This window comes from Scleropages formosus, chromosome 19 (assembly GCF_900964775.1).
Source record: "Scleropages formosus chromosome 19, fSclFor1.1, whole genome shotgun sequence".
Lineage (NCBI taxonomy): Eukaryota > Metazoa > Chordata > Actinopteri > Osteoglossiformes > Osteoglossidae > Scleropages > Scleropages formosus.
Genome location: NC_041824.1, coordinates 20,828,549 through 20,890,704, shown reverse-complemented (window position 1 = coordinate 20,890,704; position 62,156 = coordinate 20,828,549). Strand labels below are relative to the sequence as shown.

The following is a 62,156-nucleotide window of genomic DNA, read 5'->3' as shown; positions in this document are numbered from 1 at the left end:
CCTGGTTGATGGTGACAACTAGAATCTGAAGAGATGCACTTGACTTAGGAAAGTGTGAGGAGGACACTTTAGTCCAACCGATGTGGAATACAGTTTGGTTTTAAGTTATGATAGGGTGAATCTCTAACCTTAGATCTTTATGTATTTGTTGCTTTCACTGAAGAAAATCTCACCGTTGCTCAGTGTGTTGTGACACGTTATGTTCATATACACCATGTCTGAAAGCTAAGGTTACCACACAGGACCAACGTACCTGGTGAGCAGTGTAAATGTACTGTTCTTATGTTAATGTTAAAATTGACTTTTTGGACTAAAAGTAGATTTTTCCAAAGTAAAAGTGATGAATGTTGATTATCGAGACTTCTACTTTTCAGAATTCCTTCTCATAAAACTTGTAATACACGGGCACACGGCCTTATTTAATAGTATCGTATAACATTTTTCAATTTTATTTTAACCCATTGCACAGACCTGGAATACTCAGTTTCTTCAAATGTTGAGTTGCACAAAATTTAGACTTCAGTGCAGCTAATATGGAGCCATCGACATGAATGTTTTCTCTGGGCACAGAGACAAGAAGGTCAATTAAGGAAAGGAAAGACTGTGTTCTGAGTGTCTGGTTTCTGAAACTGATGGAGTATAAGAAATTGTGCAAAATTTTCTTCTATGTCATGGTGTGACAGTTTTCTTCTTTTTTGTCTTAAAGTATAAAATATTCTTTTTTCAAAAAAAAAAAAAAAAAACTAGCTAGTGAGCTTCAGTTTCCTTGATGCCATGCCCTTTTTTCATTAGTATCAATTCCACTCACCCCAATGTTAATCTCCTGCCTCCAGGTTGACAAGGGAAACCTTTACACTGGCTCTGGTGTTTGGAGCTCCATCGTGGAGCAGCTGACCAGCCAACATAGCTCTCCTCTGGCCCGTAGGTTTAGTGAGACCTGTTGGTTTGGTCACCTACATGTATGACTGTTCAACAGAGCTCACTGTGTTTATTTCCAAAGGTGTAGTTTTGATCATGTTCCCGCAACCCAGTCAGATCGACGGTGACTGATTTATCGCGTTAATGTTCACACACTTCATCTTTCTCAACGCATGACCACATACCCCTGTAGGCGAAACTCCTTTTCTGGGATGCTTGCACTTTAATGCCATCATGGTCCATGGTACTGGCACTCAAAATCCCTACTGTAAGGTTTTGGGTTCATGTTAGATCTGTTGAAGTGCTTCTGCAAAGCTGAGATTTAAAGGCCACACAATGTTTCACAACATGGACACGTTCATTGTCCGCAGCCAGAGTATTGACAGATGTCGAGCCTGATAGAGTGGATGTCTTGATGCTCCTCTAAGGTGAGGGTTAGGGTTAGGACATGTACGCGGACTTATTGCGAAGGCAGGGTGTTGTTGTACGTCCATCTTTTCTCCATTCCCTCCTTGTCCTGCTCTGTCCCGTCAACGTTTCCGGCTCTAAGCCCCAAACCTTAAAACTCGGGAAATGGGCACTGGCAATCTTTTCACTACTGTCACTTGAGTTTATGAACAGCTTTAAAATACCTTTAAAAATGTTCTATTTCCTTAAAGTTACAGTTTTGAGACTAATCTGGCGTCGTGATACAACTTACACTTGCAGTACGAAGTTATATATTGATTTAATGTGCAATGTAAAGGAATTAATTTATATGTACACGACCTACATGTTTATTCCTTTAACTGTGTTCTCATTTTCCTTCCATCGTTTCTCCTGCAGTTCTTGGTTAATTTCTCATGTTCGTTATGAACGTCCCGTTTGTTCGTCACAAGGGGAAGTTCAGAATCTCCTCTTCAATGTGTTCTTTGTGGTGGTGACACCCCACCCCCTCGTTGGCCTGGGGTTCCACACGCCACGTGTGTCCCGACGGCTCATGGTGATGAGCTAAGGCTCACATGACTGTGACATTTGTCTGTGATGAGCTTGAGTTCTGCTGTGACGCTTCTTTTTTTCAGTGTCACACTGTATTATTGTTTTTAAAAAAGCACACCATGGCCTCGGGGACGGACAGAAGTTCTGTAAATGAACTGTACCAGGAAGCCGTTAGATGAATCAGAATACACAACAATTGACTGGGCTGAACGTGTGTGTGTGTGTGTGTGTGTGTGTGTGTGTGTGTGTGTGTGTGTGTGTGTGTGAGACCAGCTCTTGATGTCTCCGGGGGCTTTCTGAGGTCCCAACAGGCTGACGGGAGCCTGATGCACCACATTTACATTTATTTGTCTGGCAGATGCTTTTCTTCAAAGTATCTTTCAATTCAGGAGAAACACGTGGATTTTGCAACGAAGAGCTTTAGACGCAGACCTGCGATTATTCAAGCGGCTTGTTGGTCTGGTACCGCTGTTGGTGAGAATAAAGAATAATAAAGATATTCATGGGAGAATATAGACGTTTGAGATTTGTGTCATTTCCTTTTGCTGCTGTGCATGTTATGATGACAGCGTTTTAGACTTTTAATAAAATATGCTGAATAAATTTACCCATCTGTATACAGTGATGCCTCTATGGATGGTAAACATGATGGCTGAATGAACGAATGCTATCGAAGGTTGGCCTGCTATACATTCTGTGGATGTACAGGTTAAACTTTCAATTGATCTACGGTAACAGTGTTCCCATGTATCTCCTCTACTCGTTTCTCTGCACTGGCTTCCTATAGCCGCCCGGATCAAATTTAACACCCTGGTTAAGGCCTACAAATGCATCAACGGAACTGCTCCCAGGTATCTACAAGACTTGGTCATCTGCTACACCCCAGCCGGACCGCTTCGCTCGGCTACTTCTGCTCGTTCGGTGGTCCCGCGCACAAAAGGTAAAGCACGGAGGTTCTCGGTTCTGGCTCCGTTGTGGTGGAATGACCTCCCCCTCTCACTCAGAACTGCTGAATCTGTCTATATTCAAGAAGGGTCTGAAAACTCACCTCTTCTGGACTCACTTTGCCCATCATCTCTCAAGCTCATGTAAGGTGTAAATGTTCATGCACCATAACTTTATGATCATCCCCAGATAAGCCTTTACGCAGCTATTCCTGTATTGTACATAAATGTTTGCGTATCTTGACCTTCCTACTTTTTTTTTTTTTTTTTTAAATCAGGAATCATCTATCCTGCATTTTACGCACCTAGTTGTGTGATGGACATCGGTGCATAAAGTGGAAACACACTAGATTTACTTACGAATCGCATGTCTGCAACTCTCTCTCTTTCTCTTAACGTAATGTACAAATTGTATTTTCACCGAGATGTACGTCACTTCGGAGAAAAGCATCTGCCGAATGAATAAATGTAATAGAAAACAGATTGATTATTGCATATTTATGAAGACAGGTGCAGCACCACGTTGCGAGTGCCTATCAGAATCAGATTTATTTGGCTAAGTATGCACGCGCATACAAGGAATTTTGCTTCGGTTCCCAATGGCTCATATTGCAGGGTAGACAAAAAAAAAAAAAAAAATGTGGGCATTATGTACAGGGCCCACAAGGAAAACTGAACGTTTCACGTCAGTATGGTCAACACAACTTCTGAGCATCAGTTATGGCGTAGAAGTAGTTTTTTTTTTTTTTTTTTTGGTGCTGGAAATGATCAGATGGCATATAGATGACGCCAGATGGAATATTTGGCCAGTATGCGGTAATACTCCATGGTAAATGCCACTGCAGGAGGCAGTGAGTCAGTGCGAAGGGAGTTCGTACATGTGTGGAAGTGCTGCACTCGTACCGTGGTGTTCAGCGTTCCACTAGGTGGCAATGGATGGGTTTGGTGGAAGCTGTGTTTATCCGCTCCAAATGTCACTTTTCGTTACAACAGAAGTCTGAGGAGATAGAGAGAATCGATTTACCGTAGTTTATGTGCTTTTGTCCTGCTAGGTAGATCTGAATCTGCCACACTTTGTTTTAAAAAAAAAAAAAAAAAAAAAAACATTTATGTGTAACAGAACCACTCTCACTCATTCAAGGTCGGTCCAGTCAAGACCTAAGAAATATAGTGAAGTGGCTGATTTTGAAGCAGTTGATGTAACGATGTATTAATACACTTGATGTTTATTACATTAGTGAGGGCAAATGTTTGTTTGCACAACTTGTTTTCTGTATGTCAGACTGCACGTGTTACTGTAAGCCCTAAATAACAGTCACAATTGAACACAATTCAACAACTTCAACACTAAACTGATTTTTACTGTTCTTCTTTGGAACTCAGATAAGAAATTATTTGAGAGCAGCACTATGCCCTTGTATAAGTGAAATAGTATGTTTGGGCAGCACAGTGGCACAGCGAATAGCACTACTGTCTCACAGCGCCTGGGTGGTGCAAGAGGACGTGGGTTCGATCGCTTCTCGGTCTGTGTGGAGTTTGCATGTTCTGCCTGGGTTTCCTCTGGGTGCTCTGGTTTCCTCCCACAGTCCAAGAACATGCTGTTCAGGTTCCCTCATAGTGTGTGAGTGACAGAGAGAGTGTGTGTGTGTGTGTGTGTGTGTGTGTGTGTGTGTGTGTGTGTGTGTGTGTTCCACTGATGCATGGATGAGTGACCCAGTGTAAGTAGTGTAAGTCACCACGGTGAATAAGGTGTGTGGGCTCATAACACTACATAATATCCATTGTAAGTCGCTTTGGAGAAAACATTTGCTAAATAAATGTAAATTAGAGGAGTATCATTTTAAATGGGCTTCTAAAAACGTTATCAACGTGTGAAACAAAGGTTTGAACCACAAACTGGAATACAAATTCTCCAGTGAAATCAGAAATTCGACTTCCTAGCAGGGCAAACCGAGATTGTCAATTTCTCTAATAAAAAAAAAAAAAAAAAAAAAAAATTGTGACTCTTTTTTAATAGTCTAGGTACTCAGAGTTGAGGATGCCGATCTCCATCCGTGCGTCCAAGTTCAGCGGCTGCTTTGTCCTAAGAAGAGTCACGGTGATCCAGAGCCTATCCCAGAAGCACTGGGAAGGGGGACACCCTGGACGGGAACCTATATGTGGCACAAATTTAAAATACGTCTTCACTGCCCAGGAATAATAGCAGTAACAGTACGGGTACGAGAAAGGTACGGAAATACACCACTCGTTAGCGGGGCAGTTTCGAAGGTATGGCTCAAACGTACGAGAGGAAGGCAGGCGTACAAAGTGCCCCCCGGCACCGCTCTTTAACGTTGCCCAGTTGTACGGGAGCCAGAGAGCTATTAGTTTAATACGCTATGGAGGCCTTTCTGTTCTCTGTGTAAATCAGAATATTACTGCTTTCAGGGCGAGCAGCAGCGGACGACGGAGGACTGGATGTTCAATACACTTCTGGCACAGTGCCGTGCCGAGGGAGGGGCCACGGCCAGGGGTTCATTAGTCTAATTGCTTTAATGCTCTGAATTGGCTCAACGGATTTATTTTTGTTGGTAAATGGCACAAGCGCTTAACCGCTTCCTGTGCGGCGCCTCCGTCCGCGTTTCGCTAGCGTCCGTCTCGTCCGAGCCCGTGACGTCGCCGGTGTTTTGCAAAACAAAATTCCGTGAGAGCCTGTGCTTGTGGTACGTGGCCGAAGCCACGGGAGCGTTTTGCAGGCGGCAGGACGGAAATGGGCTGCTGCTCATTTGTAATACGCTGGGAAAAATGAAAGGGCGCCGTGGAAACGGAACGGTGACGGATGTCCGAGCGGAATATTCCACACGTTTCCTGTAGTTGACGGGTGCTCCCTTCAGTGCGCTCGCGAGACGGATCGGGCCCTTCCGTGCGTTCCTGTCCCCTTTTTTGTTTGTCAGGGCCCTTGTCCGCCTCTTTTCGCTCGTGCTCGTAAATGACGATGAGGTGTAAAGCGGAATCCGTTCTCTTCGAGACCTGGTTGTCGGGAAAAGGCAGACTGACGGTTTATGGAGATCGGGGTTGTGCGTCCAGTCCATGGAGAAGCCATGGAAACCTGTCCGCCGCACAGGGATGGCAGCTGACAGGTGTCCCACCAGCCGAAAACTTGCCGGCGGAGTCGGAGGGCGTGTCGGTGCCCCTTTTTCGAGAAAACGGCCGAGTGCGACAGATCCATCGCAGGTTCAGCGGCCCAAGTGCTCCATTGCTCGAATTGGAGAGCTGGGGACAGTGTCCTTTCTCTTGTCATTTTCACACGCTCAAGTTAAATGTGAACACATTTACGACGTTTAAGATCCAGGTGCGTCTCGAGAAAGACTTGAGCGCGCCTGTCGGCGCTCATGTTTACCGCGCGGAAACGCAACAGGTCGCCCCCGGCGGTCGAAGCGGAAGATCGCGAATGCGAGCCGTCGCCCCAGAGGCCGCGTAAAGGTCACCGGACGTCTCCGGCCGAGCAACCGATTCCACCCCCCCCCGCTGCTGCCGCGCAAATGCTCCCCTTCGCTGTGCCTTCCGCTTCCGTGTTATTTTCATCTTTTTGCATGAATCAGCTTTCCGTCTCTCCGCTGCTGCACAAGGGCACTTTGGTGCCTCCTTCTCAGCCCAGTCCACCATCCTCTAGGTGTTAGCCTGAGTCTGCAACCAGGGTTGGATACCAAATTCGACATCAATTCACGTCATGTGCGTAGTCTTCGTATATTTGTACCGTCTCCCGGCACACGTAAGAGCGCTCCTGTAACGAGCGCCATCAATTACACCAAAATAGAAGTGAGTGACCTCTCTCCGCCCCCTTTCAGCTCTTCCCCCATATTGTCCGTCACTGCAATTGTGCGCCGTCCCCGGAATATCTACCATCTGCGCCGCCCCACGCTCGGCGCGTCAATGGAGCGCATTGTGTGACGGAGAGTGTGCTCCTGGGGTCGAGTTCAAAGGTCTTGCTGAGTCTGTCGCGCTGTAACTACCGGTGACGCAACGGAGCAGCTGGTAACGTAGTGGTTAGAGCTGCCACCTTTGGACTTCCAGCTGTATTACCCTTGAGCGAGGTACTTACCCTGAACTGCTCCGGTAAAATCATCCAGCTGTACGAATGGGTAAATAATTGTAAATAACATTGTAAGTCACTTTGGAGAAAAGTGTCAGGTAAATGTCAGTGGTTTGATCGGGAAGAGAGTCAGCAGGGGGTGTAGTGGTTAAAACTGCTGCCTTTGGATGTGAAGGGCACTGGCCTGAATCCCACCCCTCGCTGTAGCACCCTTGGGAAAGGTACTTACTCTGCACTGCTCCAGTAAAATTTACTCAGCTGTGAAAAGGGGTAAATCAGCGTAAGTAGCTGAACGCTGTCGGTTGGAGAAAAGCATCAGCTGATGAATACGTGTAAAAAAAAAAAAAAAAAAAAAAGCTCATCTCATCTCTCCTATATGGGGTCCTTTTGCTTTTTTTTTCTGCTCACTGCCCTCCCCTCTCTGCTTGTGTCCTTCCATCGGTCCCCTCGCCATGACCCTCGAGTCAGCCTCCGGGTCTGAGGGGATGCTGGCTCCACCGTTACCCTCCGTCTCAGTTTCTCCGCTCGCCGGCTCTCGTTTTATCTCCCGGCCCGTCTCCGTGCGGCACTCGCTCATCGTCCTGCTCCTTCATCGCTCCCGCAGTCCGTGTCTCCACCCGCTCCTCCTCATCTGCTCCTCCCATTGCTTTGAAGTCATCCATCTAGCCTCCTGCGTTCCCCACCCCGCTGCTCCTACCCTTTGTCCCAGTTTATTATTCAAATCAGTCCACAAAATATTTTCCCATCAGTGCTTGCTGAGTCACTGTGAAGCTCAATTTCTTGACAGCGAGAGGAAGGAGACGGATGAGACGAAAGGGGTGGTAGCAGTGCAGGACAGGTGGGTCTATGCAGTTAAAGAGGGGACGGAGGGAGCCTTGTGCAGGGCGTGTTGAAGACGGGGAGACGAACAGGCTGTGACCTCAAGGAGGAGGGCAGAGAGCAGGAGATGGAGACGCCAGCGATGGGAGCAGAGGGACATTGAGGAGGTATATTAATGGGAAGGAGATATTGAGTGCTGCTGAGGAACTGACCTGATACCATCGCTATTGATCGGTCTGTGCCAAATTCCTCCGTCTTGTAAACCAAATTACCTCCTATTATGCGGCACTAAGGAGAGCGGGATGGACAGGAAGAGGAAGGGAGCGAAGCGCAAGGCGTGATGTTGAATTGCTCAGAAGACGGTGGACGGCAGGAAGGCAGGCGAGGCTTCAGGAAAACGCTTTGTACAGAAAGAACTCGGAACTGCGGGGGGTGTTATTGCGGAAAAGGGTCTTTTCGTAGATGGGGTAATGTGACAGAAGTCCAGTTCGCCGTCGCATGTTTTTCAGAGCACTTGTGCATAACAGATGGCTGTAAAATTACCAGAATATTGTGCAAGCTGAGACAACCTGGCTCCCTCTCTCTGTCTCTCTCACACACACACTGCTGAGGTCTGTCCACCTGTCCAGTCAGGCTACCTGCAGTCTGTTCCATATGACGACTTACCTAAAACGTACAATGTGGTAAACGGGGCCTCCCACGGTACGCAAGGCAGCTTCCTGTGCACGCCTCCATTGCTGCGTCCGTTTCCAAACCACCTGCGCGTCCGCAGGCTCAGCTGTCAAAGTAAGCGTGTGTTGTGTTGGCACAATTGCGGCTCCCTAACCTTCGCGCGGAGCCCAGCGCCAGTCCGTCGACGGCGTGCCGTCCGGCACAAGGCGCTCCGTCCGCCCCCGGGGAAGCTGAAGCCGGAACCCGTCACCTGGCCCAGAGCACCGTGCCCTGAATCTTTTCCCAGTTCCGGAGGAAGAGCTGAGACAGCACCCCTCGGGCCCCCACCCCACAGCCACGTAAAGGCGAGAGATGCAGCACGAAGCCCTTACCACAGTACTGCCTGACCTTTACCGCAGTGGGGCAGCACGTCTCTGGGGTAACGCAGTGGAAGGGACCCACGGTCGGCAGGATTCCTTCATCGTACGTTCTAGGAAGCAGGTGCGCGCACCTTCGTGTGTCACAGTTGCCCTCGAGTCCACGAATTAACTCTGGTTTGCTTTGCGACTGATGAGGGGATTTCGCTTTCCCGCAGGCTCCTCAATTATGATGCTGCCCTTGTGCGGTACACGGTGACAAGGTAAATACAGGCACGGGATGGACAGCAGCGGACAGCGCTGCGGCGGATGGCCGGGAAGGGGCCGGCGGACGGCGTCGGGGGCGCGGCCTCGCGGCCTCGCCAACGCCGCCGGAGCCAAGCCTCCTCCGGTCGGGGATGGGGGGGAAGCTGGAGGGTGGAGAGGTTCGAGGATGAGAGACTTTCCACTGAGGGACTGGGAGAGAGGGATGATGTCACCTCTAGTCGTCAGCGAATCAGTGCGAGGGAGGGAGAGGGCTGGGGGGGCGGAGGAGAGACCGAGAAGGAGTGTTTTCCTCCTATCACTGCCGCATCAATAGAGTGGTGGTGGTGGCGGCGGCGAAGGAGGCGCAAAACCGTCCGCGGAGGAAGAGCAGAGAAGAGAAGAGCAGAGCAGAGAAAAGCGGAGCGGAGCCTCGCACTGCGTTCTTTACCTCACCTGCTGCTACGGTAAGAGGAGTCACTCATAGAGGCGTCGGCTCGGCTCGGCTCGGCTCGGTTCGGTTCTTCAGCAGACACTGTGTATCCGAGTTATGGTGATGATGATGATGATGATGATGATGAGCGCAGTGCGAGTATCGCGGTCTGTAGCCCTGCTTTCCCTGCAGCGGGCGGCCTTTACACCGTCTGTACCGTGAGGATACGCCGTTTCGCGTGGGAAATGAATTTCTCTCCGAACTCACTGCCAAGGCAGGCTCATCACGTCACGTGTTCCTGCTTTTGACGGGTCGCGCGCTGAAGGAACTGCTTCCATTATTAAAATCCTTGAGCGCAGGAGCCGCGCGGATCGAAGGACAGAAAGAAAAGAGTGATGCCGGTAATAATGGAAGCGCTTCATTCATGTTAAAGTTGCAGCGGGTTTCTTTCCCTACGCGCCGGGATTCGTGAACAGGGCAGGCGGAGGGAGTATGATCATGTAAAACACACACACACACACACACACACACACACACACACAGACTGCGATCTACCTCGATGACAATTCAACTACTAAGTCAGCCTCTGAAATGAATTTTCTGGCACGAATCAAAGAAGAGAAGAAGATTGTGTTTGATTTGAAAAGGAACTCCGCGGCTTCGTGCGCGCAGTCAGTGTGTGACAGTGACACTAAACATGCAACAGGTTTCGGTCCCGGTTCGGTCCGGTTCGCCACGTCGCTATTTCACACTCGGTCTCCGTCACTTCCCCCTTTTTGTCCCCGAGTTTGTATTTTGAAGGAGCCGTGTGACAAGAAGAAACGAACGTGCTTCATTCATATGAGCGCAGTTTTGTGGTTTTCTGTTACTCTGGTGAAATTAAGGCGGATCATCGGATCCCGTTAAAAATTTACTACATGTAAGAGTCGCGTTCGCTTGTGTGTGAGAGAGAGAGAGAGAGACTGACTGATCCAGTGTACGATCGATCCAACATTCCCTTTTCCCTCGGTACCCGGGCAGTTTGAGCAGCATCATTGTGCCGGCGGACCCGCTCACGGGTGAGGCGGTGAAACGAGGCGGAGGACGGAGCGATGTGAAAACGGGGTAAAGTCAAGAGTGGGCTGTGCTCGCTCTCACACGTGTGTCCCAATAATGGCGGGAATGCAGCTGTGCCCACGCGCTGCCGCACGTGCCCATCGTACCTGCAATGCCCGGTGGCAAATGATGCCCCGGCTTTGGCGCGCGCGCTACGGCGCTGCGCCTCACGATTTTGCCCCAAGCGCTGTCGCCGGCGCCCCTTCCGGTGTCCCCGTGGTGAGCAGCGTAGCACCGCAGGAGGAGGCTGTCCGTCTCAGTCCACACCACGGTGCCGTCCAGCGGAGCCCGGTGTGCCCCGCCTGCATGCCAACACCCCACCGCCCCCCCTCCCCCACCCCCACCCCCACCCACGCCGCTGCGCAGTGCAGTGACCTGCAGCAGTGTGGCGGTGGGCCGAGGGTCCGGCCTCCCTTTGTGTCTCCCTGGACGCCTTCCGATCGTCGACCCACGGTTCGTACCCGAAATCTGGACCCCGAGCTCCACCCTCCTATACAGCAAATGTGCGGAATTCGAGCATCTTCGTCTAACATCCTTCTCAGGACGTGGTCACTCGGTGCCCGATACCACATCTGGGAAAGGCTTCTTCTGCACTGGGCACAGATACACTGCTTTGTTTCGGGTGTGTGTGTGTGTGTGTCCCTGCTATTCTCCGTTTTACCCGTCTTGTGTCCCCCGCCCAAAATATGCCGCACGCACGGGACAGTGTCTTGTGATTTTAGCCTTTCTGTGTGGCTCTCAATGGGGTTCACATGTGCTGATGGACCATTAAACGGCAGGACAAACTTTGTCATTCGAGGACGGAGCCCAGATGTTGCCGGGTCCATTTACTCATGGCCGTCGTTCAACGGAAATGATTCACCCTGAGAAAAAGCCATCGAGGAGGCGCGCCGACGTACCGGTGCGGCCGGTTGGTTTTCTTCAGTTCCGAGTTTTTCAAAAGGGAAACATCTTAATGGATCGTGAACGCATTAAAAAATTGATCGGCGACTGCGGAGTTGTGCTGGAAATGAGTGGAAAAGCTGCCGAGACGCAGCGATCAAAGTAAAAGGTTCGCAAACATAAACAGTTCAGGTTACCGCCACAGCCACCAGCAGCGGCAGCAGCTCTACCCTCTACGGCTCAGGGGGCTCTTCAGGAAACCGAAGTTAAAGCGGATTTGTTGCGTCTCGGACGCTTCTGCTCACCTGGGCTCGGGTTCGGGGAGCGTCGAGGACTCGGGGAAGAGTTGACTTGGAGCAAAGCTTGCGTGACGCTCTTCTGGCCTTTTTGTCTCACGCTCCTCGCCGCTCTCCCTCCCTCAACGATCTCTTTGTCCTCTAGAACCTTCCGTTAAAGGTTCGACACACGGGCCGCTTGACCTTTCCTGTCTCAAGACACCAAGCGAAGTCCACTGATAGATGTGATTGCTGATTTATTGTGCGGTGAGCTCTGGTGACAAGATGATGGAATGGCACCGGTGACATTTTGTGTAAAGCCACATGTCTCCGTCATGGCTTCACGATTCTGCATCTGACAGCTCCACCGTCGCAGTAAACGTACCGTGCGCCCTCGTTCTGGGCCGTTCAATGGTGCCACGTAAACTTTCCCTGCGCGCTGTTGCAAGGAGCACTGCGATTCATTGCGCCGTGCTGTTTTGGCACGGATTTTACCGTGCGTTTGGACCTCGTGCAAGCAGGCCCGCGAACCTGGGACCCGTGCGGTGTCGGACAAGGTGGAGAAGCAGTACGGCGGTGTGGGACTCCGCGTGGGTGGTGCAGCACGGGGCGTGTTGGGTCGCTCCGGGAGCCCGCTGCACCGCTGTGTCGGATGTGATGCGCTCATTAGCCCTGGATTAACGGCGTGGGAAGGGATCAGTGCTGTACTCTGTCTCTAATCTGTATACACTCGGCTAATTTAATCTCACCCGTGCTGCTATCCTATTACACACTTGCCTTCTGAGAAGAGGATGTGTGGGGTGGGATGATGGGGGTGGGGGGAGCAGGGCTCATGGCGGCAGATTCGGGTCCGTGTGTGAACTGGGGGTGGGGGGTGAGCGGCTGAATGTCACCAAAGAGCTTTTCGCAGCTTTCCCCTCCGAGGGCTGGCGAGCCATGCCGCCGCCGTCGCCGCCGCCGCCTGGATCCTGTCACAAGATCGAGGAGGGGAGGGGTCGAGGGTGGCGGAGTGCGACGTGTCGCCTGTCAACCCCCCCCAACATCCACACCCCCGATGGGAGACCTTTCAGTCCCAGCGCTCGTCAGTTCATGCTTGCGGGGGAGCAGAGCCGGCACGCATAGGGCAGTGACACCCTGAGCATCTGACACTCGCACACACACAGCAGAATGAACAACTCATTTAACTTAATTCATCGCCATTCTGTTATTTTTACTTTGATGCTGAAACACGTTTTGTTGGAAAGCTCTAGGCTGACACACAGCATGATGCGTGAAATGATGCAGACGTGCGAGTTCAACACAAGGTTGTGGAAAGAGTGGATGAAGAGAGTCAGTAAAACTCGTTGTTTTAGAGAGACCCTTGAATGCGTTTGCATTAATGAACCCCTTCCGTTGGTGCTACCGATGCTTTAACCGCTCCATGTGCTGGCAACCCGCCTTTCCCCACCCGGCGCTCTTGTCCGTCCCTCTGTTTTTTCTCGCCATTGTAAAATTGCTCAGAGAGGTTTTAATGATACCCGTACATTTACCGCATCTCCAGTGCAGGAGTGCCCCCCCCCCCCAGCCACAAGTTCGGCGCTCGCACCTCGCTCAATCGCCCATCCCCCAACCCGCGTGATGCCAAGGGCTGAAAGGTGGAGGCATCTTTTATTCGACACCCTCTTCACCCCCGATGTGCCAGGCTGTCGCGCTGCCGTTCCCGTGCCCCCGATCTGTGTGTTTTTGGGACCGGTAAATGACGGTCTTTGTCTGCAGGCATAAGGGTGTGTTCATGTGTTTGGGAGGGTTCTGTGGGTGTGTGCGCGTTCATGTGGTGCGCTCGTGTTGATGGAGGCCTGGGTGATCAGTGGGTTGTGCTTGCGTGTGCTTGCGTGTGCGTGCGTGTGCGTCCCGGCCCCTTGGGAGACGAGCCGCAGGGGGCCTCTCAAGTGAACCGGCAGGTGTGACACAGCAGCGAGGCGAGGGCTCAGGAACTGGACAGGGGAGGACATCTTCTGTAGCCACGTTCTCCACCATCAGCCCCCCCCCCCACTCCGAGCCTGCGGGAAACACACAGCTCCTAATCGCCTTAATCATGCTCCTGCACACGAACGCACTAGCAGGCAGAAGCTCTTCTAACAGGAACCCTGCTGGCGGTCAGCAACATCCAGTTCGTTTCGCGAAGATCTCTGGCTCTGAACCATGGCTGTCGCTGAACCTGTGACAAATGTGGGGGGAACCGACAGATGGGGGTTCGAGAGGTCGGTTTCGCAGAGGTGAACATGGAGAGAGACGGAGAAGCGACGACCGACCGCTTCTCGCCACTGTCCTCGGCCGCCTCTTTAGAAAGGAGGTGAGCGACATCATGGTGGGAGGGAAACGGTGGGACGAAGATGGAGAGGAAGGGAGTTAAAGACCAACGTGGTTTGAGGGACCGAGGGAGGGAGAGAAGGCGTTTACCGTGGTGGTCTGAAAAAATACCAAGCATGATGTAGTCATAACTGAACGCTAATTGAATGGCGCGAGGCTCGATGGCCGGTGCCGGGAGTGGCGGAGCGGAGGGACGGAGGAATATTTGCGTGTCACCGCAAGCTGTTGTCACTCTTTCGAAGGAACTGGACCGGTTTCGCTTCGGAGACGCTCGGAAGGAGGGAGCAGATGGAGAGCGTAGAGGAGACGAGGGGGGTGGACGGAGAGGTGGATGGAGACACGGAGACTGAGGAGCTGGCGCCCGGAGCTCTGAAAAAGCCACGATGACGCTGATGAGCGCTGACAAAGTGGAGGGCGGATCAGACAGACACACACACTTCTGCTCAAACGCTCCCGAAACACCCTAAGAGAGATGTCACGCTGCACGGACCGGCTTGCGAAGTGACTTCGAATGGCCCCGGTTAAGTGTCAGAGGGACTGTAGGGTCAGCTGACCTGTCTTTCTCTCACACACACACACACACACACACACACACACACACACACACACACACACACACACACACACACACACAGCGGCCTCAGTGTTGCGTTTCCATGTTTGCCCACTCACTCGGAGGGTAACATTATTCCACTACAACAAACCCCGAGTTTGTGTTCATCTCTGCTCTTGTTTCCGATTGCCTAATTACTAGTAACCCTGTTTCTGGGCTTCCAGCCAGTTTCGCTACGGTACCAGAGCTTCTCGCTGAGTTCATCGCTCTCGGTCGCTCGTGGGTTGACTTTCCCCGCAGTCCTCGTTTCGCACTTTGTCTCCAGGCTGTCCAGATGCCTCCTCGTGTTTACGGTGCAGCCGACGGTACGAAAGAAGACGACAAACAACGACCCCAAAGTCCTGTTGGCGGGACCCCCCCCCCCCCCCCCCGGTTGTTCATAATGGCGCTTAATGACTACCTTTCATGGAGAACGGCGGTCGTCCCGCATCTCTCATTCTGCGTCTGTCTATCAAATAATTATTCACATGGTAATTGGCCCAGATGTTAATTATCTGCTCAGTGTGCAGCTGGATAAATAAAACATTGCTCACCAACTATGCTCTATCTGTATCCGTGGGTGTCTTTGCCCATGTATCGTTCTCCTGTGTTGTGTGGGTGAGCCTCAAGTCCTTAGGTGCCAAACTGGGCGAATTAAGGTGTGCGTGCGTCTGCGTGTCTCTCGGAACGAGCTGCTTCCGCCTCCCCGTGTAGTTGGGGGACACCTGGAGATGCCCCCAGACGGGCTGACCCGCGATAACATGTGGAAGCTGCCCTGTCTTGTCACGCCAACCAGCAGGTTGCGGGTTCGGGCGTTTTGGGCTAATCGAAGCATGATTTCCGATTTTGGAAGCCACACTCCGCAGCCTCTGTCCCTCAGCCATCTGTCCCAATATTCCACCGCCTTGCTGCGCACGTGTATGTATGTGTGTGTGTGTGTGTGTGTGTGTGTGTGTGTGTGTGTCCTGTGCGTGCAGCATCAGAGCCAGGCCTCTGAGCGCTGGACGGACAGCTGGTAGAAGTCAGGACGCGCTCCTCCGTGTCTCCTCCGTGTCCTCTCCGTGTCAGAGGTGGGGACGGGGGGGCCTGTCCCTCCTGTCAGACCCTATAACCCAAAGCGCAGCGCCGGGACCGGGAGGGAAGAGCGGAGAGCCGGTGCCGGCGCCGTGCCTTCGGCGAGGGAAACCCAGACGGCGCGGGCGAGGGGAGAGACGCGTGCGAAGTGCGAGAGGCTGATACGAGGAAACGATGAAACGGGTTTTTTCGTCGCCGCGAAAGCGGAAAATGTCACGAGGAATTACCGAGAATTTCAAAGACAAGCAGCCTGTATCTGCGGGGAATGAAAGGGAGCCGCAGCAACGCGAGACAGACAGGGGCGCCGCGTGCCGCCGAAACGAGGGCCGACGCCAGCGCCGACGGCGGAGCTGGAAGGCGTTCTCCCTCCCAGATGGACGGCTCCGCAGATAAGCGGGGAGACGGAGGAGAGCGAATTTCATCCGCTAAACTAGTTCGAATGAGCGTTTAAAGGTTTGACGCGCGTCGTTCCACGAACGGTGCCCTTGCTTTAGTCAAGAGCGGCGCCGCTTGCGTGGTGACGTAACGGGTCCCGGGCGCGGCCGCCGGCGCCGGAGATCGAGATTTATCTCGTCGCCGCATCTTCATCTCAATGAGCTGGCGAGACGCTCCGGGAAGTCCACATGGCCGCTTTTATGGCCTTCCGATTGGCTGCCGCCGGAGCGAAGCCCTGCGGCAGGCAGATTGCGGCGCCCTCCGACTCAGGGTGACGTGCCATAAATCTGCCACGAAACGCCGAAGCGCGTAGCTGAACGGTGGCGCCGCGGAAACCCGGCGAAGCCGAACCGAACCGCCCCGGATGAGCTCCGCGATCGTGGCTCGGTAACGTCGTTAACTCCCGAGGGCCTTAAGGTTCACATCTCCAAACAGGTGTGCGATTTCGCCGCACGTGCTCACACCCGTAGCCTTTTTGAGAGACCCACCGTCTTTTCACCACGACAGCACTTTGCTACAAACGCTACCGGAGGCGAAAGACACCGTTCGTAAGACAGCAACCGAACCCCAGGCAGAATGAGTTGTCGAGTCCTTGGTCCTGCCTCTAAATCAACGTCTGGAGGACGCGGCGCAGAAACCGCCGCGCGCGTAGCTCTAAAGGGCGGTGTCTGCTGAGGTGTTGAGTAAACGGAGGAAGGCACAACTCTTCAGAGCCGCGGCTGTCGGAATATGGACTTCGGGCGGGTGTGCGCGCAAGCGAGCGGAGCGGAGGGAAGATGGAGGCGGAGAAGGGAGGCAGCGATGGAGCTGTGAGAGCGGAGGGAGGCCGGGGTGCAGTCGTCCTAATGAGGACCTCGAGAGGAAGGAGGGAGCAGGAGGAGGGAGACGGAGACGGAGATGGAGACGGGGGCCGACGGCCCTTTTTCAATACGAAACATTTTTGCCACTGATAACATTTGGAGGGAAGGATGAGAGGGAGAGAAAGGAAAGGGGGATGAAGGCAGGAGCGACAGATGTGTAGAGAGAAAGAGGGAGGCTGAGAGGTGGTGAGGGCTTTGGGGGATGGTGAGGGGGGAGGGGAGAAATATTGCTGCGTGCTGCTGGAGTCGGGGGGTTGCCATGGTGATGGGGGAACGAAAGGAGGCGGCGAGGGCGGTCCGCACACCTTACATGCGCTCACCAGCGCGTGCATATACATACGCCGATACCCAGGGCGCGCGCTGACACGCGCCAACATACACAGCACACGCTCCGAAACACGCCATGCGATGTGCGCGCGCCAGCGTGCTGATGAAGGCACATAGATATTTGGCAGCAGACTGACTCTGGCGCCTTTAGCGCTCTCAGTGCGCACTCGCTCATTCAAAGCGCTTTTGGCGTTCCTCAGCCATCCCCAGTGTGCTCAACGCGCCGCTCCTCTCTCCTCTGAAGCCTGTTTGAATGGCAGTCAGATCCCTCTAAACACACTCCGCCTGTCACTCAGTTACTTACACGCTGCCATTTACCTAGAGTCTACAAGGGATTATGGAAGAAAGGAACGTCTCTCTGTGTGTGTGTGTGTGTGTGTGTGTGTGTGTGTGTGTGTGTGTGTGTGTGTGTGTGTGTGTGTGTGTTGGGCTGTCTGAGGCTGGGATGGCGTGTAACTGCGCCCTCTTCACCTGAGCGGAAACGCAGAGGCCCGTCCGAGCGCTCCGCCCGCGCCTTTGGTTATTCAAACGCGGTCGCCGATGAACGTTTCTCAGGGAACCGAGTGCCTTCCGTCGTTCGGCCGTACCGCGTTTACTGCAGCGCGTGCGTAGCGGTGACCCTGCGCGGCGCGTGCCCGGGATCCAAACGAAGGACAGCGTGTCGGAATCGCCGAACACCTGATTATCTCAAACACTTGATGCGCTCCGAAGCCGGAGTGTGTATGACACTCGAGATCAAGAAGCTTATGGGCGAATTACCGAAGCTAAACAGATGCACATAATTTCCATCTCATTGGATGCTGGGAGCTTTTGACTCCGGAGAGGAAGACGGAGAGGAGGAAAATGCGCCTGAGCGGCTTGTTGCGGGTTGAGACAGACCGCGACATCTGAGGGACCCTCGGCGGCGCCGCCTCGCGAACGCGTTTTGTCATCAGTCGCCGGCGCCCGAGATAAACGGGGTGTCCGACGCTGCCCGCGGGCCTCGTTTGCGCAAGTGTGCGTTGCGTTGTGACGAGACGTGTCGGCTTCCGAGGCGTCCGTGTCTCGCTGTGATCCGCGAGCCGTGGACGCCGTGGCCCTCATTAACCCGAGCGCCGGGCGCCGCCGTATCTCGCTCGCCTCGGAGGAGGGGTTCATTCCCCTTCCTCCCGCTGCGCTCCGTCACGTTACGCGCCGTTCTTCTGGTCTTTCCGCACAAATTAGGACTTGAAAACAAACCAGCGGAGAAGGAGCGAGGAGGACATTTGGGGCAGTTTTGGGGACAGCAGTGAGAAAGCCTCTCTTCCGCTCTCCAAGCAGCTTGGGGTGGGTTCACAGCTCATGTACTTTATTCCTTTCACCGTATTTACTCATCTATCTGACACTTTTCGCCAAAGAAATTTAGTTATTCACCCGTTTATATAGCTGGGTGATTTTAGAGTGAGTACCTTGCTCAAGGCTACTACGGATAGGGACTCGGACCTCTGGCCTTTGGGATCGAAGGTAGCAGCTCTAACCGCTACAGTACCAGTTGCCCCAGGTCACGTTGGTGTAACCAGGGTTGTACGGAGGACAGAGGCACCAGTCGCTGGCCTGGAATATGTAGCGTGAACCCAAGGTATCGCTGTTGGGAAAGGAGACCACGGTCACAGCCAGACGCTCCACAGACACACTGCTCGTCGACTGGCGAGACCGACGCAAGACGATGGGGGCGTAACGTTTTTTCGCAACAAGCCCTCAACCAGGGACTAAAATGTCACTAATTTCTCCAAAATTGATTACAGAAGAAGAAGAAAATGACCTTTCGCAAGCGGCTCAACGCTGCTCTTTTTGTCCGTGGCCAAACTCGTGTGTCGCACTCCAACACGAGGCACGAAACCCATGCCCCTACATGCGGAACCCCAGGAGGTGCACCAGGTGAATGACCCCGTGAAGGCGCATTAGTGCCATCTGACTGCTAGACGAAATGGCCTTGACGGGTCTGGCAGCGGCAAAGGGTACCTAAACAATGCAGCCTTTCAGCTGAACCTAAATGTCGTTCGTTCGAGTGGGGAGGGGGACATTCTGGGACCCCCCCCCCCCCCCCGAGTCTCGTGGCTGAGCCTGAAATGACCGTGGTGACCACACGCTGGTCTCTAGCCATTAACTTAGCGTGTGTCCACAGAATGGTCTCTATCTTCATATCGGGTCTTCGGCCCTCTGCATATTTGCTGCAGGCGACCCAGATCGGAGTACCCTCGTGTCGCCGCGAATAAAGAACGCGGGAGAGGGTATCGAGAGGGCCGACGAGGACTGTCACACATCCCCGTTTTCTCGCACGATGTCCCGGCAAAGGCACCGAGTTGGCGAGTCCTCGATCCTGTCCCTAAAGCACGGTTGGTGGGACGTCACGTCCGAACAGCAGGGGACTCGGCTCTCAAGGAAGGTTTCCGCCAAGATGATGAATAAACAAACGACGGCACCAGCTCTACGGGGCCGTGAATAGCGCGGCTGAATCACATCGGCGACCGCGTAATTAGAGCGATAATGGCGATAAGTCTTGTATTTAGATGTGCGTGTGACGGCAGCGGGCTCTCCGGAGACCGCCGTCACAGTGACGGACGCCCAGAGCCCTCGGGCGGGGTGAGAGGTTGAGAAGGTCGAGGCTTCGGCAATAACATCGCTGCAGAGCTGCCTCCGGAGACGCGCTTCTCTGGGGCCCCCCGAGGGGCTCCTCCTTCCCCCAACACCTGTGAGTCACACTCCTCGAACCCTGTTGAGCGATCAGCGAGATGCATGTCGCATCATCTCTCGTGGGCGCCGCGCAGGTCTGTCTCCTAAGAGCAGCACCAGGTGGGTGGGGTCCAGGGGCACCATGGGAAGGGTGGAGTCATGCCTGCTTCTGGTATCCCTATCCTTCCTGAGAGAGCCCCCCCCAGGGACCCGGTCTTCACACGTAAGCATCCATGTGACAGCGCGCATAGAACACACATGGAGCGGTGGGCGGGGCCTGTGCCGGATTGAACACGCACCGTGGGGGGGTTCTCGGGAGAAAGGAGGATGAAGGTCAACGCAGAGCAATACAGACAAACAGTGCGGAGGGAGCGGGGCAGGCTGGGGCGGAGAGAGAAGGTCATTCGTAATCGCTTTTACGCTTAATTTCACGATGTTATGATTGTGCTTATTTGCTCCGCCTGATATCCCAGGTTCGAGTCGTCATAACGTCTCGAGACACGTTTACCGCGCCTTCCTCTCTTTCTCTCCCTGCTTTATTGCACATACGCAGTGCCGTGGCTCACAGGCGTGCATTTTTTCGAGGGATGTCCTGCATGTGAAGGTGCACGGCTTTCCCAGGTGAACCAAGGGTGCGTTTTATGGCTGTTTAGCGACGTGTCTTTTCCATGATACATTCACAATTTTTTCTTTTTTTTTAACATGTTGTAAATGCTGTGTTTATTGTCTGCTTTTCATTTCTGGTCTCTTTATTCTATGTTTTTCATTCATTTTTATTGCTGAGAATAAATATTGGAAAATAACGCAATGTAACACATTTTATTGTTTTTTTTTTTTTTTTTTTTTTTTTTTGCCATTTCCATTCACTTTTGTTAGATGAAACGCACTTTTGGCATTAGCTTGTACTGTATGTCCATTTCTAGAAAAATATTCCACATCCTTGAAATGAGCAAATTTTTGGCAGTTTTGGCACTGGGTTCCAAGCATCGAGCATTCCGTATCTTTTCGGATCCGATGCTTTTTGGTACCTTCTAGAACATTCTGGTGCCTTCAAGAATCTTCCAATGGCTGCAAAGTACCACCAAGTGACACTCTACACAGTCTATTAGAACTAGTGGTTTTTTTTTGCCATCAGTCAACTTCCACTAATCATGATCAACGCAAAAATCGACATGGGAACTTTGAAACATTTTGTGACACTGTACAATTTTTGTTTTAAAAGAGCTTCTCCGTTGGGGTGTGGTGGCGCAGCAGGTTTGGCTTGGTCCTGCTCACTGGTGGGTTGGGGGTTTGAGTCCCGCTTGGGGTGCCTTGCGATGGACTGGCGTCCTGTCCTGGGTGCGTCCCCTCCCCCTCCAGCCTGATGCCCTGTGATGCTGGTTCACTGCAACCCCACTTGGGACAAGTGGTTGGTGTGTGTTCTCCTCTGCCCTCAGAATTACAGCCCGAGCTTCCAGTCTTTTGTTCGGAACCCGAAAATAAGAAACGTGAGAAGTAGGATCCCTTGCTGATTTTGATGAACTCAAGCTTCACCTGCTGTTCTGTTTGAGGGGCTTCCAGGCTTCACGTGACAGTGAACATGGTAACTAGCTCCTGGTTCCGCTCATCAGCGCTGCGGGCTAACCGCTCGACGCAGCAGCGTGGTAAACGCGGTCATCGTGCACCGGTGCTCTGACAGTGAGCTTCGGTGCGTGTCCTACCCACCCACATGGAGCCAGGGATCCCTGCTGACCTCACCCTTGTTTTGCTTCTCACCTCCTTCTCCCAGAGATGGACGTCAATGCCCTGCCAAACCTCTACGATCTCTGACCTGCGCTCTTCCTCCTCCTCATCCACACACCCTGTTGCCAAGCGCTCTTTCCGGTCCCCTCCCCCCGTTAACAAGGTGCCACCTCCGCTTGAATTATTCAGCACTTCTTTCTCAGTGTGTCTTTATTATGTCCACAGGGCGAAAACATCAATAAATAAATACACCTGACTGTTGCTGCCTCTGCATCGGCCCACGGCGGCTCGTAGGGGGGATAGAGAGAGGATGGAAATCAGCAAAAGACCACAGGATCGAGTGTCCTCTTTAAAAAGGAAAGAAAGTCTAAAGAAAAACACATAGCCTCGACTCGGCTTCAGAGGAATTCTTGAAAATTTAAACCTTTTTGAAAATTCAGAATGAAAACTAAAAGTTCACAGGTACAGGGAGGTGTGTTTGTTTCTATGCACTGCTGTTTCTGTGCGCGTGTGTGTGTGTGTGTGTGTGCGTGCGTGTGCATACTGGGTAATTAAGAGTAGGTGCATGTGTGAGTGCGAGGTTGTGTGTGTGTGTGTGTGTGTGTGTGTGTGTGTGTGTGTGTGTGTGTGTGTGTGTGTGTGTGTGTGTGTGTGCGTGTGTGTGCGCGCGCGCGCGCGCATCTGAATTCATGTGCACTGTGTGGGGGGATGCGGAGAAAACCCTGTTGTCATGGAAACACCGAGGAGGAGAGTGGAGTGGGCGGTTGCCCCCAGTGACCACCTTTGTTTTTTCAGCTTTTTTTGTCGCTGTGATATTAACACACGACACCAAATAAGAGACGCCCAGAGAAAGGCTTTCGGAGAGCCGGAGGGGGACGAGCCTAGACGGGGCGTGTGTTTCCTGGGCATCCCCAGCGCACGTGGTGCGGAAGGGTGTGTGTTGGTCTGAGCAGCGAGGGCTACAGGTGAGCTGCTAAAGGCTGCTGCGGGAGGAGTCCTCACCTGCTGTAGGCAGCACTAGCGGGACTTATTCAGACGTGCGGTGCGGTTCGTCCCGCCCGCGGCTGCAGGGGGTGGTGAGCGGGACAAGCGTAATGGGACATGCAGGGACTTGCGCTGCCAGGGAGAGGAAAATAGAATGGGGGCGTGGGGAACGGGTGTCCTGCGGTTTCACGCGGCTGGAGGAGCGCTGAGGAGCAGTCGGGGGGGGAATGAGGAGCGCGATGAGGAGGAAGGGCAGCTTGGGCGTACGGCTCCGGGAAGGACGGAAAAGAGCAGGCTGGAGACGTGAGCTGATCAATATGGAGTGGGCGGAAAGGATGGGGGACGACCGATTTGCTGCAAACTGCTGCGGAGAGAAGATGCGGCGATGCATTGTGGGTAGAGGAATACGGGGAAGGCGCCGGGGAGCAGAATTTGAAAGGGCCGGGTCAAGGTTTAGGGCGTTGGTCCGGCAACGAAAGCCGTAGCGTTTGCGTGTCCTTTGTTAAAAGTGGGCCGCAGCGAAAACCTTCCACGCAAACGGGAACAATTAAGGTTTCCAACGAAGCGAATCCAACAGCGAGGCCTCGGCGAGTACCGGATGGGCAACGGCGTACATTGAGACGAGCCACTTAAATGGACTATTATGGATGAACGTAGCCTCGACGCTCCCACCGCGACCCCCTTCTTCATCCCCTCCTGTCGAGGTTTGCGTCAGCGATACGGAAATATGTGCGATGACGTTTGTCGCCAATCAGAAAGCCTTTTGTCTCCTGTCCTGATGCCACCGGATGTGCTGCATACATAATTCTTCTGATCTTCTGATCCAGTAGATCCCTTAGCAACAGGCCCATTAACTACAATGCAATTTTTGCATTAATTATCATTAGTTAGTTAATTACAAAACTATCACTGGAGTGATAGTGTACAGCCATTGGAAGATTCCAGAAGCACCGGAACACTCCAGAAAGCAACAGATCCTGAAAGGCACTGGAATATTCAGTGCTTGAACCCCGGAGCCAAAATTCGCCCGAATTTGCTCATTTCAAGAATATTTCTCTAAAAACTGAGACACGGTACAAACTAACACCAAAGTATGAACCATCGGGACCAAGATGATGGGCGTAACCTCACTATATTTACACTGTCCATTGCCAATGGAGGAACAATGCGGTATATTTGAGCAATACCGCAAATAATCGTAATTTTAAATGATAATACAAAACGACAGCCACCTATCAGTATTACCATGGTAAACGCCAATGCTCGATCGCCATTTAGTGACTCGTGCAGTTTGAAATATTCCGCAAGTTGGCGGTGATCCAGCATTTTCTGCACCGCTCTTACAGGCTTTAGCTCGAGCGGTTATGTCACGACGTGAGGCTCGTAAGCGGGGAAGTGGGGCGGTCAGGGGGAAACGAGGAGGCAGAGCGCGATAGGGACGCGTGGGGGGTGTGGGGCGAGACAGGTTGTGGTTAAACCCCAGATATGTGGTGAGTGGTTGTGAATATGAATAATGGATCTGGGTGAATTTAGGGCAAACTGTACAGAGCGGGAGGGGATGGCTATAAATAATTAAGTCTGCAGGGGGTCTGTGATTTAGAGGCCCCTCCGCACCACCCCCTGTCGCTCGTCCCCTCTCCTCTCGCTTCCCACCATCCGTGTGGAATCACGTTCCTCTGTCGAGACCCGCCCGGTTTTGTCCGTCCTCCTCGTCCCCCCCCCGAAGCCGCGTGTTCCCTCCTGCCGTCTCCCGCTCGCTCTGTCCCTGACACGCACGCACTCGGGAAAGTTGGGGGGCGACGGAGGGGCCCCCAGCCATTTATTCTTCCACCGTGTACCCCTTTGTTACCCCCCTCCCCAGTCTCTGGCACATCCTCTCAGCTGGAGACATAAATTATTCAGGGAACTGGGATGACAGGACAAACACACACACACACACACACAACCAGAAAACCGTATGACATTAAACAAATTACACTTTAGTCTGTACAACATGACCACGTTAAGTTCAGACTCGGGTTTTTCGTTGTTTTTTTTTTTTTTTTTCTGCCCACCGACTACAAACGCCATTCCAGAACCCGACCATATTGTGTTTCCGCAACACTGCCATTGTGTTCTGCCAGGGTGTGTCTGGCACCAGAGCTTGTTAAATGTGGGTGTCAGTTATACTCTGTCTCCCTGTGAGCGAGGGCTCTTGTTTCCTATCGCCCTTTCTCTCCTACACTCTTGATTCCTCTCAACATGTATCTGCTCATTGCTCGCTTGGCCTCCCGGCTGGGACGCGCTGGACGGAGAGAAGAGGGTACGATCTTGTTTGGCAGGGCGGCACGGAGACTGCGGGTGGGGAGGGCGGGGCGCGGCGGGGTGTGATGCCGACGGCGGTCCCACAGCTTCGACTAGTAACACTTGTGCTAATCTAGGGGCTCTACTTGTCCTCATGCTCGCTGTAATCCCCTCCCCGGGTGTCACACACACACACACACGGTGCAGGGAACGCCACGTCTGGCTGCGGCACTGCTCCCCCGAAGCTCCGCCCACCGCCTTTCGGGCTCCTCTCTTCATCTCGGCCCGTTCGCAATTGAAAACGGCCGACCAGGTACGTCCGAGGCAGCAATTAGCCGGCGACCCCCTCCCGAGAGATCCGCTTATCGGCCGGTGCTAATATCCTGCAGCGCGCGTGACCGAGGAGGGGGCCGGGAGAGGATGGGACAGAATTAATCTATCGATCGGGAGAGCGAGAGTGTCGTTAAACAGAGGAGGGTATCAGTGACGCGGCTGTCACGTTCCATCATCCGCCGGCCGCTCCCCGGGCCGTGCGCCACCCTCCCCCCCCAAAACCGTCCTCACCCCAACAGGTCTGCGGCGCTGTTTGCCGCCGCTGATGCAACACTTATTTGGAGCTCTAATTATGTTTCCCCCCACTGTTCCGCTCTTTGATTTTTCAGCACATCTCCTCGTTTATGAGCCGTCCGAGATCTCACGCACTCTGTGATCTCCTGCGTTGCCGTGTACGCGACGGTGTGTCGGTGACGCCAGCAGTGAAGGGAGTGAAAGCGGTGTAAAGCAAGAGGGCGCTTTGGGAGGAAGCGGTGTGTGTGTGTGTGTGTGTGTGTGTGTGTGTGTGTGTGTGTGTGTGTGTGTGTTTCACACTCCGCCCGTTCCACCTTCCCCTTGCTGTTCAAGGTCGTGCGGCCGGCCTCGCCAGTTTACCGCGGTTCGCTGGCAGAGCTCCCGCTGAATCGAGGTGCGAATCGAGCGCTTTGAATCCGGAGCGCATCTCTCTTTCATGTGTCCGCCGCCTTCTCGCTTCCCCAGTGGACGGTTGTAAATAATTGATAATACTCTGTTTTTACATTGTAGTCCCACACTGATAGAAAGCACCGTGGTAACTCTGCAGCAGCGGTAGTTCCGGGGAAAAATTGCGGAACGTGTCTTTGCGCTTCTTCTCATGACCCGTTTAACCGGCTTTGCCAAATACGCTGTGCAGCAGAAGACCTTCCGTTAGCGCAGCGTCCAGACCATGTAAATATAACAAGCGATGTACAGTAAATACTGCAGTTACTCTGTTATCGTACCTCCGTGGCTCTGCACCAGCTGCCTCCTTCAACAGCGTCCGCTCCTTTTCCTCCCTGACATCCGCCTTCTCTTCCGTTTGGGCATCGAATTCGGTGGCCCTGTCTGACGCAGCTCATCCTTACTTTGCTTACCACGCTCCTGACTTCGTTCTTACTCGTTGTGTCTGCGGTCTTTATGGTGCGCCGTTCCCCTCTCACTACTCATTGTTGCGCTTCTCTGTTGGGCTTCGAGCGGCCCGGGCCACCCTGAGCCCCACGTTGGCCCAGCGGACCGCTTCCTCCGCCCTGTGTGCCGTGCCGTGCCGTGCCCCGCCCCCTACCCTACCCTACCCTACCCTCCTCTACCCTCCTCTCTTCTCCCACCCGCACCGCCCTTCGGTGGCCCCTCCCCCCTCTCCCTCATTTCCCCTTTCTTTTCTCTTCCAGCGTGAGTGGAGACAGCAGGAGGGCGTGCACCCGAGCAGCGCCAGCGAGCGAGAGGCCAGGGAGGGACCCTGCATGCTGGACACACTTTGTCCCTGCGGGAATCTGCCGACGCTCCGCACTGCGGGGGGAACCGAGGCGCGGACGCCCAAGGCCGCGGACCAGGTGCTGCCCGTTCCCCGGAGAAACCGCACAGCCGGTCGTGCGTGCCTGTGCCTTTCAGCAGGTGCGCAACCTTGATGGAACAGTGAGCCATGCCTTCCACGCACCGTCAGCGGTTCGGCAGAAGGGGGCGCTGCCGCCCTCTCCCGCCGCGCCTCGCTCTCCTGCTCCTGACTGTCGCTCTGGGACCCGGCCAAGCTGCCATAAGAATCCCTGCTGGATGTGAGTACCTGGTTTTGCCGGCATTTCGACTCACGTGCTTTTGGTACTTAAGCCGCACGCTTCCTAAATAATCCTATATCCATATTCATCTGCTGCAGGACAACAGTGTAAAGTCTTTCAATATACCATAGTGCAGTCTGAGCTGCGTAATGTGAATCCGCTCCTCTTGTACGTTCCTTCCGTCCCTGTAGCTGTCATCGTCGCACGCGTTCAGCACACACACGCTCGCACACACACGCACACCTTTGAGCTCCCCCGTGGCTGAGGGGGTCAGAGTTCAGGGGTTACAGACAATGCAGCTGCGTGATTGAAAAGCTGTGACCTTTTCCCTGACAAACACAGCCTCGGTACAATCAATAACCAAGCTGCCGGTGAATTTGTTAGCCCGGTGGAGAGATGGAGCAGGCAGTTCCGAATACCTGTCATGGACCAGTTATGGATCAAACTGATCTCGTTATTGCGGCGATGGTAACACCAGCCGGGATCTTCGTTGCTCCACCTGTTGTGCTCGTATTTCCTCAGATTATGCTGTGTTTGTATGATCTTAATCATGTGCCGGATATGTAATTTGCACCAAACGTCAGCGCTTATTGTTTTCTCCATACTCGATACAGTATAACTCCACCAAAGTGTCGCTCGTGCACTCTAGACGGTATCAGTCGACACGAGACGTACCTCGGCGAACTGGGAAATGGAGTTCTCATAAGGTCACGTCAATGCATTATTACCTGTAAATGGACTTGGACCCCCAGAGGTTTTTTTTTTTGTTCTCCCTTGACTTTCAGCGGGGAGTTTTTGTTCCTTTCCTCTGTGGCCAGTATGCAAACTTATAGCTTTATAAAAGCATCGATAATGTATTACGATATTCTGTAGTCAACTGTCTTCCTCTGCTCCATGTCTTTGTTCAAGTGCTCTGTAAAAATAAACTGAATTGAATATTAGCGATAGGGAAGGCTCTGGGAAATGGAATTGCAGTAAATGGGATTTTCACCGAGCGTCGATGACTTTGCAAATGTTTTTTGTGTGCGACTGTACTTTTGTGTTTGTATCTTTGTATTTTTTCGCTAACTCATTTTTCCCCCTTAATTCTGCCTTCCTGCTCCCCGACATACTCGACTAACGAACAGACCAAGTGGGCGAATGTAAGTAATTCCTCTCATTCTCCTCCTTCTCCTTGTTCCACTGAAACTTTACTCTCCCACCTCCGTCTCCTCGCTCAACGGTACTTCCTTTCACGACAAATAATGAGTCTCACCGTAATATTTCACAGTGGTTCTTCCGAACGCCGCTGTGAATAGTCCACACGTTGTGATTTATTTCCTCTCCTCGCTAACATCAGCCAGTGTGTTGGGTGATACACAAAATAACTGCAAGAAAACACATAAATAAGTAAAAATAACACCGAACAACTACTGCTTTGCGGTAATGACACGGTGAACCATCTTTAAGGGTTGAAGGCGATAAAAACGCTTCTCCGAACTGTCTTCTCCAGAATATTCCTTTAAAATGGAATCATGTCTAGAGTTGGAGATTCTGGAGGTCAAGGAAGGTCTTTTACCACATCCTGGTGCTCGTCCACCCTTGAAGCCATTAAGAAGCGTGTGTCGAATTGTTACCGTGGGGGAATGTGAGGGAAATAGTGTTTGTACCGTAGGCTGCACCTGGTTACCTAAAATAGCTTCATATTCCTCGGTGGTCTGCAATTCCTCCACGCGGACGAGTCTCTAGACCCTAGACTTCCACGAGACGGTTGCCGCTATCATTACAGATCCAGAGCCGTGTGTAACCACTTGCGTCTGAGGATGCGGGTTGAAGGTGACCTTTGGCATCGTTCAAACATAAACCTGTCAAACCCTCTTACTTCTCCCGCTGCCGGGGGGTTTGTGTTCGTCTCCGGAAACGATGCATCGCTGCACGCCGGCCTTGGATACGAGAGCTTTCTTAACGTCAGCCCTAACATTGACGCCAGGCTCCGCGTGATGGGGTTGCCGAGGTCTAATGTTTCGGGCATTTTTTCTTCATTTTAGAACCAGCGTCCATCACTCCCAGTCCAGGAGCTCTGAGTTACAAACACCTCTTTTCCGATGCACTTTTTCCTTGTTGGAAAGAGTTCCCGCAGCGTTGGCGCCGTCCTGCTCCCACGTTAAATCGTTTTCAGTTTCTGTGACACCTGCACTTCTCGCACTCGCTGTCGCATCTTCCGATCCCTGAAAGCAGCCTCGTTTCGCTTTGGAAACGTTTTCAGTCCTCATTTATAGCCCGCAGATAGTCAGCTGGCATTAAAAAAATACATCTGACTCACTTGGCTCACTCTGCATGTAACGGAAAATACCTGAAATCACGAGTCCCTTCGCATGTGTTGTTCCTATTATTTTGTCCATCTCGTCGACACTGGGGAAGGGGCAAAGAGAAAGGGGAAAAAAACAGTTTTTCAGCAGGCGGTAGACACAGCGTCCCAGTGGGAGCACATATTAGAGAAATATTCGCACTCGTGCAATTCCAATAATGCAGGAGCGCCTGCAGCGCAGGAGCAAATTTGATCAGTGGCGAACGGCGGCGTCGTATCTCCATTCTGGAGGACGCCTCCATCGGACCGTCTCCCTCCGTTCCTCCCTCCGCCTCGGCCCCCCCCGGGCTCCTCGTCTCTCTGTTCCTGGCTCCCTCGCAGCCCTCCTCCATCTGGCGTCTTCTGGCCCCTTCGCCTGCGCTCGGATTGAGATGTTCCTGCGGCGCCCCGTCCGCTCCCCTGCGCGTGCGTGACCGGCGACGCCCCTTCCTTCACACCGCACCACAGCCTCCTTGGCAGACCCTGCTCACCCTGGTGAAGACAACACGGAGCGTCTCGCTCGCTCGAATGCAAACACACCCCCCCGCGAATGTACACAGAGAAGAGACCAGAATGACCGGGCTAATATTGCTACACATGAGAGGGAACGCATGGACCTCAGTGGTCTGAGCAATAATATTGGGAAATTGAGCACTCGTGTATATTTGTACAGGGCTGTGAGTCAGTGCGTAGGTCCTTGACGCTTCTCTCTCTCTCTCTCTGAGCACCGCTCACCTTCGCCGTCCCTCACTCTTCCACACGTACATCACCCCTGTATTTGCCCTTCATCTCCCATCAGGCCTCGGTGTGTCGCGCGCTCCCTCCCCAGCTCTTTGTCTCCCTCCGCTGCCGAGGGAAGCCTTCTCGGTGGCTCGGACGCATTTTCCATCAGTTCGACACAAAGAAAGCGAGTCCTTGATCGCTTTCGCTGCTTTTGGGGGCGGTCCTGTCCGACCTGTCCCACCATCAAGATTTTTGGGAACGAGCTGCTGAGAAGCTTCTGCTGAAGCCGGCGTTGGAGGTCCAGCTGGACTCCTCGTTCGCGGCGTCAGGAGCGCTGCAGCTCGGAGGGACGTAGGAGAGTAAAGCGGACATTCTGTCGAAAGTGGTTACCGTGCTCTTTACCCTCTTCGAGAGGACCTGTTTTGCTCTGTGGTTAATCTTCATTTTAGGTTTCTCATTCCATCTCATTGGCTGGACTAGAGTATGGTGTCCTGTCGCCTCGTCCTTGGTCACAGACTCCCTTTTCTCCTTCCTCCGTGCAGTCAAGCAGCCCCCCGAGATCACAGTGCAGCCTGTGTCCGTCACTGCCTTCACTGCCGATGACATCAGCCTCACCTGCGAAGCCTCTGGGAACCCTGCCCCCAGGTGTGCTTCCTGCCCCTCCTATCTCACCTGGTGCTTTTACCGTACCCTCCCCTCCCTCGCACTGCCCTCCTCACACACCGACCCTCTACACAATGCAGGATTTCCGCCTTCGTCACACTTTTCCCTCGCGGGCGGAGTGCTGATCGCTCGAGAACAGCAGGTCTATGACTTCAGAGCAACGGCTTTTTTTTTTTTGCTTTGTCCAAAAGCTGCTGTTTTCACAGATGAAATGAACTTTGCCCCTGTTATTGATAAAAATGTTTGACCGAGGAGCCTCTGCTTTGTCACACTGTCCAACAGCAAAGAGCAGCGCTTAGGAGTCCAAGTTGGCTTTCGCTGCCTCGGGTGGGTGAGATGCGGGGGTCCTCTCCGCCTAGTTGCTCCCGGTCAACACCGGTCAGCTGGGCGCCCGCAGAGCTGTAGCTGTGATTGGAAACGGTCCCACATCTCTCTAAATGTGTTGTGTCACCCAATGGAGACTGCAGGCCGTAGAGCGGAAGGAGGTGTGCGGTACACGTGTGGCGCGTCACACGATATGTGCGTCACGCCTCCCGAGTTGGTGCGCTCACGTCGTGTTTTCGGGGGAGGTGGGCGATGCTCCATGGCGAGAAGTGCGAGGATGAGGACTGTAGCGTGGCGTGTAGTATCCACAGCTAAAACGAAGTAACCAACGTGTTTTCTTTCTCCCTGCGTCTGCTCCGGCTCCCTCGTGTTCTCTCAGTTTTCGCTGGGTCAAGGATGGAGAGGAGTTCGACCCCACAAGTGACCCCCAACTGTCGACGTCAGCAGATTCTGGATCCTTCTCTGCGTCTGGCAACGACCCCATTGGCGAATATCAGGGCAAATACAGCTGCTACGCCTACAACGGCCTCGGCACCGCGGTCTCTAATGAGGTTCAGATAATAATAGAAAGTAAGTTATTAGGCTAAGTTCAAAAGATACTGTACCTCCTTTTTATAATAGTGCCGCGGATCAGACAGTAAGCTCTCCGCTCGGAATACATTTAAATTTATTTTAACTTACAAAGGCTCTCAAACCGATTATTGGGGATCTATGGAATTAATGTCAGCATGTCCAAGTTTCCTTGATTTTTTTTTTTTTAAATTCTTTTCTCTCTTATGATTATCACTTATTCTGCCATCAAGAAGTGTGGTGCATTCTGGGAATATTTGATGAAACAAGGCTTTAAACAAGTTAGAGACATTTAATCTGTTTTTGGCATCATTTGCAATGTTCTCTTCGCATTTTATTAAAAGGTTTTGCTTTGCACACTGAGAAAACCCCACTACGAGTTTTCACGTCTTTTCCGTTCATGTTTCGTGGTGTTTTCTCCGCTCATATCGGACACGCGCTCCGTAGACTGTATATGTTGTGTTTGCGGAACCATTTAGAGAAGGAAGGATTTCTTTCCATTGTGAACCATTTTTGAAACAATTTGGTGGAGATGTAGGCTGACAGCTGGTAGCGTAGTGGTTAGAAGTGCTGTGCTTGGACCCAAAGGATGCTGGTTTGAATCCCACCTCCAGCTGTAGTGCCCTTGAGCAAGGTACTTAGCCTAAATTGCTCCAGTAAAATTACCCAGCTGGGTAAATCATAGTAGGTACTTTAACACTATAAGTTGCTTTGGAGAACAGCACCGGTTAAGTGTAAATGTTCTCATTTTGCATGAGTCAGGTGTTGTCCCGACACACGCGTGCCCTTTTTGGCATCGCGGTGACTTTTGGGAGGCTCGTTGTCCGATGGTTTTTCGCAGCAGAATTAGAAAAACGCTTCCAAGTACCCCATTGTTCCCGCAGTGTTCGGCGTCATTAAGATTTTATAAAGTGTTGAATTGAGGATTCAGAATGTTTTATACATGGGAAACAACATTTCAACTTCATTTTGCAGCAGATGGAGCAAACTCTTTATGAACTTTGTTGTCAGTTTCCACAAGGGTTCTGTGAATTAGTGCACTGAGCCATGATTTAATAATTAGTCTGTTAAAGCTTACTTTTTGCAAATGAAATGTGGTTGAAAACACGTTTCTTATTGCATCGACAAAATGTAACTTTTATTTTTTGTATTTTTTTTTTTTTTTTTTTTAAAAAAAAAACCCACACTTGCACCAACTACTATTATTCTGGCTGTTTAATTAAGTATATAGATATACCTGCGTCTTTTCCTTCTGGACCTCCTCCTGTTTCCCTGACAACAGTTACCCCAGAAACAGAGCTGAGGTGATGTCATGCAGCCGTTTTAGCAACTAAGTTCCAGTGGGATCAATAAGTGAGACCAAGTGGGGGAAAAAAAGAGTGTGTTTTGGGCTCAGAGTTTCTCCAGCCAGTTAACGCATCCCTCTTTTTTTTAACTGTGCTATGTGTGGGGGGAAAAAAACGAGATTTTTGTAGAATACATGTTTCAGTGAAGTATAATTTCATAAAAATCGGAGCCGGTCCAAACGAGTCGGTGAATGCGGTCGGGATGTGTCGGATGTGTCAGTTCATCTCTCCTCGCGTACACGGTACGTCTTGCCTTCTGAGCAGCTAACCAGCCCTGCTGTGCTCCTGTCTGCTCCCTTCGCTGTCAGATACCCCGAAATACGTCAAAGAAAAGAAGGTGACGAGGAAAGTTGAGGAAGGCGAGAGCGTGGTGTTGAAGTGCAACCCCCCCAGCAGCACGGTGGCCCCCTTCATCCACTGGATGGACAGAAGTGAGTCCCTCGCCGGCCGCCGGTCTCCCGGTCGACTTCTCGAGGCGTCTCTTAGTCTGTCCGATCGCCACGTCTCACGACGCATCACCGGCTTTCTCTGCCTGCGTTTCTCTGCCAGGTTCAGCGTTTCCGTCGTTAAAAGCAACTGCGAACGGGCCGTGAATCGTTCCCATTTCCCGTATTTCATCTCTGCTAATGCCTGCTCTTGCTTGGCCCGATCCGTCCTAGACTCTCTATCTCTCCTGGTCCAAGGTGCTCTGCGAGTCGGGAAGTTCAGCGGAATATATGTTCATTTCCCCCCGCGTGATTCTCGTATCCCATTATCCGCTGCAGATCTTCGGCACTTTGAGCAGAGCGAGCGGGTTACGCAGGGTCGAGATGGGAACCTCTACTTTGCCAACGTGTTCGCCAGCGATGGCCGGGACGACTACACCTGCCACGCCCAGTACATCAGTGCCAGGACCATCCTCCCCAAGGAGCCCATCTCCCTCACTGTGACCACCTGTGAGTGCCTGTTTACCGGTCTCGCGCATCTGGTCCATTGGCACTCAATGAGGCGTGACTGTGGCCGGAACCCTGTGGCCCGAGCTCGCGGCGGAAAGGGAGCGGCACGCGGAGTGAGCGCCAAGCGATGCGTGACAGATCGCGGGGGCACCTGCGTGATGGATGCCGCGCCCTAACTATTGTTGGGTCTCACTTGTTCCCCGCCCCCATCCCTCACTCTCTCTCCAGCAAACTCAGTGCTGCGGAACCGGAGGCCCCAGATGATGCATCCCTCTGGTGCTCACAGCTCCTATCTGGCGCTTCGCGGCAGCACTCTGGAGCTGGAGTGTATCCCAGAGGGCCTGTGAGTGGGGCTTTGTGTCTGCGCTGAGAGCTTGTGCGTGAGGCTGTCTTTCATGGCTGGCGTAGCAGATGCGTGTGTGGGGCTTTTCCTCTTTACTGCTATGGAGAATGCTGTGGAACTGTTGGGTCCACCCATCTCCACACTGTGCGCTCTGTGTCTCCTTAGCCCCACTCCCACAATCCAGTGGGTCAGGAGGGACGGGGTCCTGTCTGAGTCGCGGACATCCAGGCAGAACTTTGAGCGAGTACTGCGCTTCACCAACATCTCTGAGACCGACAGTGGGGAGTACCAGTGCATGGCTTCGAACAGCCAGGGCGTTGTGGTGCACACCTACACGGTCACTGTGGAGGGTATGCGTCAGCGCCACATTGTACACATCGCTGCCCACTGCGCACTGCTGTCTGGCACACATCCTACCTTTCTGCGTTTTCAGAAATGTAGATGTTAAAACAAGCCCTAGTGGGCTATTCATTGGATACAGTTTCAGGAATAAAAGGTAAATTAACCATATATAAGTGTGTGCGTGGGTGAATGAGTGTATGCATGTGTGGCTGTCCTGAGATGGACTGGTGTTCCGTCCAGGGTGTATCCACTTCAATGCCGTCATGTGCCCAGTGATTCCTGGATAGGCTCATGATCACTGTGACCCTGATCAAGTCAAGTGGTTACTGAGGATGGATGGATGGATGGATGGATGGATGGATGGATGGATGGATGGGATTAAAGAAATGTCACCACTAGGTGACTATACAGTGTGATATGCCACACCAGTCGATGATGGAAAAAGGTACAGCAATCAAGAACATCTGCTTCCAGATGATTATGATGATCGAGACAAAAATGTTGCTGTGAATAACATTATACCGTTTGGCATGACAGCGGCTCCTTACTGGACAAAGAGCCCCGAAAGCCAGCTCTACGCCCCAGGAGAGACTGTGCGTCTGGACTGCCAAGCAGATGGCATTCCCACACCCACCATCACCTGGAGCCTCAACGGCAGTCCCATCTCAAGTAAGCGTGCAGTCATCAGCAGCGCTATAGGCCTTCAAACACACACACACACACACACACACACACACACACTGCCTTCTTGCTGGCCCATCGGGGTTTGGCAATGCCCTCTTGAACCCTGTGGTGTAGGTCTCCTTACTAATGGTAATGGAACAGTGTGCTGTGGAAACACTGGTGCTATGCAGATGTGCAAGGCTACCGGTCCCATTCCTGCAGGTGTTGACCCAGATCCCAGGCGCCGTGCGGAGGGAGGGACTATGGTAATGGAAGACGTACAGCCTGGAGACACCGCGGTGTATCAATGTTTGGCCTCGAACAAGCATGGCACTGCATTGTTCAACACCTACGTGTATATCATCGGTGAGTGGATGCCTGTCTGGAACTGAATGGGTTCACGTCTCCTGCCTCCACATCAGCAACATTCTTTTGTTTTTTTCGAAGATCTCAGAAATGATTTTTCCGCATTTTGCCAGAAAAGTGCGTCTTTGGAGCAAACGGATGACAGTATGTGCCCGGGTGTGCCCCCGATCTTTGCAGAGTTGCCGCCGCAGATGCTGACGGAGGATGCTAAGGTGTACACAGTGGTGGAGGGACAGAGGGCTCTGCTCAGCTGCGAAACGTTCGGCTCTCCCAAGCCAAAGATCACGTGGTGAGCGAGACACGGGGTTGCCGATCCGTACCGCCTCGCGCAGGAAGTGCCCCGATAGGCTGGATCGTGGGACGCGGCCCAAGGGAAGCATTTGGCTCCCTAGGGGTGACGTCTGAGTAAAAGTGTGGCGCAAACCAGGTGTGGGCGCTAACAGATACACAGGCAGCTCGTCGGCAGGTGCACGTTTGAACCGCCTGGGGCTGACCGCTGATTGCGTGACCGCACAGGGAGGGCGAGAGCTCGGACACACTGCTGAGTGACCCCAGGGTATCCCAGCTGGCCAACGGGACGCTGCAGATCGCGAGCATCGCGCAAGAGGATGCCGGCCTGTACACCTGCTCGGTGCCCGGTGCCAACCTGTCCATCACTGCCGAGCTGGACGTGCTGAGTGAGCGCTGCGCCTCTGTCCTTATTCGCTCTCTCTCTCTCTCTCTCTCTCTCTCTCTCTCTCTCTCTCGCTTTGTAAATGTTCTTTCCATGGATGTTTTACTCACGCTCATTCTTAACACCGCTGTTTTATTCACCTTTGGAGAAAAAAAAAAAAAAAAACATGGGCTTGAGCACCACCACACACTCAACCAGCCAACTAAATCAAAAGCTGTCCTATCTTTACATTTTGTTTCTTCTGCTGAAAATATGTTCCGTCCGCTTGGTTGCCAAGGTCTGCAGCGTGACAATAGCTGTGGAGGGATGGGGCCTGCATAATGGAGATGTGAAAGCGAACGTGTTCCCGTCCTTTTTTCCGTCAGACAAGACAGCGATCATATCGCCGCCCGAATACCTGCGAGTCCAGAGGGGAAAGTCGGGCTTCTTCACCTGCCAAGCGGTTGTGGACCCCAAACTGTACCCCCCCGTCATTCAGTGGAGGATGAACAGGAAGAAGATCTTTGAATCGCCCTATAATGACAAGTAAGACCCAGTGTCCTTTCTGCAGCCCACTTAACTGCTCGCAGAGTAAATATTGGATAACAACAGCCCAAGTGTTCCAGCCTTCGGACAAAGGTGCGCTATATGGGGCGGTTTATTAACAATGCTGCTCAGTTCAATATTTTAAAATGCCTATTCTAAAAACTGTTATATAAAAACACCCTTAATCATTCTGTTGAGCCTTTACCCAGAATCTGTGCCAGGCAACAGATTATCGTCACATTCACAGGGAATATTTTCTTCTGCTGTTCCCTTTTACTGTGCCGCTCTTGCCTCGTTCCATCATGTCCCAACCTGCCTCATCACTGCTCGCATGAGCGTCGCCCGCCCGTGGAGGGTAACGTGGCACGGCTTCTAGTGACAGCTGGAGGAAACACTGCCCTGTGGGAGCCTGAGAACGAGAGTCTCGCAGATGAGACTGAGTTCTGGGTTCATCGTGGCCCTTAGAGAATGGAGCAGTTAAGAAGCTCCAGCCGTCCCTCACCAGGGGAAACGTTGTCAGCGCTCACCTTTCATGTTCATGCTCTCATCTATCGGTGTCATATTGTGTTGTTTTATTCATCTTTTGAGGACTGATGAAAAACTGCGGCGTTTCTAGATTGCGCACGCACTAACTGTTGCCTTATATTTAAAGATTTAAATGTTGCGCAATCAAATATTTCATTCTTGTGGTTTTGTGAATTATTGAAACTATGGTTCTTGGGTGAGATAATTTGTGGTGTCATTAAGGATTTTGACATGCATAATTTTACGTGTTCATTTTCTCTAACTTTATGGAATTGTTGGCTTCTTCACGGCCATGTTCGCTTTTTTAATTGTTCTTTCACTTCCCGCACGTTATCGGCTCGCGTTCTGCATCGCGCCACCGACAAAGGCATCTCCTAAGAGACGTAACATAAATTCATCTTAATAATTTCAGGTACACGCTGGATGGCTCCACCCTTGCGGTCTCTGACGTCCAGTCGGAGGACGAGGGGATGTACACGTGTGAGGTCATAACCCGCCTGGACATGGCTCATGCCAGCGGCTACATTACCATCATAGGTACGACAGGCTCCAAACAAATGGACGCTGTCACATTTCCTTCGGTATTCGGTGACCCCCAAACTGAAATTCCACATGCTGCTGCATTAAAATTAAATTTAATTTAATTGATTTGGATTAGGTATGCCAACTGAATCAATACTAATGAGCTTTAATAGAGAGAGATGAGCTTTCTGGTAATAGCTGGAATGTCTCTGTGTAACTGACCTTCCGTCTCTGTGGCATCCCTACAGACAAACCAGACCCTCCCACGCTCCTGCAACTGTCGGCGCCGAAAGATCGCAGCCTGATGCTCAGCTGGAGCCCTGAAGATGACCACAACAGCCCCATTCTGGGTATTTTCTCTAGAACATCCACGCGGGTCTTGCTTGGCATCTTCCTCTCTCGTGCGATTTCAGGAATGGACGGTGAACGTGCTCCCCCCCTCTCTCCTGGCCGCTCTCTCTCTTTGCAGAGTTTGTGGTCGAATACGAGGAGCAGCAGTTTGGGAAGGGTGAATGGATAGAGGTTGCACGCGTCACTGGAGAAGTTAATCACGTCACCGCCCCGCTTCGGCCCTTCGGCACCTACAGCTTCCGAGTCACAGCCATCAACGAGCTGGGAAAGAGCAAACCCAGCAGTCCCTCCGCCTTGCACAGCACCCCCCCTGCTGGTGAGGCCTCGCCGTACACCGCCGAACTCTATCATGACATGCTCGCAAAGTTGGTTGGTTAGTCGGTCGGTTGGTTCCATTTGCACCGCTCAACGGGGCCATTTACCATCCCTCTGTGCTCATCCTCCTGTCTGTCCCTGATACACCCAACTGTTACTTCGCCGTACTACTTCTGCAGATGACATGACTCAATGCTGAACCTAAACTCTGAGGTGAACAGGAAAGGAGCCACGATCGTCCCTCAAAGGGGCCCCGTGTGCAACTCAGGGCCACGTTCGACACACCACTGCTGGGTGATCTTGGTGGGCAAACTGCAGAGGCTCCGTTGCAGTCCAGAGCAGGGGTTTGAGGTGTGCCCAGACCAGCCTTTTTAGGGTTTTCACAATGTGTGAAGTCAGAGCAACCAACCAACAGTCATATAAAGGGGCAGCAGGCGATGTTGAAGGCAGAGTTACCACCTTGCACTCAACAGACCCAGGTTTGAATTCTTCCTCCAACTGTAGCACTTTTGAGCAAGGTACTTACATCATCAAATTGCCCCAGTAAAAAGTACCCACTGTATGAACGGGTAAAATCATTGTCATCACCTATATATGTAGATATAATGCTGAGAGATGGGAACTGGAACCAAGCAGGTTGTTTTTCCTCATCACTGGGACCCTTTCTAGGCGCAGTAAAACAGGGGTAGGTATTACTTTTTTATGCTGCAGATGATCTGTCCTGAGCATTATATGCACGGCTGCAAGACCTCTCTTGATCGTTTGCGAGACCTACCACTGTGTGTCAATTGTTTTGCTGAAATACAAGCAGTTTTTTCCATATTTGTTCAACCACAGCCAAGATATAGTTAATTCTGTAGAAAAACACAGCCCTCTACTCCACACTGATCTTAAATAATCCCCTTTTGTAGCACCAGACATGAATCCTGAGGACGTGAGGAGTGAGTCAACTGAGCCTGGCACCTTGGTGATCATGTGGGAGGTGGGTTCGCGCCCTGTGGCTCGTAGCCTTCAACTTGTTTCCTTTAATCCCAGTCGACTCCCAGGGCCACTGGTTTCAACAGAGGTCACATTAAACCACAACTCTCTCTATGTTTAATGTGTGTGTGCCTCTACTCCACAGTGTACAATAATATCTTCTGTCCCCTGGGCCTACAGGAGATGGATCAGCAGAACTTCAATGGCCCCGGGTTCCAGTATAAAGTGATGTGGAGGCAGTCAATTGGCCAGGGGCCGCAGTGGCACCATAACTACACCTCCTCTCCGCCTTTCATCGTCATGGAAGCAGGCACCTTCATACCATTTGAGATCAAAGTGCAGGCGGTCAATGACCTGGGGGAGGGCCCCGAACCCGAGCCTGAGATCGGATATTCTGGAGAAGACAGTGAGTCGCTCACACTGCCCTTTCCCGCTGCAACGCTCCGATTACACAATGCAACAGAATTTGTCAAAGTTTTTAGTTATGTTGATTTTTGTGTTGATGATGATGAATGTTTACTGATTACAAAAATACCACTAGTTCTTCTAGAATGTCACTTTTAGTCACAGAATCTTGCTTTCGCCGTTTTAATGAAATATTTCAAGAATTTGTGAGAATTTTAGCTTACACATATAAGGAAGACTATACTGAGAGATTATAAAAAGCCATTTATTAGCAAAAAAACAGATATTCTGCATGTGTCAGAGCATTCTAGAGCATTCTACGATGCACTGGAACATAGCAGCCATTGGAAGATTCTAGAAGGCACCTGAACATTCTAGAAAGTACCAAGACATTTTAAAAAGCATCAGATTCTGAAAGGTACTGGAATATTCAGTGGTTAGTAACCGGTGCCAAAATTGATCAAAATTTGAAAATTTCAAGAATGTGTAATAATATTCTAAAAACTGACATATAGTATCAACTGACACCAAAAGATATGTTTAATCTAACAAAACTGAATGGAAAATGCAAAAAAAATTACATCATAAAGTTTTTGCTATATTGTGTTGTTGAAATCTTGACTTTTGATCTTTAAACAGTGTAATTTTTAATTCAACTACTTATTTTGCTTTCTCTTTGTATTGAATAAATTTTCTTTATTCAGCGATATTTACCCGCTACACCTTCACCCCATCTCTCGCCCTCCTTTCTCCTCTCTCGTCTTTCCCCCAACATCAGCTCCTTTGGAGGCTCCTGTGGGTGTCGGGGTGGAGGTGATCAACAGCACTGCCATCAAGGTGAAGTGGGCTCCAGTGAGCAAGGACACTGTGCGAGGACATTTGCTCGGGTACAAGGTACTGGAAGGAGATGAGAACCAGGACTCTTCTTAGCTCTTCTCCGACTTCTTCATGCTGCTTTTTGGGTCCTTCACACTTGTTTTACCGACACTGCTTCCTTTCGTCCTTCCCTGTTTGTGAGTTCGCTTTTGGATACCGTGTTGTACCACTCCACAGGTTCATCTGAAGAGGCTGGGTCCTGGGAACAGGCGAGGCCGCCGGAAACGGGGCAGGAATGAAAGGGAGGGAGAGAGGAGCGACTCGGTCACTGTGGAGACCGGGGCCAATGAGGAGAAGAAGGTGCTGGGAGGCCTGCAGCCGTACTCCCGTTACGCCGTGTCTGTGACGGTCTTCAACAGCAAAGGGGAAGGGCCGCCCTCTGAGCCCATCTCTTTCGACACCCCAGAGGGAGGTAAGACTGGGGCGGGGGGGGGGGGACACAGGGCTCAAACGAAAAGTATGGCTGAGAGCGTGCGCTGCGGAAAGGTCCTCCGTGTGCCTGATCGCTGGGTGCCTCTACCTGCAGTGCCGAGTCATCCCACCTCCCTGCACCTGGAGAGCCCCTCGGAGACGGAGCTGACCCTCCACTGGACCCCGCCTTCACAGCCCAACGGAGTCCTCACTGGATACCTACTGCAGTACCAGCAGAGTGAGTCTCTTCACCCTCTCCATTCAACACCCAAAAACATTGGTAGCCACTGAAACTGAAAACCACCTGTGTTTCGCTCAGAAATGGCAACAGGTGGAAAGAACGAATCTCTCGCCATCTGCCTGCCTCTCTGTCAGGGTCTTTCGTGCACCAGCGTACAGCATGTTTTGAGCTGCTTGTGCATCTCCGTCCATATGGAGGTGTTCCTGTGTATCGCTCGTCACTAGCGCACCCACCCAACCTCCCTTTCCAGTTACAGACAGCGAAGACAGCCCCATGCAGGTGGAGACCATTGACGACAGCAGTGCCTCTCAGTTCACAGTGAAGCAGCTGGATCCCCAGAGCCGCTACCGGTTCTACCTGCGAGGACGGACCTCAGCAGGTGATGGGGAAGCCATCATTAAGGAAGGTGCCACAATGCTGGATGGAGGTGGGATTGCAAGCCTGATTTTAGATAGATGGATGTGATTTTATTGTGTTACCATTTATGGGCCATTAAAACTTTCCTGCACAAAAACTCCCTCCACTCCACATCGTCAAAGAATTCTTCGCACCTAGAAAAACTGCTAAATAGCTCTCGAAGGCTGAAGAACCCTTGAACGCCGTCAGCGGAGCAATTATTTTGGACGAAGCCCGTTTAGTCTTACAAAATAAACTAGGCGAAACCTCTCAAAACTGTAACCGGTTACATTTCATCAGATTTTCAGTTCAGAGTTTGTAATCGCAGAAAGGAAAGGAATTTGCTTTTTTAAAATGTATGTGAAATACAGACTAATCAGGTATACATTCCATATGAGGAAGAACAGAATATTATATTCTTCACAATAATATAAAAGTTGAAATAATTTTAAATCATTCACCATCCATGTTGATTATGAAATAATGTTATATTAAGTATTTATTGTGAACTATCTGGCGATACACTGGCATCCAGTCCATTGCATCCCTGGCTAGCATAGTTCCCTGTGCTTCTCGAATAGACTCTGAACCACTGCAACCCTACAATACAACAAGTGACTGAGTTTATTATTTATTTCTGCCTGACCCAGTGGCGTACGCACAAATATCCACAAACTGCAATATGCAGACATCCCTCTACTTCCGTGATACGGATTTACGTGAAAAATTCCCGGCTTTAATTTTACGCATAACATCTGAAGTACGTTAAGCGCAAGTCGACGTAGCCACACAAGGCAGGAAGATGCATCTTCCCAGTTTCCGCGTATTTTCAGCCGTGAACGGATCTTCTCTCCTTAGTGCTTTTCTCGCATATTTTTTTTTTTTACCCTTTTCATTATTCACAATGCCTGGTGGTTAACGTGCACTTGAAGGATCCACTTACTGATAAATCTCTGTCTACATTTGAAAAGGGTCTTAAAACTCATCTCTTTTGGACTCACTTTGACCATGATCTACTAACTTCATGTAACGTGTAAATGTTCATGCACTATAACTTTGAGATCATAACTGTTAAACAACAGATAAACCTTTACGCAGCTACTCCTGTAATGTCACATGAATCCAAAAAAAATTATTACTAGGAAGGTGATCAGAAATCGATGATATTTGGATAAAGTTTTATGCAGATTCACGTGTGGCGTACGTTGGTCCATGTGGTGGAAAAAACACTAAGTCTATTTAAGAATCATGCGTCTGCATCTGAGTGTCTCTATCTCCTAACGTAATGCACACATTGTATTTTCTATGAGATATACGTTGCTTTGGAGAAAAGCATCTGCTAAATGAATAAATGTAAATGTAAGGAAAATGAGCGCTGTCTTGCAAGCAATCAATTTGGAGATGAAATTGAAAATAATACGGAAGTATGAAGGTGGACAAAGATCATCGTCTATAGCACAGGAACCAGGTTTAGCGTATCGACTATGAATACAGTAGTGAAGGATGCTGCACGTATAAAGGAGCACGTGAAAGGAACAGATGGCATGAAAACAACAATAATAACGAAGAAATGTCAAGGTGCAATAACTGATGGAAAAATTATTAATGATATTATGTTGAATGGTGCGGGAGGAGGGGGAATCTAACATACGTAACTTTATACTTACGTAAGGGGTTGAAGAATGGTCTATTTGCGTAAGTCGAGGGGCGTCTGTATTTCATTACTATTCAGGCTTATTTATGTGAACAAAAAAGCACAAGTCATATTTAAGAAGACCTCTGTTTCAATGTGACCTACCCAACAAGAAGCCAACTCTGCCACATTGCACCCAACCTATATAATCCATTCTACGTGTTAAAGCATCCAATCAATGTTCTTGCTCCCCCAGCATTTCTCCTAACGCAGTATGCTTACTCTGCACTTTTACCATTTTTAACAATGCTTGAGATGTGGCTCACACTTCTAAAAACCCCTCATCAGAGCGCAGGCTGCAAGCTGAGGGGCAAAAGGGTCTACTGCCATGAGAGCATCACAAGGGCAAGCTTCCCATAACATTGCAAATTAACAGATTTCAAGACATTTTCCTCCCGCCTTCCAGTACTTAAAACAAGATACAAAAGAGTGAAAACAGTAATTTTTGAACAAGTGATCCTCGTGACTTCCACGCTTGTAGATTTTAGTCCACAGCAGTCTTTCCGAACTGTTAAGTAGTACAAGGGGTGCCATGTCTATTGTGTGTCTCAGTCACAGAAAAGCTGAGACTGTCCAGGGAAATTAATCCTGAATTAAGCTGCTTATTTCCTCTGAAATCTGGCAGTGTTCTCAGATGAGCCATCCAGGTTCCCACATAGCTTTTACACACTTGGCGTGATTGACTAAATCAGGTTAAAAGACACTCTTATAACTCCTGTCTTTCTTCCAGCTCCTCCCTCCAACATTAGCATGTCCGTTGGTGAAACGTCCGTCAATCTCAGCTGGGTGTCTGGCGACCGACACAGAAACGTTGCCTTCCACATTCATTACCTCAGCAAAAATGGTGAGACATGGCAGTAAGACATCAAACAGCCTTCGGGTCTGTAATGCACTGCAAACCGGGCTGGGTTCAATTATGAGCTCAAACCACAGTTCAATCACATGTTTTTATCCAAAAAATTTCTAAATTATTTTGGCAGTGCCCTTGGTTTGTTTACGCTGTCCTTTTGAATCTTTTGTGTTTCCCTCTTAGGTGGAGGTCAGTGGAAAGTGTCAGAGAAGCTAAATTCCACTCAGTCCTTCTATCAGCTCCAGGGTCTACAGCCGGGATCTCAATATCGACTACAATTCATCTTCAGCAACAATACCTTCTGGGAGACTGACATTCAGACCCAAGGAGAAGGTAACGGCTACTTTCTGCACCCCTCTTCCGGTCTTTGTGGTTGGTCATCCCAGTTAATGTTCCGTGGCCAAATAACTGAAGCACTTATTGAAGAACTGTGTGGTTTCTAAAACCTAAATGGTTCTTTGTTCTTCCTCATTATCAAGAAATATGCCAACACCCAGTACTCTTCATTGCATGGTGCATGAGCTCTACAGAATCTCTTCTTTCAAATGAAGCTCATTGAAATGAACGTAAGCACTCAGTTGTGGTTACTGACAAAGCATCATAGCCAGATTCCAGAACGTCCATGGACCAGTATGGCTGTCTTCTCCTGTACGATGCAACTACGTATGACTGATTCTCTGCTCCAAGATCAAACTCGTTTGAAGTGTTTCCCCTACAGGTATCTAGAGGATGGGATTATGTATCTCTACAAACCAATGAGATGTGAGATCTTTTTTTGGAACGTGCTACACAAATTCATACTTTATGTGCTATTTACTTGCTGAGCTGGTCTTCTGGGCACAGATTGTCTAGTTCTAAACTGAACTGAATTTTCATTGGAAAATCCAACAGTATAATTTAGTTAATTAAAACTAGGCTTAAGTTGAGATAGTAAAATTATTCCAAACTCTTTTACTGTATATAATCTACAGCTGCAGGATAACTTCCAGTTTTCGCTTGTTCTCTTTTCTTCCTCTGTGCAGGAATGCTGGAGCTGAAAGAGGGCTTCGCCACTCAGGGCTGGTTTATTGGGCTCATCAGTGCTATCATGGTTCTTCTGTTGGTATTGCTCATTCTCTGCATCATCAAAAGGACCAAGGGGGGCAAGTATTCAGGTAACACAGTGGCACGAAAATGCTCCATGTTTCTCTGGATGTATGGATAGGGATGGCTTTGCGCAGCAGTGCGCTCGAATTTCCGGTGACGTAGATGCAGCAGAGATGTTGATGAATGTGAACAATAGGCCTTATCAGGTGCTTGCTCCTAGGAGCACCTGAGTTCTAATAACCCCCCCCTCTCTCTCAGTGAAGGATAAGGAAGAGGGCCAGGTGGATTCTGAAGCTCGTCCAATGAAGGATGAGGCGTTCGGAGAGTACAGGTACACTAGTGCCCCACACAATCTGCTTCACATGACTACATTTAACCCTAACCCTAATCAACTGACTCGTGTAAGATTTCAAAATACGTACTTATACGCACAAACACTTATTTGGGCTCAAATTATGCTACAAATGAAAAACTCCCACAAGGTGGATTTATGAAAGATCAAGAAACTGCAGGTTTCTCGATGTCATCTCATATGTGCTCTTTTTCTCTCTGTGCTTCCATTGCGTGCAGATCTCTTGAAAGGTATGAATCTGAATTGTTCATGATGCATCCATCTGGGTGTTTACTTCTGGACCACTGCTGCTTTTTTTGCTAGTACTTTATACATTTTTCCTTTTGTACTGTACTGTCTGTCCTTTGATTTTTTTGATCAGCTATACATTCTCATACATTTTACATTCTCATTAATTTTGTATATTAGACTTTCTCATATATTCTGGCTTTTATCTGTTGCCGTCTTCAATGCAATAGACATTTTAAGAGACTTATTTCATGCAGTGAGAGTCGCTTACTACCCAGTAAACAAAAAACATCCCAGGGAAAAAATGGATTTTAAGGAAAGTGATTTCAAATAGGAGGTTGTTCCTTATAAAAGTCTGATAGCTAAGACCCTGTTCTGTCAAAATGCAAAAAATTTTGCTTAAACCAAAAAATCTAAATCAAGGGAAAAAATCTTGTTTTGTTCCAGATTTCAGTAATGCATGGAAATATCAATTTTTCCCTTTTTCCTGTTTGGGCATGAATAGAAATTATGTGCTGAATGCGGCTAACTAGGGGGAAGGTGTTTCTTTCAGACGGGTATTTGGGGCAGGTCAAGAGGAGAAATGCTCCATATTCTCAGCTTCCCCTGTTACAGTAGGTGCAGAATCTGTCCTCTTTATTTTCCCATGTCTTTTCATGTTGGCCTGTTTTAATGGAGCAGCTGTGCTAACGAATGCTTTACTCACTCAGCGTGATTCTTTTCTTCACATTTTTTCCTCTTACGAGATAACCTACCAGTCCATGAATGCCCAGTGACAATGTAGTTGTTGTGCCAATAAGAAGAAATAACATGAAATTATTCTTAAGATTGATAGTTCTATATTTTGAGATTAGTGCGGTAGTGTTTTCCTTGCACGTCTTTTTTCATGTCCACCTATTCTCGAGGATTTTTTCTGCTACGACTTTGCGCTCAAGGACTGTAGAAGGTTCCAGTACAGTGCTTTTTTTCTATTGGTGGATTTGGGGGAAATTGACCTAATTCTGTTCTACATCCACTTCTGTGGCACATGTATAGGAAGTAAAGCCAAACTTGTCCTCTCCAGTATTTGTTTAACTCCTCTGAACCCGATTGCTAAGTACCTGTTGGTAGGACAGGTTGTTACGCCTTTGGGTTTTATTCACTGCATTGTTATTTTTCAGTTGTACTGCATCATAAATGTCGTTTCCATAGAGAAGTGTGGACTTCATTAGGTAATCACATGTCACATTTTTATTGGGCGTAGTATTTCTTAACACATTTCCCCATTCACTATAATGGCCAAGCCTTTTTAAGTGAAGTTGGTGGTGCCTGCTGTGTGGTTGGTCTGGGGTTCGAGTCCTGCTTGGGGTGCCCTGCTTTGGACTGGTGTCCCGTCCAGGGTGTGTCCCTTCCCCCGTTGACTTTGTACCCTGTGTTTCCGGGATAGGTTCCGGCTTGCTGTGACCCTGCTCTGGACAAGTGGCTGTTGACGTTGGTAGTGTGTCCCAATATGAAGCAATGCCCGTTTCCCTGTGATCTGGCCTTTTTCTTGAAGTCCATCGCTTTGATTTTGGCCAGATTCACTTTAAGTGTCCAAGACTGTCAGAATTTTTTTTTTCTCATGAATCTAAACTCGTTCATAAATCCATGTTAAAATTCATACATTTCAAGTTTGAATTTATTGCTGGTGTCTCACATAATTTATTTAAATCTCATGTGGCTTAATTTATACTTTGTCAGTATAAGTTACTGTGTTTTATGGAAATGATTTAGCATTTTCTGGGTGACAAGGGACCTCAGGGGTGACTGGTCTGCAGTGCTGTCCTAGATCCATTTATATGTGTAATGTTTCTGAGGGCAGGGTCTCTGACACCTCTACCTAACAGTGTGTTATAGGTGAATCGTCCCACATAGTTCTACAGTTCACAGTATTTAAGCTGAATTGCTTACATATTTCCAGTCCCTTTTTTTGTCTTGTGGTTAAAATTTCCACCTGAAATAAGTGAAACTGTTTTTTATTTTACAAAGAAACTTTTTTCAATGAATGACTCTAAGACTAACATGTCTATTAAACGACCGTATAACGGTGAATAATGATGCTTTTAAGCTTTATTTAAGACATTGACATAGTGCGTACATTGCTGTTCAGACACAAATCATGGTACATACAGTATGTACCTGACTTAGTTTATCCACTGTTGCTTAGCGGCCTTGTTGAGCTGCCCGTTTCTTCCGGGTCGAACCTTTCACCTGTGAGGACACATCTGCGGGACACCTCGACATTAATATCCTGAGATGGAGAGGTGGAGACTGTCCCTCGAGTTTGATGGGTGGTCTCGGGTCACCATAACTGCGATGCGTCGGGGCCCCTGCCATGTCGATGTTACACAAGTCCTTGGTTCCTGTATGGATTATCATATTCTTGCCTTGTTCGGTCTCCGCTCTAGTAGTGGGTCCTGGGCTGCCGGTGTTGTCTTGCAGCAGATTTCGGAGGTACCAGCAGCAACAGCATGAGTGTTCATATCAGGTGTGGTGTGTATGCTATAGTGTGTCTCAGTGCCCATGGATGGCTCTATAATTTGTCGCTATACCGGTCCCGTACGAGTAGCTCTGCTAGTAATTGCTCAGGGCCTGAATGTCTTTATCCCGTTGTTCCATGGCAGCATGAAGTTCTTGTATTTGAGCTACTGTTTGTGATGTCAACGAGCCAGTTTATTTATGGTACCTGTGTGTTTGCTGACTCTCTGGACCCCGGCACTGCCGGACTGTACCACTGAGTCCCGAGCCCTGGTGTAGCGTTGCCTCGGCTCGCGTTGGGATTGTATGTCCGTGTTTGCTTTCCTCTGCTCCGCATTCACCTTGACTTTTGACTGTGCCATTGCGGTACACACATTTTTTTTTTAATATGGTGCTGTTATTCCCAGTGTTCTTCTGTACTGATATCTGACTGCCTTTGCTTAGGGCTTTCTTCTTAATGTGTGTGTGGAACTAACACACGGCTGTATGGCAGGCAGTGGGTGCAGCGTGAACCACAGTGTGTCTTATCTTCTTCTGTTGTCCCCTGATCCAGTGTAGTCAGATATTAAAGCCTCTGGGCCATCGCTGCCTTTTTTGTATTTGTTTTTTATTGCCTTGGGAGAACCGATGTGCTCACAGTGTTTAATTCCATACTCTGGAGAGACTGCAATCTGACTGGCAGTTTTTTTTCTGGTGACACTGATATATTTGTATCATTTTCAAAAGCAGTTGTTGGGTTCGGCTTGGGTTTCAGTTTAATTTACGGTTTGTTCTCAGTTTTACGTTAACAGGAATTTTATGTTTTCACTGAGCAATACATTATTCTGCTGTTTACATTCAGTACTGACACAATTATTTTTTAATTTTTTCTCTTCCGTACCCAGGCACTCACTTTTTCTAAATCTAGTTGCTTTTTGCACTGGAAGGTTTTGTCCTTTCGAGTGATGCCGTTTCCTAAATTTTCAGCTCAAAATGCATTTCTTCTTCCTTCTCTCCTTTGCTGACGTTAATATCTCTGCATGTGGTGTTTTAAGTGTAAACTGAAAAGTTTTAGGAGCTCACTTCATTATTGCCTCTGTCCTTCTCCTTCGCTCTGCCTGGCCCTCTCACTCTTGCAGTGACAACGAAGAGAAAGGGACCACTAGTCAGCCATCGCTCTGCGAGGACAGCAAACTGGGAAGTCAAGGCAGCCTGGCGAGGTTAGCAGAAGCGGTCGATGGCAACCAGGACTCCCTCCTTGTCGTTCAGCTGGATGGTAAAATGGATATTCCTGGCCCTGGGGATCAGGAGGCCTTGGCAGCAACTTCACCTGTCAATCCTTCTGAAGACCCCCCAGGCAACCCAACTACTCCCAACTCCATCACTGGAATCCTGGACTGAGGGAGCGAGACCGTCCGACAGCCTGACGCACCCAAGCACTGACACCCCCAAGTCACGACAAAGCCGCCACTGTCACACTGACTCTTGCTGTCATGCAAAGACCTGATAGAAACACCCACTGCCTGACTATTACCTTGCCATAATCACCCACTGGTTCATTGTTACCATCTAAGACTGACAAATACCCCAAAATGATACATTAGAATTGCAGACCTGTCCCCATTAACTGCACCATGACCGCTGTCTGAACAAGGTGACAGAAGAATACATAGAGAGACACACACACACACACACACACACACACACACACACATACACACATGCATACAAACAGTGACGAAATACTGTATCCTGAAATTAATGAATCCCTTGTCTGACCGGTCTTCTTCAGGTAGCGATGTCCTGGAGTGACATCCCCTCTCTCTCTCTCTCTCTCTCTCTCTCTCTCTCTCTCTCTCTCTCTCCTTCTTTCTCTGCTCCATTCTGTCTCTCTGTATCTTCATGCCCATATATACTTGCGTTTTAGTCGTGTCAAATGCAAAACTACGGCAAGCGAGACAAGTACCCTACGAGTCAAGTCGAGAGGGAGGTTCGGGGTTCATTCCATGAGGTAGTGGCATTGACTTCAGGACAGGAGTGAAAAGAGGTGAAACGAGGAAAGAGCCATGAACACATCTCCAGGTCTGAGGAAGGAGACAAAGCGAGAGAGAGACTGAAACAGACACCTGAAGTATGTACAATGTAAGCATAGAGATGATGTAGTTTGACGATTGTTGGTTATAGATTGGATGTCTTACAGTGATGTATTACTTTTGAACACAATCTGCCATTGAAGTGTCCTGAAAATTATGGTATGTCTTACTAGCAAAGGTTAATGTGTTTACAATATCAATGTACTTACATTTGTTGTCATCCTTAATGGTTATTTTAATCTACCTTACAAAATATACTTGTTTTATTTGACTTTATTTCACCGACATGATATATTTATTGTATGTACAAATTCAGATTTATCCCTTTATTTTGTTATTATTATTATTATTATCACTGTTATTAATATAGATATTAGCATTTAATTTTCTGTGTACCAGCACAGGACACTGAGAAATATTTTGAATAATACACTTGCCAAGTTTCATACTGTATAGATTTAGGATGCATAAGAAATTATTGCTTTTATATCAGACTATCAAAAATGTGGTGAAAAGAAAGTATCTGTGGAGAATACCACAGCTTTAATGTATATAAAAGGCCATCTATCCATTTACCCCTAGGTCATAGATGCAGAGTTTGAATATGGGTGTTTTACTGGCATACCTACACGTCAGCGATCTGTTATCCTTACTATTATCCATTGTTCTCACCTTTTTGTGCTGCACTCTGTAAGTGTCCGTGTCCCCGTTTATTGTGTATTAAACTGTATTAGTTGTAAACTACCAGATCCTCTCTCCTAGTCCTGTAGCATCAAAATTGCGGGACACGTTTTAAGTGGGCTTACGTATGTATACGGTAGAACAAGGGTTTTAAAAGCAGAAACACCCCTGTAACACACAAACTATTATTATCAATTTTGCTTTTACTGTAGTATTCCATGCTGTGTGTTGAATAAGCGAAAAGGAAGCTCATGTTGGCTGTTTTCATAATTCACAAGTTTCTTTTTTCGATATGTTCAGTTCAGAATGAGTGTGGGGGAAGCCGCTATAACAAGGATAGTGTTCAAAGAAGTCAAAAAAAAAGGAGAAAAGGCCAAGAATATGAACAAATACCGCGAAAAATACAGGAACTAAAATGCCACTGAATGTAAATAAAACACAAAGATTGTGTCCTTTATTAGAGTTAAAAATACTTTGTACTTTAATTTATATTTTTGTTTGACTTTAATGTTGTCGAACTAAAGGTGAAATTTTTTTTTTTTTTTTTTTTTTTAATTGTAATGACCATAAGTACTATTTTTTTGATAAATGTATGAATGGTGTTAGCAATCTGACTGTCTTAGAAAATTAGCATATAGTTGGCAAAAACACAAGTGGTAGTTACTGCAAATCATAGTGTTTTTTTTTTTTTAATTAAAATAAAAAAATGAATGGAACGTTAGTATCTATTGTCATTACAAAAGAACCACAAAGACAAGTCACTGGAGAGATATGAATATGTTGGAAGCTCTATCTCCAGAAGACAGGCAGCAGAACAAATTCTGGATTTGCTGCTGACTAAAGAGGCCGGGGGCACGTTGGCCATCTATGATGCTCCCGTGGTCCAACGGGGCCCTGTACAGTAAGCGCTTTTCTTTGTCTAGACAGTCAGCCGGGGACAGTGAAATTGTCCAGTATGTGGGAAGGCTTTCCCTGGACAAGGGTTTGAGTGCGAAGCCCCTTCCACAGCGCCAGCCCCACTCTCTGAATCCCATTACACACTCAGAGGGGAAGCATTTGACAGTATCGCACCATAAAGCACATCATGTGTAATGTGTTTTTAGTGGAACGTGAATGAACGGCAGTACGGATGAGATTTCCATGCTGTTCCTGAAGAAAAGAACATCTGAATGACTGTGTTACAGGAGGTTGAGTTCGCAGTTTCAGGGATGTGGGGTCAGGATGGGACCGAGCACATTATATTATCCCAAATTTGCTGTCCTCCCTCAGCCCCTTTCTGGGCAAATGCTGATATTGTTCTATTGTTTAAAAATGTACAAAATAAGACTCCAGCGAAGAGAAGATTAAAAAAATTAAAAAAAAAAAAAAGACTAACAGCTTCATTGTGGGGGGTGGGTGTTGGGGGTGCGCTATGGGATTATCTGTAATGTCAGTGTGAGGACAGGGTTAAGGATGTTCATGACCAGTGGAACTGTAAAAGCTTACAACCACCTCCACTGTAACTGGAATACTGTACATGACCAATAAAATATGAGGATAAAGTAGAACAACAGGTGGTGACAACCTCTCTTTTCGTGACTGACTTTTTATTCCTCGGATTGTTAGTACCAGAGGGGGGATAAAAGCAGAAATAAAACCATGATTGTTTTCCCTGATCATTGCCACACTTGCTGACAGCACAAAAACACTCATCTACTGTCAACGAACTGACAGCGCCATTCATAAGCCTACATAGTCTAAACGTCAGGAAACTGACAGCAAACCCTATGCATGTGAAGGACGCGTCTTTAACTTGTAGGAACGAAATTAAAGCACGGAAAGTGAAATTTATTCAGTTTAATGCAGGACAACACAGAGACCTCATTTTTGCTAGAATTGCTGTGCTCATCTATATTTTTTGTTTGCTTCGGCATTAATATAGTTATGCAGTCGTGTCACACGAATGGGGGTAGTAGTCAGGAGTAGTCAGCGAGAGCTGCTGCCGAACTGTGCGAAGTAGTACGCTGTAGGCTTGTTGCTGTACACCTGCTTGGTCAGATGCTGGAGGCTGAAAGGGAGACGTGGGTTTTATTTACTGTGCTCTGGAGGTAACGCTGCATCTGCATTTCATTTCAGATGAACAGTGACACAGTACACTGTCTGTGGGACATGTACGTATGCATTATGTATACCAGATACATAGTGTTTTTGTGTATATGCACAACTGCTCGACTGCGGTCAAGGAGTGTCAAGTCCTAAAGGTTTCGCAGCTCTCCTTATAATACTGACAGTTCAGAATTGCAGTGATATGTGGACTTCAGTCAAGGCGCTGTCCCGAATCAGACGGGCAGTGAGCAGCATTGCTGGGTGCTGCGAGACGTGGGTTCGATCCCCGCTCAGCCTGTGTGGAGTTTGCATGTTCACCCTGTGTCTCTGTGGGTTTCCTCCAGGTGCTCTGGTTTCCTCCCACAGTCCAAGAACATGCTGTTCAGGTTCACACAGAGAGAGTGTGTTCCACTGATGTATGGATGAGTGACCCAGTCTAAGTAGTGTATCTAGCAGTGTAAGTCACTGCGGTGAATAAGGTGTGTGGGCTGGTAACACTAGATAGAGTTCATTGGAAGTCACTTTGGGGAAAAGTGTCTCCTAGATGAATAAATGTAATGCGCATGGTTTGCTGTGCAGGTGGAGGGAAAAAGCTTCAAAGACCAACTGAACGGCCCTGATCATACCCTGTTTGTGATCTTGTACAGTACCTGCACGCAGTGTAAAAAATATGTGTACTGCAGGATGCTTCTGTGCACACAGTTGAGGTGCATGTGAAGGTAAAGAAGAAGCCGATGTGCTTGAAACTGTAAGAGCGTAACCTACTACATGTGAACATAAATGGCAGGAAACTGCTTACGTTACAAGATGTCATCTATGCACGGCACTGGCACAGATACTCACTGTGCGCTATGCTCCACGGCCAGCTGCTTGTTGTAACGGTCCATCTCGACCCTCTTCTCCCTCTCCTTTCTCCTTACCCTCCCCTCCTCCTCCTCCTCCTGTCTTGCCAGCTCTGTCCGCAGGGAATCCCACACTGCCTCTCTCTGCTTCTCAGTGTTCCTATTTCTCTGACAAATGAAAGGGAAAAGGGCCCCAGGTTGCATCGAAGGAAAGAAGAATGATGTTCAGGACAGGGATGAAGGAGGTTATGGAAAAGGTAGAGAAATGGAGGAGGAATAGATGAAAAGGGGGGAATATTAACAAGCATCGCAGCAGAGTTCCAGCATGAAACCACTGAAATCATACTGAGACCAGAAAGAAACAGTGACAGCACAAACTTAGACTGGGTGAAAGCGCACAAAATCCATTTATCCACCTCTTGTTCTCCTAATACCTCCTTCTCAGCACACTGTTCCCTTTGCTCCATGTGGATGGCGCTCAGCTGCTCTGCACTCATCCCCTTCCATCGATCGATGAGCACGCTCGCCCTCGTTGTCTTCATCTCCTTCCCTCTGTCTGTCTTCTCCAATGTCCTCAGCGCTGCTTCGGGACGTTCGGTCAGAAAGTCGGAGGTCATGCTGTGCCACACTTCCATTAGCTCCTCCTCTTCTGCCCTTAGCCGCTCTTTCTTCTGCCGTTCTGCCCGTTGCTCAGCCTGAGGAAAGAGAGAGAGGACAACACTGTCGAGTAAGCTGTCTGCTCATTCCCTAGGGACTGAAAAGACCAACGGAAAAACAGAGTGAACGTGAGCCACCAAAAAACATTTGTTCAACAATACACTATGTTTGAGGTCATGGAAACATTTCAAAGGCAAACCAAAGAGGTTTCTCTTGCTGTATTTTACATCGTATTTTTCAATTACGTGATCACTGTGGTTGAAAAGCACCACGGCTTGTCAGTTGTGCTCCTGGAGGAATGGTTCCAGTTATTTCGTGAAGCACTTGTGACTTCGCTTAACTGCCGCTCTGAGCTCTTAGCAGTGGAAAAGGGCTGGAAGACCTGCTGGACCTGCTGGAGCCGCCGCTCTAAAGCCCTAGAACGTGCTGTGCTGGTGTGACGGCAGTGAATACCTGAGCACGGTTGTAGTTGTCCAGAGCAATGCGAGCAGTTCTCTTAGAGTCCTCTTCCCCAGCACTGAGTTGGACTTCTCTCAGATCATTCTGGAGCTGAGTCATGTCTCTCAGCAGCTCTACAACAGGGAGAGTTTATTGTATAGGACAGGCCTTCAGAGAAACTTCAGGACCCCTAACACACTCTCACAGCAAAGGTCTTATTCAAAGGTGCTGCAAAGTAACCTCCCAGAAACTCGCCCTGTACACCACTATTCTTATTCACTGTAGAGCATTTTTGAAGTCTCCCCTTTTGTCTCTAAAATCCTGTAAGAATAAAAATTCACATCACCACTCAAGTTTAGCCCCCAGTAATTTGTATGAAAAATCTCTGCTTTTGTCTGGTTTTCATCCATGTCATAACACTGAAACTGTCTCAATTAGAGTCAGTAACAGTGTGCTTCTGTCAGCTGCGGCAGACCATCTTACAGTTGTCGTCATCTTAGATCTTCGTGCAACTTTTGACACCATTGACCACAACATTGTATTACACAGGTTGGACACATTCTTGGGCCTCTCTAGCACTGTCCTTAGATGAATTAATTCTTCTATCACAAACTGATTTCAGTATGAACGCGGTGATCACAGCTCCATTCACTCTTCCTTATCACAGGTCAGAATAGGGTACCTCAAGGCTCAGTGCTGGGTCCATTGCTTTTCTCTTCATTTTCCTCTTTATTAATCCCTTTATCAGTTATTACCAACAAATGTAATGTAACTTTCCACTCCTACGCTGTGGACTCGCAGCTCTACTCAATCATCAAGCCACCTATTGCAAACCTGGCTCTTTGTCTTAATGGCAGTAAGGTTTGGATGTGTGTGAATTATTTACTCCTCAAAGCTGACAAAACAGATCTTTTGCTTCTTGAAAATAAAATACTGAGGCACACATTTTATTGCTACCGAAACTAGAGCCCAATTTATAGTTTTGCATCGGATACTAAAAATCTTGGTTTTGTTTTTTACTAAGATTTATCTTTCGGATTTCATAGACTCATGTTTTAGCCTTGACTCCATCTGAAAGACATACATTTTACATCCAAGAAGCACTTCTATATGAAAGCCTTTCTCAATATTTGTGTCACAAAAATTCACCAGCTAGAATTATAACTTATACTAAAAAATTATATTACTCATATTCTCTAGGCTCTTTGCTGGCTATCCATCACATAGAGGTGTGATTTCAAGTACTTATAATAACTAATATGGATTTGTTACATATTTCTTCACCAAGGTCATCACTAAACACACTGAGATAAGTCTCTTTTCTCTCAAGACACCAATATCCAAAAAAAAGTTCCCAAATTTTCTTGTCACCTGGAACCCCCCTGTTAGCAACTGGACTCTGCTGCTTACTGGTTCGGCTTGTCTGATGCGATCGAATCACAGTTTCTGCCCTCGCTGACTCTAATTCTGCTCTGGCCTATGGAGCTGAATAGAAAAAAAACAGAAAAGTGTGCTTCACAGGAAGTTTGACAGTTCACCACAGTCCTGGGGACACACTGAGTGTGTGAGAGTGAGTCATGTGACTGCGAGGCTGACCCCGAAACATCTGTGCCGTTACCCCATTGACAGCGCTTACCCATGTGTCTCTGCTGTTGGCACAGTCTCTCCTTCTCTTCTCCTTGTGCTCTCAGAGCTTTCTTGCAAGCTTCCATCTGAGCTCTCTTCCGTTCCTTGTACTCGGCATCTTCTCCCTTCAGATATCCAGAGGCAGTCAGTCATCCGTAGACACTTCATACTTCATTCTCAGTCTCTGTTGAGTCTACACATTCTCCCCAGGGTCATGTGGGTTTCCTCCAGGAGCTCCAGTTTCCTCCCACAGTCCAAAAACAGGTTCCAGGAGAAGACGGTACCTCTCAACTGTATGTATTATTTGTATGTTTGCGCCCTATTGTGCCCTGTGTTTCCAGGATAAGCTTTGGACCACTGTGACCCTGCACTGGACAAGCAGTTATTAATCGTGGATGGATGAATCAAAAATAAGTGAAGCAGGATTCTGCTGTTTTATCCTTGATATGAATACTTTTCTTATTCAATCCAAAAAACACTCGAGAAAGGAACAACAGACAGCTGTCATTTAGTGCCAAAAATTTTGTAGGAAAGTGGCATGAATATATGCCTTGCTATAAAGCAAAGTATATTTCTTGGCATATAATTCTATGTATATTGTTCTCTATATTGAACTGGGTGCTCATCAAAACATGAGAACTTATTCTTAGGTGAAATACATGAGATTATTATATATAGTACCTGGAAAATCTGCATGCTAGCCGGTCCTAATTCAGCCGGTGGAGCTCTGAGTGAAGGCACTGCTGCCTCCTGGTGGCTCCTATGAAGATCATCATCACGGGAGTCCTGAGCTCGCTGCTGAATTGCTCTCAGTTGCTCTAATTCCCGAGACAGTTCCAGTCTTCTGTCCTCCTCCTCTTTATGCTGCTGCATGAGCAGAACATCTTGTCTCATTCGTAGTAACTCTGCACACAGAAAAAGGGCAAGAGGGCTTAACATGGACAGGATTGCTGCTTGAAAGAAAGGTATCCCTTGAACATGACCTTCCAGCGCCCTCACCAAAGGCCTTCTCCCGCTGCCTCTCCTGTTCTTCTCGATCACGTTTCTCAGCGACCTGCTGGTCCAGTGCTTTCAGGTCTACTCCCATAATCCGACTGCGAGCATTGAAAATCCTTTTTTTCCGGGCGGCCTCTGCAGCTCGCCGGCGCTCCGTGGCCATCGCCTCTGAATCGTCCCCCGGCAAGTTCAGCTTATACATCCTCGTAGAGGTCCCCTATCTCAAAAGCAAGACCAACTAGTGCTAAGAAGTGCAATGGCCCTCAACAGGGGAACAAAACTCTGGTCTCGGAGGACTAAAGTCCTGCTGATTTCAATGAAAAACATTTCAAACGGTGCCTCCTTGACATTTATAATGCTAGACAGGATAACATAATGTCCAGTTAACTACTACAATATAATAATTAATATGCTGAGCGGAGCATAGTCTGTAGCCTGATGGGACCAGTGTGACCTCCTGCCTCAAATAAAAATTAAGCTGGTGGTCTTCAGCCCTGATCCTGCACAGGATTTCAGTTCATCCGAAGGTTCATACACTTGATTTAATGTTTAATTATTTAGCTGCCACTGTATCAGTGTGCCACTGTGTAATGTATTTGTATTCCCAGTGCGCTGACACACTGGGCCATGAATAATGGAAAACATGCATGCTGTAACCTTTAACATTTACATATACTGTATTGTAGTAGCTTTCTTTCTGGTAATATGTCGCAACATCGTAGGATTTTTACTTTATCTCACCAGAAGGCTCAGCAAAAGATTTTAGTCTATTTGAGGTGAAAAACAAAATTGGCATTTTGGCATTTCACAGATGCTAAAAAGTCGTTTCAGGAAGATGCCATTTTAAGATAAGTGTTTATTGTATAAACTGTGGTCATCATGTGTTAACGCTGTGTTTCACACGGCGATGCACTAATGTGCACACATTATTTCATCAGCAGTGTACTTACTGACGCCTGGAGACCGCGGGTCCGACAGCATCAGTGCGCAGTGTTTTCGATCACCATGGCAACGCGTCGAGAGCCAAGCGCGAGGAGCTCATCCTCTGCTTACCTTTCGTACATTTATTTGTAATTATCGTAACGGCTGCTCGCACAATTTAACGTAATTGCTAAACAACAATTGTGTTTATTAAAAAGAATTTAAAAACGGCACTTTAGTTTAAGTCCATGTCTGATATCGCGAGAAAGGACGAGAACACGGGCTGCTACGAGAGCCGGGTGGGTGTGGAAGTTCTCGCGGTCGTTGTTAGTGTCTCTTTGTTCCTCGTGCTGCGTGTGCAAATTTTGTCTCCGGAGATCTCCTGGTCTTCTCATTGACTTTGAAGAAAAGTTTCAGACTTTCAATGAAGGAAACAAAGTATTATTTTCCATGCTTTGATGCTGATCTGTAAAAGTGCCAGTTCCATGAAATAAAATACACACACGTGACTCTGCCTGTCTGCGTGTCATATGCGTACATATATATATAATTATATATATGTTCATGCTTATGTTATACATATATTAAGTTTTAAATCATATATAATGTTTGTACCTGTATTTCTATGTTACTTCAAGTTGAAACACAGCTACATATCTTTACAACTGCTGTAGATGCTCTAGGGAAATATTTGAACAATCTGACAAAGTGCATTACAATAATATAATCTTCAATTTATGACCTGGAGTTGTCAGTCATGAGTTAAGACAAGCAGCCTTTTTTTTTTTTTTTTTTTTTTTCACTTTCGACTCCAAAACATTCCACATCGTACAAAGTGTTTTAGAAAAGAACGGCTTTATAGATTGATGAGTCTCATAAACGTAAATGTAACGCGCCATGTATTTTTAGGGTTCTGAATCTGATGATTATGGTAAATTTGAAAGTATGGGACCTTGCTGAAGATATAGTTCATGTAATTCTTCCATTTAATCAATATGAGCAAACAGATTTTTGTACCGTCTACAGGCAGCTGTACTCAAGAGGCACTGTAAAGGCCAGTCTTTTTCTAGCATTAATAAAATACAGTGGTGTGTATTAATTTTTCCTGAGCTGGTCCTGTTCATGCTCCATTAGCTCTGTCCTTGATGAGACAGATACAGCGCTGCTCAACACCAACCAACCGGTTTATTAATTTTAGAGAAGTCCAGTGTAAGGAAATCAGACTGTTGCATCTCTGTACATTTAGATCTGTGCGTATAGATATGATGCATGGAATGGAGTGCTGAGCCTGTTGCGCATGTCCTGCTGACACTGGATGTATTACCGTGCATGTCCAACAGATGTTTTGCCGCTTCGTGGAGGATCGTTTACGCTAGAGTGTCCAAACCGCTGTCATTTCTTTCACATGTTTGCAGTGCGACGAGGATCTCTCCCTTATGAGTCCCAACACAAGTAGCATTGTTCGAATTTTGTTATCTGGACACACACATAATTATCCTTTTCTCTCAATGAAACCATCACAGCTGTGCAGAACATGGCCCTCTTTTGGTATATCTTTCTCAGAGAAATAAGTAATCTGTCAATGTAATTTGCTTGCCAGTGCTATTGTTTTATTTTTGAACACATTTCTGGATTTATTACCTGTTCTTATTATGTTTCATTTTTAATTACAAAAATGATTGATTTGCTAGATGTAGAACTTAATACAAAAAACTTAATACTTAAACTGAAGATTTGAAAGAATAATTGTAATAACCATTAACCATTCCATTCCATACATCATATCGGGCACCATTTCTTCTTCTTCTTCTTCCTCTTCTTCTTCTTCTTCTTCTTCTTCTTCTTATTATTATTATTATTATTATCACAAATAATAAATTTAATAAAATTGTAATTTTAATGTAATAATAAACATTAAATGTAATAAAACATTATTAATAATAAAAACAATAATAATAATAACAACAACACCCTATTATTATTATTATTATTACTACCTAAAAGAGATAAAAAATCAAACATGCTGATTTCATTAAAATTCAAGCCCTTGGGAGGAGAACTGCTTTTATTTGGAGCTATAAGGCCATGATTTACAGTCTATGCCTCCATCCGTTTGGTATATTAGCCTGGAGCAATTTTCGCCCGTATTACTCGACAGATTGGTCGAGGTCGCTGAGCTTCCTTGGGGACTGCTCATGAAGAGCACTTTCTCCAGCCTTTCCATGGAGCGTCAGTTCCATTAAAGGCAGGATTTTTACCGAGAGACTCGAGACACATTTTCTTTCCAATAAACAAATACAGAGTGCACATCCCATACACGATATACATGATTTTACATTAAGATTTAAAGGCAAACAACAATGTTTACACCTCAAAGAACAAAATGTCATCAAAACTCATGGACCAAAAAATGTCAATGTTTAAAGAGATTTTTGGTACTTGATCTTAATCCACTCTGGTTCAAGTTATTAACAGTGGTGTATGATGCAACTTGTACTAGAGATGTCTTCACAACTAAAACCTGGTTGGCTGCCTAAATGCATTTATAGTAAAGTATGGTATACCAGCGTTTGGTCTTGAACACATGAATCGCTCTTAACCGAAGTGTTGATGGGATGGTATCAAATGTATATGTTTTGAAAGCTCTCTTGAGCAATTTACAGCAGTTCAAGAACACATCTATTCATCTCCGAGTCAACCAATGGATTGCTGTCACCGTAGGGGTCTTTTGTCAGTGCTTAGGGTACTTTCAGGGTCACCACCCTAATGCCTTTGCTGTTACGAGGCTTATAAATTCCAGGCACAGCATGACCCGACTCCCTGCAGACCGCTTCAGTTTTTCCTAAACTAGAAGAGGTGAAGTGGCCCCATGCCTAGATGTGTTTTACGTTCATTACTTTACCGTGCTCTTGTGGGGACGGTGGACTGAACGTCACAACACACAGAATTGGTTCTGTCACAGGGGATCATTAAAATAACGAACAAGAAGGTAATAACATAAGGTTAAGTAAGCAACATCATTTTAAAATGTGAGTTTGAGAAAAGTTCGTTAATCCCATTACTTTTTGTTTTGATGCTTTTTAAAATTCCTCTTTTCGCCAGACTTTTTGCCTGTCTATTCAGATTTGTGAAGTTTTGAACTAAATGGATGAGTTTGACATCCTTACAGAGGCCGTGTTACTTTCCCCAAAGCCTTTAAAGGAGTCCATGA

The 62,156-nt window shown here is 48.7% G+C and overlaps 2 protein-coding genes across 4 annotated transcripts; one reads left to right on the top strand and one right to left on the bottom strand.

Annotated features, from left to right (window-relative positions):
- Positions 1 to 9,202: 9,202 nt before the first annotated feature.
- l1cama (L1 cell adhesion molecule, paralog a) lies at positions 9,203 to 50,564 on the top strand. 3 transcript variants are annotated; one of them, XM_018760518.2, is made up of 29 exons: positions 9,204 to 9,469; positions 26,723 to 27,103; positions 28,231 to 28,245; positions 30,695 to 30,797; positions 31,519 to 31,709; positions 33,364 to 33,486; positions 33,820 to 33,990; positions 34,219 to 34,333; positions 34,499 to 34,683; positions 35,213 to 35,344; positions 35,561 to 35,704; positions 35,882 to 35,993; positions 36,221 to 36,381; positions 36,743 to 36,902; positions 37,840 to 37,964; positions 38,198 to 38,299; positions 38,419 to 38,616; positions 39,527 to 39,597; positions 39,774 to 39,999; positions 40,777 to 40,892; positions 41,052 to 41,286; positions 41,401 to 41,523; positions 41,777 to 41,953; positions 44,346 to 44,459; positions 44,649 to 44,798; positions 45,488 to 45,619; positions 45,810 to 45,882; positions 46,122 to 46,133; positions 49,746 to 50,564. In XM_018760518.2, exons 2-29 carry the CDS (start codon positions 26,974 to 26,976, stop codon positions 50,005 to 50,007), a joined length of 3,858 nt encoding a protein of 1,285 aa, XP_018616034.2. In that variant the 5' UTR covers positions 9,204 to 9,469; positions 26,723 to 26,973; the 3' UTR covers positions 50,008 to 50,564. The 3 variants fall into 3 exon arrangements, with proteins under 3 accessions (XP_029102034.1, XP_018616034.2, XP_029102033.1); XM_029246200.1 differs by lacking the exon at positions 9,204 to 9,469 and adding an exon at positions 25,273 to 25,317; XM_029246201.1 differs by lacking the exon at positions 46,122 to 46,133 and having other exon boundaries at positions 9,203 to 9,469.
- A 2,677-nt stretch (positions 50,565 to 53,241) lies between these two features.
- ribc1 (RIB43A domain with coiled-coils 1) lies at positions 53,242 to 59,020 on the bottom strand. Its single transcript, XM_018760283.2, has 8 exons — positions 58,975 to 59,020; positions 58,028 to 58,245; positions 57,710 to 57,933; positions 57,039 to 57,153; positions 55,418 to 55,536; positions 54,742 to 55,002; positions 54,309 to 54,475; positions 53,242 to 53,427 (listed from the first exon to the last, which is right to left on the bottom strand). The coding sequence occupies exons 2-8, from the start codon at positions 58,224 to 58,226 to the stop codon at positions 53,346 to 53,348; spliced, it is 1,167 nt and encodes a 388-aa protein (XP_018615799.1). The 5' UTR covers positions 58,227 to 58,245; positions 58,975 to 59,020; the 3' UTR covers positions 53,242 to 53,345.
- Between the last annotated feature and the right edge of the window lie 3,136 nt (positions 59,021 to 62,156).

Excerpts from the sequence above, each read along its gene's own strand:
- l1cama (XM_018760518.2), top strand. The coding sequence starts at position 26,974 with ATGCCTTCCACGCACCGTCAGCGGTTCGGCAGAAGGGGGCGCTGCCGC. Across the intron at positions 40,000-40,776 it reads CGGATATTCTGGAGAAGACA|CTCCTTTGGAGGCTCCTGTG; the intron begins GTGAGTCGCTCA and ends CCCCAACATCAG. Across the intron at positions 44,799-45,487 it reads CATTCAGACCCAAGGAGAAG|GAATGCTGGAGCTGAAAGAG; the intron begins GTAACGGCTACT and ends TCCTCTGTGCAG.
- ribc1 (XM_018760283.2), bottom strand. The coding sequence starts at position 58,226 with ATGTATAAGCTGAACTTGCCGGGGGACGATTCAGAGGCGATGGCCACG. Across the intron at positions 57,934-58,027 it reads GCAGCGGGAGAAGGCCTTTG|AGTTACTACGAATGAGACAA; the intron begins GTGAGGGCGCTG and ends TTCTGTGTGCAG. Across the intron at positions 54,476-54,741 it reads AACAGTGTGCTGAGAAGGAG|AGAAATAGGAACACTGAGAA; the intron begins GTATTAGGAGAA and ends TTCATTTGTCAG.